General features: G+C 47.5%; 6 protein-coding genes, 1 long non-coding RNA gene and 1 pseudogene across 8 annotated transcripts; 2 read left to right on the top strand and 6 right to left on the bottom strand.

The window, feature by feature from the left end:
- Window positions 1–4,212: 4,212 nt before the first annotated feature.
- LOC117836547 (heat shock 70 kDa protein 8) lies at window positions 4,213–7,790 on the bottom strand. Its single transcript, XM_034715997.2, has 2 exons — window positions 7,550–7,790; window positions 4,213–6,189 (listed from the first exon to the last, which is right to left on the bottom strand). Exon 2 carries the CDS (start codon window positions 6,186–6,188, stop codon window positions 4,452–4,454), a length of 1,737 nt encoding a protein of 578 aa, XP_034571888.1. The 5' UTR covers window position 6,189; window positions 7,550–7,790; the 3' UTR covers window positions 4,213–4,451.
- Window positions 7,791–20,848: 13,058 nt separating this feature from the next.
- Window positions 20,849–24,071, top strand: LOC117836456 (uncharacterized). The gene is made up of 7 exons (XM_034715879.2): window positions 20,849–21,082; window positions 21,180–21,297; window positions 21,715–21,803; window positions 21,935–21,981; window positions 22,071–22,159; window positions 22,899–23,032; window positions 23,135–24,071. Exons 1-7 carry the CDS (start codon window positions 20,990–20,992, stop codon window positions 23,879–23,881), a joined length of 1,317 nt encoding a protein of 438 aa, XP_034571770.1. The 5' UTR covers window positions 20,849–20,989; the 3' UTR covers window positions 23,882–24,071.
- A 14,147-nt stretch (window positions 24,072–38,218) lies between these two features.
- Window positions 38,219–40,683, bottom strand: LOC117835934 (superoxide dismutase [Cu-Zn] 2). Its single transcript, XM_034715268.2, has 7 exons — window positions 40,518–40,683; window positions 40,313–40,414; window positions 39,401–39,496; window positions 39,269–39,300; window positions 39,111–39,186; window positions 38,725–38,778; window positions 38,219–38,537 (listed from the first exon to the last, which is right to left on the bottom strand). The coding sequence occupies exons 1-7, from the start codon at window positions 40,618–40,620 to the stop codon at window positions 38,509–38,511; spliced, it is 492 nt and encodes a 163-aa protein (XP_034571159.1). The 5' UTR covers window positions 40,621–40,683; the 3' UTR covers window positions 38,219–38,508.
- Window positions 40,684–42,650: 1,967 nt separating this feature from the next.
- On the bottom strand, window positions 42,651–43,709 carry LOC140221236 (plant-specific TFIIB-related protein PTF2-like; annotated as a pseudogene).
- A 1,488-nt stretch (window positions 43,710–45,197) lies between these two features.
- LOC140221235 (plant-specific TFIIB-related protein PTF2-like) lies at window positions 45,198–46,209 on the bottom strand. Its single transcript, XM_072290553.1, has 2 exons — window positions 46,204–46,209; window positions 45,198–46,100 (listed from the first exon to the last, which is right to left on the bottom strand). Exons 1-2 carry the CDS (start codon window positions 46,207–46,209, stop codon window positions 45,483–45,485), a joined length of 624 nt encoding a protein of 207 aa, XP_072146654.1. The 3' UTR covers window positions 45,198–45,482.
- LOC117835746 (tubulin alpha-2 chain) lies at window positions 46,166–49,877 on the bottom strand. 2 transcript variants are annotated; one of them, XM_072290974.1, is made up of 6 exons: window positions 49,618–49,877; window positions 48,913–49,127; window positions 48,278–48,477; window positions 46,829–47,337; window positions 46,593–46,713; window positions 46,166–46,507 (listed from the first exon to the last, which is right to left on the bottom strand). In XM_072290974.1, the coding sequence occupies exons 1-6, from the start codon at window positions 49,728–49,730 to the stop codon at window positions 46,226–46,228; spliced, it is 1,440 nt and encodes a 479-aa protein (XP_072147075.1). In that variant the 5' UTR covers window positions 49,731–49,877; the 3' UTR covers window positions 46,166–46,225. The 2 variants fall into 2 exon arrangements, with proteins under 2 accessions (XP_072147075.1, XP_034570967.1); XM_034715076.2 differs by having other exon boundaries at window positions 46,166–46,713; window positions 49,618–49,873.
- LOC117835747 (uncharacterized) lies at window positions 49,034–49,844 on the top strand. Its single transcript, XR_004635966.2, has 2 exons — window positions 49,034–49,174; window positions 49,327–49,844. It is a non-coding gene; the product is annotated as an uncharacterized lncRNA (long non-coding RNA).
- Window positions 49,878–50,911: 1,034 nt separating the features above from the next.
- On the bottom strand, window positions 50,912–53,487 carry LOC117835745 (beta-hexosaminidase 2). The gene is made up of 2 exons (XM_034715075.2): window positions 52,503–53,487; window positions 50,912–52,407 (listed from the first exon to the last, which is right to left on the bottom strand). Exons 1-2 carry the CDS (start codon window positions 53,332–53,334, stop codon window positions 51,443–51,445), a joined length of 1,797 nt encoding a protein of 598 aa, XP_034570966.1. The 5' UTR covers window positions 53,335–53,487; the 3' UTR covers window positions 50,912–51,442.
- Window positions 53,488–60,948: the final 7,461 nt, after the last annotated feature.

Below are 60,948 nucleotides of genomic sequence, written 5' to 3'. Positions count from 1 at the left end.
CAGGGAATTTATGCTTATGCTAAAATTTCGCAAGCATGTTCTCCTATACATGCTGATGCTTTAAGCCTCTTGGTGTTGCCATGTCTGTTGTTTTGAGTTTTGCAGGTGGCATGTCCTTGTATTCTGACAATAATGCTTCCCTAGTATGCTGCATGAAGGAGAATGACAACAATCTGTCGGATTGGGTATTAGAACTGTCAGAAACAGGTGGATGATTCTTTTATTTTAGCTTGGGACATGTTTCTTTTTCTTGCTTGGGTTATTAAAAAGTAAAATGCTCAAGTTCTGGTTTCAATGCGGCCTGAAAGGGAAATATATGCTAATGTGAATCAACATGTGCAGTAGAGAACTGATAAGGGATACATGTGCTAATGTGCATCAACATGTGCAGTGGAGAACAATGAGAGATGACTAAAGTACTTCTTAGGAAGATAGATGCATATCATAAACATTCAAACGGTTCGTAGCCCCAGTGACGGCGAGCGTTCAAACGGTTCGTAGCCCCAGCACCACTAGTTGCCTCTCGCGACGGCCTCGCTCCTGCGCGCCTGAACGGCAGCGCAAAATCACGGCAGGCTGGCGCGTCGCGACGGCGCCGCCCGGTCCCGAGTACCCGACGACGATTGGAGGTTCGGGGGGCTGGCAATGGCGGAGCCGCGGAGGGAGGCGGGCGCGGCAGGAGGGATTCGGCGATGAAGGGGGTAGGGATCGGGAGGAGGATTGGAGCTCTGCACGGCGACGGCGAGGCAATCGCCGGAGCCGCGCGGGAAGGAGAACCCGTTAGCAGTGATGGCAGAGGGACCATTCTGAAAATACGTAGGGTATTTACGTAAATAATTGGATCGCGACTATTGATCGCGATCCGGTTTTGTGCAAATAATTGGATCACGATTATTGATCGCGATCCAATTTAGGGGGTTTTGTGTAAATTATTGGACCACGAGGGGGCTTTCTGAAACAACGTTGTCCGCCGCCGGCGATGGCTGCCTCAGAGGTCCGCCGACCCCGCGCCCATCTCCGTGCTCGGGCCGCCTCTTACCGACGCCCCGCCAGCCAGGATCGGCGGCCATGGAGGGGGAGGCATGGACAATCCGAACAAATCCCCCCTCGCCTCTTTCCCCTCCTCCCGGAGGGTCACAAACCAATGCAAACTCCTGATTAAACCCTAACAGTAGCACGGCCGATCTCACTCCACCACAAAGCCAGCCAAGTGATCAAACCACCCAGCCACCCACCCACTCCTCTCCTTGCCTTGCTTGGCGAGTCCGATCGGATGGCTTCTCCGTCGCCGTCGTGGGTGATCCTGGACACGGCCCCGCGCGTGGCCACCGCCGCCGGCGAGCTTCAGCCCGGCGCCGACATCTCCCTCGCGCTCGCGGCGCCGCCGCGCGTCACCCAGCTCACCGTCGCCCCAACCGTCCTCGCCGCCGACCCGGACCCGCATGCCGACATCGACTCCCCCTGCGTCCTCGCCGCGGACCCGACCGGCCTCTTCCTCGTCCTCGCCCCGCCGTCCGTGTCCGAGCGCCCTCCCACAGAGGCGCGCGCCTACCGCGGCCCCGACGGCGTCGAGCGCACCATCCACGTCGGCCGCGTCCCCAAGCCGGCCTGCTTCGTCCTCGACGTGCCCTCCGGCGCCGCCTCCCGCGTCCCCGACCCCGACTTCCTCAACGCCTCCACCGTCGGCGTCATCGCTGAGCCCGCGGCGGGAGCGGGTACATGGTCGTCGAGTTCCAGAACATCGTTGGCTGCGACGAGGCCACGCTGATCTGCTTCTCGTCCGAGGCCGGGGAGTGGGTCGAGGTGGACGTCGACAACCCCCTGCCCAACTGGATCTGGAGCTTCGACGGCGTCGTCTCCCACGACGGCAAGCTCTGGTGGGTCGACCGCGCCACCTCCTCGCCTGCGACCCCTTCGCTGACGAGCCGGAGATGGCCTACGTCCGGCTCCCGAAAGGCGGCGGCCACGGTGGGGGCCATCACGGCTGCAGCTACTGCTCCCAGAGAAAGCGCGCCTCCCGCCGTTTCGTGCAGGTCAGCAATGGCAAGTTCCGATGTGTCGAGATGAGCTGCCCGCGCCAGGGCGAACCCAAGCTCACCATTCACACGCTCGCTGATCCGGAGATAGCTGATCGAGTGGACGCCCGAGCACTGTGTAAGCTTTGCCGAGATCTGGGACAGCTACAAGGCGGCAGGGCTGCCGATGCCGAAGAAGAAGCCCCCCAGGGTCGCCTTCATCCACCCCGAGAACCCCGACATCGTCTACTTCTTCGTAAAGAAGTACCTCTTCGCTGTCAACAGGCGTACCAAGAAGGTGGTGGAGAGCGAAGCTCACGAGGGCCGCGCCTCCTCTTCGTCCGGTGTTCTCGCGTGGGAGCTGCCGCCGGCGCTAACCGCAGGTATATAATTCAGCTTGATTTCTCCCCTATGTGATCTGCTTCACTTTCAGTTTTCAGGTGGGTGGCTACTTGTATAGTTGCATCCGTGACCGTGATATTAATGTGTCTTTGTTACAGCAGATGTGCTCCAATGCTTAATTTCATTCCATTTGCACACATAGTTATATATCTTTCTCCAGTACTAGATGTCTAGATCGATTCTGTCTTGGTCTGTACGGTGCTTGTCTGCTTGCTCAACATAAAGTATATGTCCACTTAGCTAGTTTGGGAATTTTCAAGTTTTGCATTTCATGAATCTGTGCTAAGCGTCACTCGTGTGTATGCACACCTCTGGTCTTATCATATGGCATATTGTATACATGAGACTGTCCATTCAGGAACTGCAGAATTGAGGTAGCTTGTAGCTACTTGCTTCTTGTGTATTTGAGTATGTTAGGCAAGTAATTTTGCTTGACAATTTTGTCATCAGTTCTCCATTTGCTCTTGCTCTGTGGCGTGTGGACTACTACCTGGTGTAATGTTTGGGCTAGTTTTGATTCGGAGTGTAGTACTTTATCAGTATAATATAGTTTTTTGCATCTGCTGTCTGAGCTCTGTTCATGAGTTGAGAGCTTAACTGCCAAGTTCATTTGTCCAAAAGAACTGATCAACTCAATGTCCTCTAAAGTGAAGTTCAAGAGAAAGATATGTTCTACAAGGTTCCTAGCATGAAGACAGATTTGGGTTATTGGGTACATAGCTAGAGCCTGCAGAGATGTTTTCTTGTTTGGCCATATGAATTTTCTAAAATCAATACAATACTGCCATCTTGTTGTACATAGAAAAGGATTTTACTTCCTGTAATATCTTGTTTATTATTTGAGTAGCTTGCACAATGCTTATGCCTGCTTATATGTATGTAAGATTATGTAGATGTTTGCCCACATGTTAATAACTTCAGCATGAGTCGTTTATCATCTCGAAAACAAAGATAGATTATCTCGAACACAAACAAAGATAGATTATGTTATGTCTGGTCCTGTGCAAGTCCTTATATGTGTGTGAGGTAGTGTAAGGCATGCATGAAACACTTTGTTTCGTAATTAGATTCAGAACTTATATGCACATATTTGTGGTCATAACCAGGAGGCTAATTATTTCTATCAAAATAAAATGGGCTCTGTATTTTGAATCTTTTGACAGACATGTGGCATCTATATCTGATTTTAGGTTTGTCCGGGAGATTTCAGAAGATGAAGGAAGAGACTGGTGGCGGCGAGGCAGCCGCCACCGTCTGATTGCAAGCTGCCAACGTTCTCGCGCGCCGCCCAGGGCTCCAGGCCCAGAAGGCAAGTTAGGATTTTAGGAAGATGCTCTGATGACCGGTGATATAGCTATGGTGTTCGTCTGCCTTTCAACCATGGAGATGTTTTTCATATTCTAGGGCTGTCCTTAGTTTTCTGCGAGACATTTCAGTAGCTCATGCTGACTACTGCTGGATAACTTGGTTGCAATCTCACTCAATGGCTGATGGGCGCAGCTGTGGATTCTGCGTGTGGTGACCGGTGATGCAACGGTACGTTTCATAAGGAGTTCAGACTTTCTAGTTGCTACACCCTCATGTACCGAATTCTGTGAATCTGATCGTGCATGCTTACGGTCGATTACGATGTTTGACTCGGTACACACCCGTGTTTATGTAGGCGCACCGTGCATGTTGCGTATTGTCTTGTTAGATGTTCGGTTCTCCTTTTTTGGCGACTTTAAAGAGTCGTTCATCATACTGGACAAGTTTTTCCAACAATCCAACATAATGCGTATCTTGTCACAAGCCATTCTCACGCAATCCCTGATATGTACATCACTCAAAAAATTCTGGAAACACGTGCAACATTCATTCTACATGTAAAGTGACACATTATTGTACAAAGATTACAGTGAGTTTCGTTCTGCAGACCGCCCAGCAACACAAACAGTCAAGTCCCACAAGGTCCGGGACGGTGAGACACTGAACACTGAGCAACCACAACACACGCACAACGCACTAGCTACTTACAGGGCAACGGTAAGCATCTCATGGCTGCAGCTTCTTTGGGAGAACAGCAAGATCGAGAGTCTTGCCATACATCTTTGCCAGGGCCTGCCCGCACCAGCCATGGCCATCGTCCAGCGTCGGCATCCTCACCTCAATGAAGGGCGGAATGGCTGGCCCTTGAGGCTTGACGACCCCTGCGAACACCCTGAGGACATTGGAGGCGTCGATGTCCATGCACACACTGATCTCAACCGATCCCTTGGGCGCTGGTGGAATGCCAGCGATCTTGAAGTATCCTAACAGATGGTTGTCTTCAGCACGTTCCCCTTCTCCTTCATACACAGCGATGAGTGCCTCAGTCTGGTTGTCGTGCGTTGTTGTAAACAGCATGTCCCTTCTTGCTGGAACTGTTGTGTTCCTGGGAATGATTGCTGCAAAGCCATCGCCGTCCGCACGGATTCCCAGGTTCATAGGGGTCGCCTGAATTGTCAGAAGATCCAAGCTCCCTGAAGGGTCAGTAACTCCTGAAGCGATGGCTCCTTCCAGTGCAGCACCTGAAACAGCAGCCTCTAGAGCATCTACGTTCTTGTAAGACACTTCCTTCTTGCATAAACCCAGGACGAGGCTTCTGATTCTGGGGATCCTGGAACACCCTCCAACCAATATGACATCATTGATATCCTCTGGTACTAACTTCGCATCAACCAAGCACTGGTTGATGATCTTCTCGCACTTCTCAAAAATCGCCCGATTGACTTGTTCGAACTCTGAATGGTCTAGGACTTTTGACACTTGCTGGCCATTCCCTAAATCAACATTGATCTCCACAGACTCCTGGTTAGCCAGTTTGTGAATTGCATCCTGAGTTGCGATTCGCACTAGACCCATCGACTTTATTCTATCCATTGTCTGACCAGCATATAGACTGTCAAAATTGGGAAGAACATGGCGCATTGTATTCTGAAGGATATCCTCTCCACCAACAGTGCATCCTGATAATGCTCTTATTTGAGAGACACCTCCAGCGGTGGCAGCCACAGCTACATCACAGTACCCAGCACCCATATTAAATATCAGGGCAATTTTCTCAATGCCGCTTCCCATGTTGTCATGCATAAGCTGCTGTTGCTGCTGAGCATACAGAAGTGCAACAGCAGTAGGCTCTGGCATCAACCTCAACACATGCAGCCCAGCCATTGCACAGGCCCTCTCAATCCTGGTCTGTTGAAACCGACTGAATGCAACTGGAATGGTAAGCACAGCATTCCTCACCGGATGTTTAAGATGCATCTCTACCAAGGCCTTCAATTCAAGCAGAAAGATGGCAAGAACTTCTTCAGGGGTTGTAGATCGCCACATGTTGTTCACCAGTGCTGCAATAAATGGTCTCACGCCAATACCCAATGTCTGCACAAGAAAAGGGAGGGCCTTGCTAGCTTGAACTACTTCATCTGTGTCCGTTCTTCCAATCAGGCGCTTCATGTTGAATATAGCACTTCCTGATAAGATATCTCTTTCCTCGTGTGCATTTTCCCGAGTTGCTCCTCCAGTAACTCCTGCTGAAAGATTGTCATCTTTGAACATGACATATGACCTCATCCCATGCTGATTGCGGGTGTTTTTTAAGAGCTCAACTTGGTGGCCATTCCAAACAGCAACGCTGCATTTGGAAGTCCCAATGTCAATGCCAATAGCAACATCAGGAAATGACGGCTGTGATTTGTCTTCCCCTGTGGTTTCACTATCCGATGCCACAGTATACACCTGTTCAGCCATCCTACAAAGCAATATTGCACCAGTTATATATTGCCATCAGACTTGTGCTTTAAAAGACAAGAAACATCAAACAAGTACCAGACAGGAATAGGAATAACCATAGTCTTAAATTTAACATTTAAAGTTAATTTCACAACTACAGCTACTCGAGCCTGAATATAAAGGAACTACTAAGTAGAACTTTTGGAATCAAATTTACAGAACTAAAACTACTTTAGGTGTCACCTTTGCAAACCTACAACATTTGACATGGGCCCACATGTCAGTCAAATAAATCATGCAGACTTTTGTTGCTAACATGTGGCTCCATGAAAAGTGTTGTAGGTTTGTCAAACCATGGACACAAGTAGTTGCAGGTCCGCGAAACTGTTCTCAGAAGTTGTAGTTCCTTGATAGTTAGCCACAAATAGCTGTAATTTTGTGAAATTATCACTCTTAACATTTGCTTAGAAGTAAGGGTGAGAGGGGCATTTTCGACATTACTGTACTGAAAACTGTAGCTTCAGTTATGAACACAAAACAAATAGAAATTCCAGTCGAAAAGCTATAGCACTGGTAGGAAAAACATACAAAATTACAAATAACCATGACCAATTGGTAAATGATAACAGACAGCAAAGGAAAGCCTAAACACCTAATCCAGGTTAACACAAGACATAGCATAAAGTATTAGTACCATGGCATCTAGCTGACTGCCATGGCAGTGAGGTTAGCTTTGCTCCAAAACGAAATAAGGCTCTGACCACTAACGTCTAAACTGAGCTATGCATGCAGCTGCATTGAGACAATTGATGGCACGGCTAATAGGATAAAGGTTCCGGAAGTTCAGGCTAAATGTTTAATTCAAGTTAAATCAAGTAGTTCGTTCGACAGTAGTGGTGTCAGTCATTATATTCAGATAAGAATATGGACCAAGAGACCAATCCTGACAAATTGCGCACCATTCCCCAATCAGAGGCCTACAAAGCTGTAAATAAGGCTCACTACGAATACACTGAATTGTCACAAAAAGGAAGCGAGGTTTAGGAGGCCAAGGCGAGCAATTCCATCAATAATGTGCACACAAACTCTGCAATTCTGTGCCTTGTTCAGTTCCCCTTTTCCCAATCCATGTTCAGTGCAAAACCTAGGTGACCCCTAGCGAAAATCACCATCAATGCTACCGCGAGCTTCGCAAGTCCGCATAGAAGCACACCGCAGGCACGTGCATCAGTAACCGGACTGCCGAATGCGGGCGTGCAGCACTAACTAACATGGAATTAACATTTAACTACATTTACACTACACGTATCGCTACAACTAACAAAATCACAGTTCGAAGCAAGGAAGTGTAAGGGAAGGGGACTGAGGAGATCACTTACTTGACCAGGCGACGTGGAATCTCCGGGAGCGGGGCTTTGTGACGATTGTTCGGAGAAGTGAACAACAGTGGCAGTGCGCGGGTGATCCGATGGGTTGGGGAGTGGGGAGAAGGGGGTGGTGGAAGGAGGTAGAAGAAGAGGGAAAGGCGAAGTGCCGGGATGCATCTTCTGGAGACGACGAGAGACCGCAGGCACGCACGCGGGGCGCGCACGCCGACAGGCGGAGCCGCTGAGTCCGAGGTCGGTCGGGTTCTTCCTGGAAGAGTCGGGAAGCAGCGGGGAGAGGAACGCCTGATCGCCGCGTAGCCACCCAGCGGCCTGGGCCCTTCCCGCGCCCGTGGGAATCTGGGCTGGATGAGAAACTGGGCCTGTAGGGAGGGGGCGGCAAGCAGATCGGCGGTCTGCTGCAGCACTGGGCCACTGAATGGGTGATCTGCATCGGTGTAGTGGGCCGAAGCCCAGCTGAACATGAAATGTGGACCTTACATTCACTAGTGCCACATGAAGTGGTGCAACTCTCTCTCTCTCTCTCTCTCTCTCTCTCTCTCTCTCTCTCTCTCTCTCTCTCTCTCTCTCTCTCTCTCTCTCTCTGTGGGGCACAGCGAAATCAGAACTGACTATGAAGCGGGCTGTGATGATCCATCGAGTACTGTTTCCTTTTTCAGAGCATGCAGCAAAGCGTCACCGTGGAGTTTAAACATGCAAAAGACCCGACAAGTTGATGTTGCCACAGATGACGAATCAGGCCAAATGATTGCCCTCACCTCTCCCCTCCGAGACCTTATCGCAGTACGCCACTTCGGCATCACCACCGCACCAGCGACTTGCTTGTCTTCCCTCTTTTGACAACGGATCATGAATCCAGAATCCCTCCCCAAGTAAAAGAGTTCAAACTCGGACACAAATAAAGTGACCCTGCACCGCACCGAGCGTAGGCACGTGAGACACCAGATTCGGAACCCCTCCGTGGCTCCTACGTTCAACGCCAGCCCGCGCCAATAATTACCACCCCGTCGAAAAATCTGACGAGCCGGCTCGGCATCCAGCGAACCAGACAACGTGCCGCCTCGCCACCGCGCGCACGAACACGAGCCCCATTTTCCACGCGGGTTGCCGTGCCGGCTGCCCAGCGGACACGGGGAGGCAGCGGCGGTCAGTTCAGCCACTGCTCGCACCAAGTCCCCGGCACGCCACCCTCCGGCCTTTTCGCCCCCTCGGTCACGTCCGTCGAGTCGAATCCACCGAGCGCAGCTGCCACCCGTGCGCTGAAAACCCGCAAGGCCCCAACCAAGATGACGGGGACGTGGAAACAGGAGCGAGTGGTAAGATTAGCGGCATGATTGGGTTGGTTGGACTCTTGCACGCAGTAGCCGTAATCATGCTGCCGGGGCTAGTGGGAGATCGTCGCGTCCGATGAGAAGTGAGAACCCAAGAAAAAGAACCTGACACAACAGGGAAACAATCTACACTAATCTCTCTCTATCTGTCTGCGTGAGAGCGTCAGTGGATTGTTTGAATTCAGCGGCCAAATCCATGCAGGCATGCAAAAGTTGCGTGCAACACAGGTGTGGAACAGGGCGATCAGTTGTCGCGCCGGTCGTCGCCGTCGCTCACCGCTCGTCCCCCCGTGGACTTTTACGAGCGCAGTTCTAGCTGGTGGTACCATCCAGCAGACAGCACTTGTCCGTCCGTCCAAGCAGTTTGTTTGTTTCAAATTTGAAACCCCGACTGATGACTCCCAGATACTGCTTGGGAGCTGGAGCTCGGCCGCTTTGTTCATTTCAACAGTTCATCATAAGCCACTGCCGGCGGGCGACGACCAATGGACGGCCCTGCATGCAGTTGGGGGGGTGGGGGAGAAGGGACAACGAACAAGACAAGGCCACACGCACTGCACACTCGAGCATGTCTGGCGTGTCACGGCTTGGGAGAGTTTGTAGGTTCCCACGCGTGGGACCCCCGGCCTGACGGTGTCATCCGATTGAAAAGAGGATCGGAGGGAGGGAGAAGACATGATGAGCGAGCGAAGGCATAATTGTCAATGATGCCCGAATCCATGTTGGAGCACGTCCACGCAGGGATTCAAACGCGGTTGACACGGCACGATCCACAGCAATATAATACTCGCGCTTTTGGATTTGTCTATCACTACTAATAATGTAATCAATTGAGGATAGTGGTTAAGCTATAGCTGCATTGGCACACTGACACTGCAGCGCAGGCTAGCTTTCCATGATGAGAAATTGAGCGAAATCCTTATTTGACGAACGTGCGTCGCGCTGGCTGCTAGTAACGAACGGACACGTGTCCAAGGAACAGGCACCCCTACATCCACATCACCGAATATTCAAGCCCACACGCAAACTCTGGTCCACACGTTTCATTTCTCCCGTGAGGCCTCCATCCGCATCTTTTCTCCTTTCCCTCTCTCTCAGATCCAACATGGAGGCCGACGGGAAAAGCACGACGGCTCGCCGGTCACAGCTAGAGAAGAAGTGTTAGGGTTTGGGATTGGGTGCGGTGCGGGCATCGGAGAAGGGATGGCCAACGCTGGCAGTCGGCACCGTGGGCGGCTCCAAGCAAAACCCCAGCTTCATGCATCCCAGCCCCACACATCTTCTCCTCGCGTTGTCGCCACACAGCATGGCACCCCCACCTACTCTGCTGTAGGAGAAGATGGTGCTAGCAATCTCCATGGAAGGCATTCAGGCGCTCACATGGATGGATCTTTCCATCGTCAATCTGGATTCCATCACCGTCCTGGCCGGCAAGGACTTCGACGTCCTCAGTTAAATACAAGCGCTTGCCTCACGGTTTATTCCAATTTGCCACAAAAATTTGCTCATCATTCAATATTTAGTATGTGGTGGTCTTAGTTGGGCTAATTTTTTTTTCACCGTGTGAGCATCTGTGGTAGGAATTTTTAGATTTCGTGCATTATCAATCTGCGTCAGTTTTTCCCCATCATGATTGGTATGCTTCTGCTGCTGTTCAAAATTGGTACTCATGCATCATGTTGTGGTTGCAAAATTAATCTGATCAGCATGGTGTTAATTTGTTCAATTATCAGTGCTTTTAGATTTCGGTTATGTGGTGTCAATCTGTTCCTATCTACTTAGGTTTGGCTAATGCTAATATTATCTGATATCAAGTCTATCTATCATGTGCTGGTTTGATGTGAGCATCTACAAACATTTTGTGTTGATTTGCTAGTGTGTGCCTATGTGTTAATGGAGCCTATGAGTTCCTATTTTTTTCTAGAGAGGAAGTCTGGAGCTTGTAGGTGTTAAGTTTTTTATCCAATGGGTTTAAAACTCTAAATATTTGAATTTCTATGCTCAAAGTTCTGAATTTCTGAATGTTGAGATGTAGTTTCGAGCCTAATTTATTTGTGTGCATCATTGACACCTCTAAATGTTTAGATAAAGTTGATTGGTGCATAAATATTGGATAAAATCTTGGTTGAGTGTTATTTTGTGCATTGAAGTTATGCAACACATACTAAAGGCGCAATTGCAGTGATTTTAATCATCTCTAGTTTATAGAAAAAGGACTTTTGCTAAATGGAAACTACTTGCTAGTTACACTTCTTGTTTTATAGGTACTAAAAATATTGAAAATAATACCGGAGGAATATTTTGTATGTAATTTAAAAGTTTTTAGTATCTTAGTAATAAGGTTTTGGCATACAACCTAAGAGTTTTTGATATATATCTTAAAAGTTTCTGTATTCGCAACACAATGTTTCCTATCTATCACTTGAAAGTTAGAGAATTACAAAGTTTTCATAAAGTATTAGATCTAATAGTACAACGTATTAATTATGTGAGTACAAAGCATTAGATTTGTTGGTACAAAGTTTAAAATGTGCTAGTACAAAGTCCATAATTTTGGAGTTCAAAGTTTAAAATTACTAAGTTTGGGATCTAAAGTGCAAAGTTTATAATCTGCTAGTAGAAAGTTCCCATATTCAGAGTGCAAAGTTTTGGATCTAGGAGTAAAATGCTTGAATGTGCAAATAACGGGATGTAGAAAGAATTGTGAATTTTGACCTTTGAAATTTGAATATGTAGTTTTCAATACGTTGATTGAAAGACAGGATGTAGAAAGAATCATGTACATGATTTGAAAGTTTTTAAAATTTGAGTTCGAAGTTCTAAATATGTAAATTGAAGCTATGGATGTAGAAAGTTGAGTATATGGAGTTTCTAAGTTTCTGATATCTAATTATGAAGTTTTGAATATTTGAATTGAAAGTTAGAAGATAGAAAGTTTTGGATATGTGAGATAAAAGATTTCCTAATCTAATTATAAGTTTTGTATATGGAACTTACAAGTTTGAAAGTAGAGGATATATAAAACCTTTATTATTTGCGAATTGCAAGTTTTTGAAAACATAATACAAACTTTAGGATATGAGATTCCAAAGGTCTATAAATCTAGGTATAAAACTATGTTGGTTTAAATGTGTAAATAGTGAAGATGAGCTATAAAATATTACCCACAAATGGAGTAATTTTGTTCATGCCGCTGACAGTGTGGATATATGCATATTTCCAGTCAGCTTTATGACTAGTCAGGTCACATACCATGTACATATCTTTGTGCTTGCGATAGATTGCTTGTAAACAAGGAAAAAAAAGATTTTTGCAAGATGGTATTGATAAGCAGAAAAGCAGGTTTCCTACCTATATGCTCACCTTATGTTTTATTAATTGATTCTTATCTGTTGACTCATCATTTAATGAGAAGTATGATACTCTTGTAGATAAAAAAGAATATTAAACATGTATGTAAGTTTTTATTTTTTTTAATTCCCCCTTTTGGATCTAAGAGCATGAAGTATTGAATCTGCGAGTACAAAGTATTAGATATGAGATGACAAAGTTGGAAATGTGCCATTACAAAGTTCCAGATTTTTGGAGTGCAAAGTTTCAAATTACAAAATTTAAGATATGAGAGTACACATGACATGCTAGTATAAAGTTCCTAAATTCATGGCACAAAGTTTGGGATTTGTTTTAGTAGAAGTTTATGACATGCCCGTAAAGAGTTTTGTAGCTAAGAATACAAATTTTCGAATATGCTAGTATAAATCTGTTGATTTTTTAGTGCTATAATGCATTTTTTGATGCACCTGATATATATTTATTTGGATTTCTCATTCCTTTTCCCCTGATTACGCATAGAGTTTTAGCAGCAGTCCGAAGCTGTTAGTTAACCTACATAATGGATATCAGAGATGTTTGATATACAAAGTTATATATAGGTAGGGTCAAAGTTTTTACACACCAATTGAAAAGTTTTGTTAATTCTTATTGAAAGTTTTAACTACACTCACATAATTTTAAAGTTTTAAAAGATCAAATTGGAAGTTCTTGATTTGCAAGTTAAAATTTTAGATGTAATGTCGAAAGTAAGAATAAGGGTAGATAAAAGTTCAGATATGAAGTTCTTGATATACAAATTCTTTTGAAATCCATTTATTTTTACCATTAGGTCACACTTCTTTCTTCTTCTTCTTTTGTAGAATATCATTGAGGAATGAACTTTCTCTCTATGTGTCTGCTGAAATCATGCTCGTCTTTCATACAGAAAATGGACTCATACAGAAAATGGACAAACAGCTTGTCTTTATGTTTAACATGACAATAATCTTATTTTCTTTTTATTTTCTTACTATTTATTTTATGATATTTAATTTTAATATAAAAAAGTTTCGCATGGTTTCTTTTGGTAGGCTGCGGCAGTTATTCATGTTCGAATAGCTTTTTTTTTTCCTAAACACAAATAGTAAATGATTAAACTATAAACTCATAAAAATATCATTTAAAATAGCAGCTTCTACATTCATATGTATGTCAAACAATCTCTCCGTCCATTCATTCACCCACACACTCGCGGTTCCGAAAGAGAAATCCCTAGTATAATAGAAGGCAGAGCAGGAGAACTGAGAGAATAGATAGAAGCTTGAGGCACAGACTGGATCATAAACTTAACCGGGGGAAAGAGACAGAGAGCTGGTTACAGAAGCGACTAGTAGTCGCGAACGTATGCACATAGAATAATATTCGCTGCAGCTGCTGCGTATGTACGCGCGTTGCTGGCTACTAGCGACGATTGTTCGTCGCAACCATGCAGCAGCGAATGATCGCCCGATAATGGCCCCGGGAGAGCAGTTGTAGGTGAGGTAGGGGGGTGCAGACATGTGGACCCCGGCGCCCGACATTCCGCGTGATCCGCGGTGGTCCGCCCCGTAAATTATTGTGCCCCCGGTGGCCTTTTCTGGAAACGAACAGAGCCACTGTCTGCAGGAACCTAATTTTACAGTAATCTCGCTGGATGCAATGCAAAGGTTTCAAGTTCAACCCGTGGGGACCTTTTGGTGGTGTGAATCTGAATACCTGGTCGCTCCCCTTGGTTGGTAGCACTGCAGCTCTAGGATCTAGCAGTCTAGCACACCCACCCCCTACCGTGTATATGACCCGTCGCATCAAGCCCTTGTACAGTGCCTGTACTCACAGACTTGGAACATTCCTAGCTAGCGAGGACTGCGTCTCTGCAACGTCTGTATGCGCCATGAGCTGAGCAGTCTTGTTCGGATTTTGCGCAATTTGAGCCTAATTGGTTCGATGCATGATAAAGTTTTGGGAATTCAATGTTTTGGTCACTACTTGATTCGCTACGTCCACATCTCACACATATTTTTAACAAAGTATTGGCAATATTGTTGTCCAACTTTTGGCTCGCCAAAAATTTGGCATGCCAAATTTTGGCAACAGGCTCTTTATCTACAGGAATTCCGTTTCTACCCTTCACGCAAGAGGAATTACAATTTTTCTTTGTTCTTTTTACTAGTATGTTTTAAGGAGGGATGAGCACGTAGTGGCGGCTAATTGTACGTACTAGTTGATCATCTATACTGCTTCAAATTCACTTTCATCAGTTAATCCGATCCTATACTGCGCACTACTACGTGTGTAGGTCAATGACTGCCTGCTGGTGAGTGAGTGGTGGCCGGGAATGGTGATTGTTTATTTGACAACTTTGATCGCTGGGTAGCTAGCTGCCTTTGCCTGACACCGCATGCATGCATGCATGCCGCTAAGCCCTCACTGATCGCGCCCAGCTAGTAGGGCGTCGTCGTAGCTATGCAGCGCTCAGACAGAGCGCCATTTGGACTGACCGAAACCTGCCGCTTATTCTTGCATCATCTTATTGCCGACAAGGACTCGAGTACGCCTCGTTCAGCGTCGAGCTTCTCGGGGAAAACAAACGGTAAGCTGGGAAATCAGAGTCAATGCGTTTGCCCTGTTTGGCTTTGCCACCCATGTGAGGGATTGTACGTACCACGCAAAATGGCAAACTTCAAATGGGAAATGCATGCTGCGTCGTACGAAGCCTGAAGGACGGCTCGATCAGCTGATCAAGAGCAGGCGGCTGAGCCGGATTGACTGATTGCTGGCATGGTATCATCGATCCCCATGACGGCCCGATGGAAGCAACACAGCCTTGCCCCTTGGAGTTCATACTGGTAGCTAGTCTGCTACTCTCTTCTGCAACACGCGTCGTCGTCTTCTCTAAAAAGAATGCGCTAGTACAACAAGCACCATCATTCATATCTGCAGAGTTTTCTGTTCCATGCGTGTACAAGCACCACCATCATAATCCCATGAATCTGAATAAAATTCAGCTTTCATATTCCCAATCATACGCTACCGGAAAATATCGAAACTTTTTTTAAAATTTCATAAGATTTACAAAATAAAGTCGGATCGAGCATCGATGAGAGGAGAGCAAATAAAGCCGAACCGAACCCACCAAATCCATCAATCAATCGACCCATCCACTCCATCGACCGATCGAGCAATCACGGGGCTCCACCAGGGGTCCTGCGCGCAAGCAGGCAGGCTCATCAGGTGCAGCTAGGCAGCAGCGGCCAACCGCTGTGGCGACATGATGCGTCGACGCTGACGCGAACCCGCCGGATCTTGCGAGCCTTCCCCAAACGATGGAGGCAAGCGCGGATCGGAGAGCCAAAACCAACCCCAATGGGCGACGCACGCGCCTCACCTCAGCGCCAGCGCGCGCCCGCCCGGCCGCCCATCCATCCCCACTCTCAAGTCCCCGTCCCCCCGTCGTCTCTTCGTCCTCGGCTCGGCCCCCGGGATTCTGCCAAGCGCAACCCGACGCGGCGCTCGCCGCCAACTAAACCAACCCGACCCCCGCGCGCGTCCCCTCCATGGGTCAACCAAAACCGACCAGGCACCGCGTGCTTGCATCCATGCATGCAATACAACGCACGCTCGCCGGTGAATTTCTCCTTTGTTTCCCGGCGTCGGGGACTGTAAAAGTCGGGCTCGCCCCGTCGTCGGCCCCACGGCGGCGGTGGCGGCTCACGTCTGCCGACGGGGCCCGGACGGCGTGGCTGCTTGGCTTGGGGTTGCATGCATGCGCGCATGGCATGCCCATGCCATGCACGGGGACCTTTGGAGGAGACTCGGCTCGGGAGGAAAGCTGGAAAAAGGGCGGTTAGGTAAGCTGCCAGCACTGCCGCGCTCGGCCAGTTTTTTGCGGATAAAGGCCGGGACGAGGTACCGCTTTTGCTCATCTCAGGCCTCATCGCCGGCAGTACTGTTTGCCGGCTTGCCGGCGGGGGCGCAGCATGCGTACATCAGCGAGGACAAAAGACCATGGACGGGGGTCTCCATTTCGAAATCCTTGTCCGGGCTGGACCAGGCCTGCGTGCCCAGTTAGATCCAGTGCTGGCTCACGGGCTCCAATCTCAAGCCCAGCCCTATCCAGGTCTAATCAGGCATAGAGGCGCCACCACCATTGTTGGGTGCGGTCTGCTGGACGCCTGCGTGCAAATCTTGTACTACCCCCCTCTATTGGTCGCGCACTACTCCAGCCATGTCATCACTCTGTCGCGCCGTGGACACGTACGCGATCGTGCAGCCTTGTAAAACGCACCAAGCAATGGCTCAGTCCATCGTACTGAGGCACGCAACGGGGCTTCAAGCTTTTAAGCTTTGGTGGCAGCAAAGTATAGCGACAATCATTGCAGCACCGGATCACAATCAACCAGCAATCATTTGCGCGACGCTAGTTTGGTTATAGTTTGAAGTTCAAACATGCCTATCGTATACAATTACGATTGTACGAGTACTTTTGTTAGGCGTGATGTTAACGGTACACAAATGCCTAGCTACACTTGCACTTCTTAACTCAGAAATGTGTTTCTTATTTGATTGGAGGTGTAGCTAGCTAGCGTATCTGATTGCTGCTAGCTTGCACGAGTTGTCATGATGGCTGATGGCTCCGCATCTCCCTGTGCACCAGCATCTTACTATTACTAATTGGAGGTTCCTTTTGAAGCTTTCAGGTGAAGCCACCTAGGATTTCTAGGTGGACACTCTAGAAAAAGAGAGAAATCCTAGAAATTCTCACAAAAAAGCAAAACATCCGATCATCGATCGATAGATTCAAATCATTATGAGAAATTCTAGAAATTCTCACAAAAAAAGCAAAACATCCGATCATCGATCGATAGATTCAAATCATTATAGCCATTGGATCTATTATGTCTTTTAAAAAATTACCCACCTATGCCATAATGAAAATAGCCTAAAGTAACCCCCTAAATCTATATATAAATTACCCACATCTGCCATTATATAAAATTAATTAAAGTAACCCCCTAATCTTCATCAAAATTACCCACTTATGCCATTATAAATAATATTTAAAATAACCTCCTAATTTGCAACTGAATTGCCTACCACTATTACTTAAAAGTTTTAAGTAACCCTTAAATTTGCATCTATATTACGCACACATGCTATTATTAAAAGTAACATGAGGTAACCCTACATTTTTTCCATTGGAGACTCCACATTAGTTCCCACGAGACAAGCTAGAAAAAAGAGAGAAATTCTCATAAAAATTAAAAACATCAAACACCAATCATGTAAACTCTAATAATCATAGCCATTGATATATTATATTTTTTAAAAGGTTACCTGCCACTATCATTGTGAAAATATTAAAAAATGAGCTCTAAACCTATATCTAAATTACCGAGCTCAGCTATTATAAAAAATAATATAAAGTAACCTCATAATCTTCATCCAATTTACTAATACACATCATTATAAAGCATAACTTAAAATATCATTTTAAAATTTTATCTATATTACCCACGTATGTCGATATTAAAAATAACCTAAAGTAAACACCTAAATCTTAACCTAATTATCTTCATGTGCATCATACAGAAATATCAAAAAGCAAATTAATATATGATTCTAAATTACCTATTTATGTTATTGTTAATATAAAAATACTAAGTTAAAGTATATACACATGATGAGTGCCACCATTTAGACCATTTATACATGTATGTGAGGAATCGATGAAAAATATTGATTTGTATGCTAAACATAATGTATGAAGGATTGGAGGTGTGATACAAAATGGAAAAAGTATGAATATGGATGAAAAAGTACAGAGTAATTATTGATTAAAAAGCAATCACAACTGGACAAAGATAGGTACATATCTATATAATTATTATGTTGAAGTATTGGAAAAATAAGAGAGTAGTAGGTAAACAATTTTAATTAGCTAAGAGTTTAATTTTTAAATAATTTTTCTATACAATAGCTTCTAAAAATATTAGCCCGTGCGGGAGTACGGGTTGATGGACTAGTACACACAACGGAGATTCTCAAACTCGTGCCGAAACCGTACCAGATGTACCATGGTGTGGGATGAGCTAGCTGCCACGACATTGACCCACAGGCCGCGGCTACGTCGGACGGAGGAGCCCAGGGCGAAAAGGCACAGCGGCGGTTGGTTGTGCGATGTGTCATCGTGCGTGGCAACGAAAGCCACCAAAGATGCCAAAGCATCCGGACACTAATCGCCGAGATCGATCACAAGAGTGATTGGCGCCCAACACAGACTTCTCCCATCGCCGTCGAAGGCTCTCGCTGTCGTCCCCGGCCCGGCCCCTCGAGATCACAAGCCGAGAGAGCCAGGCGTGTAAGCTACGACCTATAGCTACGGTTGCTGCTAATTCCGGACAAAGGGGGACGCTAATGGACACCTCTGATCACAGGTTGCCTGTTACTCGCTTGGTGGTTAGCCACGGCCGGGGAAACCCCACGTGCGAACAGCAGCGCGGCGCGCACGTCTCGCGCGAGAGAGCTCCATGTCAGGCGCCGCGCCGGGTGAGCCGGCCGCCATGCATGCGCGGCTGCGGCTGTCCGCTTGCTGCGCGGCGAGCGCGACGCCCGAACCGACGGCCTGATGCTATATGATGCATGCATGCGAGCCTCGCTGCTTCTCTGATCCTGCTTATTTGCCGGTGACGTTTTGTTCCAGAGAGAAAAACACTGGTCGAAGCATTGTGATGAAATGAGAACTACTGTAGAGGCCTGATCATGCACGTCAGCTCCACTGGCATGATGTTTGTTTGTTTCGAAAGCGAAACTTTAGTAGTGACGACGGCCGCCTCGCTGATAAAACTTGGCAGGTTTTAATGAACCAGTAGAAACAGCAAGGCCATGAAGCTCACCGGAGACCGGGAGAGGGGAAGAGTGAGAAAATTTTAGTTTATCTCTTATGAACGGTCCATGTAGCTATGGGTGGCTTATCCTTCTTATCGTCACCCCTAACAATGGTGAACCATGCCATATGAGTGCATAAAGATCACTCTTTCTCCACATTGTGGCCGCCTAAGGTTTCACGCCTAAAACCCCTTTCTTCTTGCTATTTAAGCATTTTTATTCCAGCATGGTGATACTTCTTAGTGCTAAAACATTGTCAAAAGAAATTTCTTCTTACTTTGTCCATTCTTGCTATAACATTCTCCTCAAGTAACTAGATTGACGTGCGATAACTAGGGTATCTGCAAGGTTTGAATTGAATAAGGTAGTTCTACCAGCAATGGACACTATGACCTTCCCACAGATCCAATCATTTGGCATTCTTTTTTTTTCTAGAAGCTACCAATCAATAGCACATATCCTACTAGGACTTAGTGGTACACCCTAATTAAGTATCTTCTAAGGAAATAACTTAGCAGTCAAAAATATCAGCATAATCTACATAATATCACGTCACTATTGATGGTCACAACCTATTTGTTTTGAGAAATTGATCTTTAACAAGACATCATTTCAAAAAGATTTAGGAGTGGTAGTGTCATGTTTCTTGCCTTCTGAACATCATGTGTTATTGGTCCAATTGGCAAACACTGAGTGGATAGCCTGAAAATTGAGATGGATTCATCTTGCCTCATCTCATCCCATAAATACATGAAGAAACCATAGTACACGATCACGTGTCGATGCTTGCTCGCTCCAACATCATACACTACGTACGCATAGCCCCATCCCTGCTGCCATGAACTACCACCATCGTATACATGTAGGTAGCCCCAACTCTGACATTCAAGCATTGACTATCTATGTGATACGTAAGCTGCATGGTCTCCATCCTGGTCGAGTAACTAAACCAGGGTTGCTTGAACCTAGCAGATGGATGTCATCGTGCATTCATGCTTTGTTTCGCGCCTTGTGTGAGCCGTATTGATTTCGAGTGATGTGTGGTTGCCTGGGTAGCAGTTAGACAGCATGATTTTAATGGACTGCATGCCCACGTGGACATCAGGTTGCAACGCGTCAACTTGGCTCGGTAGCGATAGTGAAGCTCAACCCCGACGTCCGCATCAAACTTGGCCCCTAAGCAAATCTCACATAAAAAAAAATAGAAGGTAGGTGATTTTTCAGTAAGAAAAAATAGATACCCAAATTCAAGCTAGAGGGGATTCGAACCTGGGTGGTTAAAATGCACGATCATTAGTTAGGCTCACCTCCGCAAGCAAAACATAAAAGAAAATACCCTATCCGATGATTACATGACATACAATCAGGTACTAAATATTTTTTTTGAAGTGAACGGGTAGTAAATTTTGGTGTTTAAGTGCTAAAAGAAGTATTGAATTATTTTACTTATATCTACCTGAAGTAGAATACTCTCAAATTTTTTCATAGTGATTTTTCAGTTTGAATTGGCCTACACACGGGTTACTTGCTTGGAATCAGCATGCGGACAGCGGGTGCAAGAAAGGAAAACCACGAAAAGTGGACGTCCAAACGGTGGAGCCGTGGAGGCCTTGCGCAGGCAAACGTCCGTTGCCGTTTTGCCGTTTGCTCGTTCCCGTTGCCGTCAGCGCGCGGTCTCGGCTGCGAGCCCCTGTGAGTTGAACGGCACCCCGCCCGGCTTATAATACTCTCTCGATCTCTCCTCGTCTCACTCGGTCACTCCCCTTTCCTTTTACTTCTCTCGCCACCCCACCTCACAGTTCACACTTCACACCACCCCCTCTTCTACCCCCACCTCCCCTTCTTCCTCTTCGTGAAAGCTTCTGCCATGGCCATCGACAAGGTGGACGCCAAGGAGAGGGAGAAGATCGAGGCCGTCCGCAAGCTGCTGCGCAAGCAAGCGCCGCTCTCCGCAAAGCAGGTGATGCCCGAGAACCAAGCTTTGCTTTCCATACATACACCTCTGTCGTCTCTGGTCGTTTCTTTAACCTTGTTTGTTCGGCCATGGCGGCGAGCAGGCACAGTACTGCAACGACGCGTGCGTGGAGCGGTTCCTGCGGTCGCGGGGGGAGAGCGTGAAGAAGGCCGCGAAGCACCTGAGGACCGTCCTCTCATGGAGGGAGACCGTTGGAGCTGGTACGCCCGGGCTCAGCTCCCATTCATTCCTCTCGCTCCCATTCGCCGAGAGAGCTCCCGTCTCGGGCCCTCTTCGTTCTCCTTTTCTTTTGGAAATCTTTTGCGGTGGTTGCCTGGTTGGGACGGACATGAAAGCTATCCATTAATGCTTCTCTGCGCTGCGATGCTCTGCTCGAGCCGCCGTGGCCTGGCCTGTTCTCGCAGCCGATACCTACGGCACAGTGTATTTCTAGTCAAGCTACTGTGCCGCCGCGCGGAATTTATTGCTCTGCCTCTGCCGATTTGGTTCATTCCTAGAAGTATTTTCAAAGTACAGGCCGCAACAGTGCGATCCTTTGGTGCTATTATGTCCGAATGATTGTTTGCTCGTGGAGTTCGCTAACGGGGCCGGCCTGGCCTCTCTCTGTGATGGCGCAGATCACATCATGGCCGACGAGTTCTCCGCCGAGCTCGCCGACGGCGTGGCCTTCGTCGCCGGCCACGACGACGACGGCCGCCCAGTTGTGGTACGCATCTCGCCAGATCTTGCTAAGTTCCAAATGTCTGCGGTTATACTTCAGACAAACTTTTTCTCTAAAAAACAATACAAGTTCAGAGACACTGATGAGTTCTGACTGGAATTTGTTTCTGTTGGCAGGTGTTTCGAATCAAGCAGGACTACCCCAAGTTCCACTCCCAGAAATCGTAAGAACCACCAGCACTCATCAAACAGTGACCAATTTCTTCTCTCTGTCTCCCTGCTAGCTTCTCTTCTCACACTTCCTTATTGCCAGGTTCGTGCGCCTGCTGGTGTTCACGCTGGAGGTGGCCGTCGCGTGCATGTCCCGGTTCGTGGACCAGTTCGTCCTCCTCTTCGACGCAAGTAAGCCACCCGCCGATCCCTGTCATCCTCAGAACCGATACAAAATACCCGATGCGCTACGCTCCATTCCGTTCTTGGTGGTATTTGTCCGCTACTCCTCCAGAGAAACGAAAGGAAAATTCCAGTCAGAGAAGCTGTGCTCGTATTCGTCGGCATCGGCTTGCAAGAGCCCGGCCGGCGCATTCTCGGCCAGTGCGCAGCCGGTGGTCTGGTGCTCTGGTTAGCGGACTGGCGGTACCGCCTCCGCCGGTCAGACGCGCACATGCGGCCGGCTGGCTCGGTGAAGCCTCTGCTCTGAGCTCTCAGAGGGTCAGACCCCTCATCTCTGTGCTCTGCGCCTGAGCTCGATGTCCCCCGCGGTCTCGGGTCCGGTCGGGTCGGTCGCGTTGCCATGCCGCTGCCGCTGCGTAACGTGGTCCCGGGGCCTTGACCGAACGAACGCTTTGCTTTGGGTTGGGTAGGCTGCTTGTGCTTGCACAGTGGCAGGCACGGCCGCCGCTTTTAGGGAGGCCGGGCCGTGCTCGTCGGCAGCAGCTTGCTTCCCGCCGGTGCGGTTTGAATGAAACGGGCAGTGGGTGTAGGAAAAATGATTGAGCTCGCTGTAGGAAAGTGCGGGCCGTGGCATCCGCAGGGATTCAAGGGGTGGGGAAAAACGGAAAAGGATGTGGAGTACTCGTGGAGTGGGTGGGGTTGACCGGCTGTGACTGACGAGACGATGCGAATCTCCTTTGCGGTGCAGGCTTTTTCCGCTCGGCGTCGGCGTTCCTCAACCTGCTCATGGGCACGCTCAAGATCGTCGCCGACTACTACCCCGGCCGTCTCCACCGCGCCTTTGTCATCGACCCGCCGTCGCTCTTCTCCGTCCTCTGGAAGGTACACGCTGCCGTTGCCTTGCCGTGCTCTCTCAGCGATCAGCATTGCCGTCAGAAGCCAAGAACGTAACAGTGGCATGCATGTTCGTTCTGCTGCGTGCAGGGAGTGCGGCCGTTCGTGGAGCTGGCGCCGGCAACAGCGGCGGTGTGCTCGCTGGACTTCGAGGACTCGCTGGAGGACGCCTCGTTCACGGCGTACCCGCGGACGGCGTCGCTGCGGTTCGAGCCGGCGTCGGCGGCCGCGGTCGTGGGGAAGGCCGGCGTGGGCTCGGCCTCGTCGCGGTTCTCCGTCACCCCCACCGACAACCCCATCAAGCCGTGGTACCTCTCCACCATCCCGGCGTCCGTGGGATCGCGCTCCGTGGTGCCCACCAGCAGCCCGTCGCTCGTCGGCGCGTCCCCGCTCTCCGCGCGCTCGTTCTCCTTCGCCTCGCCCGCCGCGCTGCGCTCCACGGCCGCCACGCCGCCGCCGTTCCCCCGCGGCGGCGCGCCACTGACGCCGTCCTCCGCCGCCAAGGGCCAGAAGACCGCGCCGCCGCAGCCGCAGCAGTTCCCGCGCACGCCGCGGCCGTCGTTCCTCCAGTCGCCGTCGATGCTGTTCGCGTTCCGCAAGGACGGGCAGGCCAGCCGCGTGGAGCGCGAGCGCGAGTCCTTCCTCCCGTTCCTGCGCTTCTACCGCCGGCCCTACGACGAGATATCCTACCGCGCCAAGATGCGCCCGCCGCTCGGCGGCCTCATCTCCATCGTCGGCGAGAAGTTCAAGCAGAAGCCGGTGCAGCAGCCGCTACGCCGGCACGTCGGGCTCCACCAGCAGCACCACCACTATTACCAACAGCACCAGAGGATCTGATCGATCTTGGAGCTGCATGGCGATGGCGACCAGAGAATTTTCTCCATACAGCATAAATCCGATGCTATATTATGCTAAGTTAATCTTTTGCCAACCTTTTTTTTTCCGTAGTACTTAGCGCCTATGATATTCTTGAACCCATGTATAATAACATCCCAAAAAATGTGAGTAAAATCAACCCCTTCTGCTCCGGACTCTTGCTGATCTCACTGTGATTGACTGCTGTTCATCTCTCTCGGTTTCATCAATTCACCATGTGCTTGGCTCGAACCGAAATTTTAAAATACAAAAAAACTTTTGACAGTAAAGTAGTATCATACGACGACAGCAAGGGCTTTGGACTCGTTTCAAAGTTCAAACACACGACAATGTCCACACGACAGCACGAGTCCACGGCGTCACGCACAGTTCAAGGCAGAAACCAACCGGCAAGGCTCCATGGCTCCATGCGTGATGATGCAGGATCAAGTTAGGACGGGCCTCTGAGGTCACGTACCGTTGAGAATTTCAAACGCCGGAGAGCGAGGAAGAAGAAAGTGACGTGGAGATCGAGTCACGACGGTTTTTTCCTTTTCGAGCTTTTGCCGTAACCCTGTCGGCCACTCCGTAAAACACCCAAAGCATCCATTAAGCAGAAGCAGGTAGTATTACGTGGAGCCTACACGCAATAGGGCTTCAAACACCTTTGGATATTCAACCTATTTTTCTGTGTAAGTTGGTTTTGCTTTGAGGTCATCAGGGTTGACACTTTGTGCTTTCCTACGAGAGCTTACAAAAAACAAAGCTGGGTCATGATGCAGATGATCACAAAACACATCATTTTCTCGCTTTGCATCGATCCAAACTGATTTTTTTTCTTAAACGTACCAGCAGAAGAGCAGCCGATTATAAAAAAAGACATCCACACTGAGCAGTACAACAATAAAAACATACACCACCCGGTTGGATTGAGACATCAACACGAGCCCCACAATTCATCGGACTACTCACTCAACTCAACAAACTCGCTAGCCAGTTGGATTGGGATATCAACACACGCCGCACAACTCATCACAGTACACTACTCAACTCAAACACCCTCATCGGCTGGTTGGATTGGGACATCAATACATACCACGTAACGTGGTCACACCACTCGATTGAAACCTCCGCAGCATCGATCGCTGCCACCATTGACTCCAGCACGCCACCAAATGGCCACCACCACGACACTCGCACCAACACCACCACCAGCTGCCACATCTCTATTTTTTGTTTTTTTTGTATTTTTTCTATCTACCGAACTGCCACAAGAGACAGGTGTGGCATGAGCTTTCAAAGCGACGCCTCCAATAAAGGGAATGACACCACACTACCACAGGTGCCACCGTCGCCCGACCAGATGGTCTAGGCTTACACCGAGGAAACCCGAGCAGCGCAGGGAGAAAATGGGCAATTCGATGACGCTTCCAAGGAAGTAAACGTCATCCGAAGACGTCGCCGTCATTGGCCTTAATAGGCAAGGCTTTCACCATGACTCCAAGTCCCCTGAACTGCCCCAGCCATAGTCGTAGCCTGCTTCTCGCCGGACGTTGGTGACATACTAGCATCCCCGCTATCACCAAACACCATCGTGCGCCACGAGCGTCCCCACGTCACACGCTACCAAAGAGTAGCGGCCACAATGCCCAACGATCGGTGTCTCCGGAGCCTCCTCCAGGAAGAGAGGCAGCCTAGCATCGCCAGTCACGCCACCATGGCGCCGCTAGCGCATCCCTGCTCGGCCATCGCTAGCCCCGCCACCACGGCGGCGTTGGCGAGCATCCGAGCAAGCCACTACTAGCTACACCAACACGGTGCCGCTAGCACCACCGCCGCAACCACGCATGGCCATGTTGTCGCCCGACACAGGAGCCGTGCGCCTCAGCACAAGCAGCAGGCAGCACATGGCCTGCAGTGCCGCCTCGTTGCAACACGGCACCAGGGACAACCATTCGTGGCTCCCAACACGTAGCACGATCATGGCATGGCCACCGGAACAGCCGTCCCCGCTGATGTGCCGCCACCGGTTGCATAGCCACCAAATCTCACCACTAGATCCAGATCTAGGCAGGCAGGGTAATGGTAGAGAAAGAGAGGAAGGGTGGGGAGGGAAATAGGAGGGAGGAGGGATGCCGAGGAAGGGGCCGGCGGCGGCGACGGCCAGCTTGGTCGCCGGCGGTGGTTTGTTTCGGGAATAGAGTATCCCTCCAAACTGAAATTTAAACTAGTAGCAAGCATTTGCTTGCCGGCGTGAGCAGCTAGCCTCTTTTTCTCCCCCTCGAGTTGTGGTAAAGCAAAGCCATGCAAAAGCACAGGGGGTGCATGGGATGCAATCCTGAATCCTCTTTTCGTGACCGCCGCTGCTAAAACAATTGATCGCCGGCAACAGTGATGCAGTTGCTTTCGTTGATCCAGAGGCAGGATCTGCTTCGTGTGGGCCGGCCTGGATCCATCTTTGGTTTTGTCCGAGAAGGATCGCTGCATGCTCCGTTTGGGCTAACTGGGCAAAAAAAAAATTGGCTGAACAGTCCCATCTTTTCACATGATTCACATCTCCTTTAATTTGTTGCGGACTCCGTGCTGGAAATCCAAAGTATTGTGCGCCTGCTCTGAATTTTGGTTGGATTTCGTGTGCGCAGTTTTGCTAGATTTTACTACTGCTGCTACATGTATCAAAGTGTACATGTAATATCTACATGGACCTGTGTGTGCAACTCATCTTTCCAGACAAATGTGAGCTACATAATCGATCCACTGCACTCGCGCCGTTGGATATGTTGGTTTCCATCATTACTCCGGGTAAATCCACCTTGATTACTTCTAAAGGTTCTCAAAAGATGATGTAGAGAACACTGATCAACGACGCGATTGAACTTAGTCTTGGTAACTACACTGGCAAAAAATGAAACGAAAGCCAATTTTGACTCCTTGCCCTTTCTTTTCGGACCCATGCGTGTAGTATTTCTATGTTCCATTTGAAGTACTTTTATGCTGATATCAATTTTCTTGCTGATTCTTCTCATGATAATACATTTGATTCCAAATGGAAGTCGTGAATGAGTGCATGACATCAACACAGCTCTAATGTGACAATTGGACTTGCAATTTTCTTTTTGTAAAAGTATGCATCATTAGACATAAATAATATTATGAAAGCATTTTTTATGATAGATCTAGTAATATCAACTACGTGTTGTAAATCTATGCAATTTCTCTAATACCCTAAGATGCCGGTGGGCTAGCACCTTGGTGATGAGCGATTGACAACACGGTGTGCGTGTGACGTGTCTCTTGGCAGGTTGTGGTTGCATGTGACAGGTGGAGACAAGGTACATGCGGCGACGAGTGAAGAACGAAGATAGGATGCCGTGTCGAAAAATCGCGGGGGCGGAAAAGGGCGGATCGAGGCTTGCGTTCGAGGGACAGGCGATCGTGCGGTGTACGTCTACTGTACCTGGCTACACGGCGGAAGGACGTCGAGGGAGGTTTCCGGATTATGCCACAAAATCCGGGCTTCGCTGGTTGAGCCACAAAGCCATGCATCGTACCGGGACGCTCGTGTGGCGTGCGTTGGCCGAAGATGGAAATTCTGGCGATCGCGATACGATTTCGGATGGTCGTGCGGCGACATCGCGAGGATCACATCGCGGAGATGGAGGGATCGCGGACATCACGGAATTTGCCATGGAGGACGTAATTGGAATTTACGCCCCTACGTTGGATTTATTTAGCGTAGGAGGTTATGTGAAAATAGGTCGTGCCACCCTTTGGAGATATAAATATGTGGCACCTAGGGTTGAGAGAAAAGGGGACGTTTTGGACTCCTGGCGAGTTACTATTCACGGGTGAACAGTACCCGTGAACAGTACTCGTGCCCTGGGGTTCCACGGTTCAATTTTCCTCTCTCCGGTCTAGCCTAGGGTTTGAATTCTAGTGAGAGATTTTTGTTGATCTCTCCGATTAAGAGAGGGAGGATGTTCGGGCGGAGGCTAGATGCACTTTTGTAAGTTCAATTACTCGATTTAATCTTTCATCTATAATGATTGATCTTGTGCATCTCGATTGGTTCTTTACAATTCTCGTCAGCATCTGACATAGTCTGCTTGTTTTATTTTTATCTCAAGATCCGTAAGTCCGATTGACATGATTCCAGTTGGGTTAGTTTCTTAATTTCATCTAGTTTAATCTGACAAATTTTTAGGTCGATCGGAGTTACGGATTTTCGTCCACATCAGGTTTACTAGGTACATAGAGTTCTGTCCAGATTTGAAAAACGTGATTTATTCAGGTTTTGTGTTTAGGGGAAGGGTTAGAAATTTTTGTTAGAAAGTTTTGGCTTCTGCGACCATTCACCCCCCCTCTGGTCGCCCGTTACGATCCTTCAATTGGTATCAGAGCCGGTTTAGGTTTTCTATACCTTAATCGGTGCTGAAAGCTATGGCGACCAATGAAAAGTTTGATGTTCGCGCTCCGTTTTTTGATGGGACTGATTATGATTACTGGAAGGCACGTATGACCAACTATCTCAAAGGCAAGTCGCTGAAGCTATGGAAAATCACACAAAATGCCACATATGTGATTCCAGCTGAGGAACCGACTGATGCCGCTGAGATCAGGCTTCTTGAAACAAATCATCGTGCTGTTGCTATTTTACAGGCTTCTATTTGTAAAACTGAATATGATCAGGTTTCTAGTGAAGATCTCGCTTATCAGATCTGGGAGAAACTTAGAAAATATCATGAAGGCTCAAACACTGTGAAAAATCGAAAATTTGAGATTCACCGAAAAGAGTTTGATGCTTTTTGCCAATTGCCTAGTGAGTCTATTGATGACATGTTTGCACGTTTTCAAGTGATTGTTAATAAGATGAAAGCCATGAATAGAAATATGCCTTATGATGATCATGCTAGGGCTCTCAGATTATTACATTCACTTAATGATGAATGGGATATGAAAGTTGAGGCGATCGTTGAATCTGTAGGTTATGAGACTCTCACCACTGATGAGCTTTACAGTAAGCTCAAATCAAAAGAGATTGAAATTGTTTCTAAGCGTAAATTGAAAAATCCCACAGCTGCTTCTTCTTCTGACGTTCCAATGGCTTTGGTTTCAGGAAATAAGACTAACACTAATGCTAATCCAAATGTTTCCAGTTTTGCTTTGTCTTCTTTGTGTTATGTTGCAGATGAGGAGTTGGAGGTGCTAGATGATGATCAGCTTGTACTGCTCTCCAACAAGTTTAAGCGTGTGTATGACAACAGGCGTAATAGAAGACGTTCAGATGGCTGCTTCAACTGTGGTGAGCGAGGACACTTTGCTGCTGATTGCCCAAACAAGCAGAGATCTTTTGAGCAGGGCAATAACTCCTCCAGGCGCCAGGAGAAGTTCAGGAAGAGGAAGAAGAAGAAGGATAAGCAATGGAAGAAAGGCGGACAAAAATACTCTGACAAGCAAGTCGCTAAGGCTGCAAATGTTTTGTTATCTTCTCTTGGACAGTATGTTTCAGGTGGCTCGTCAGACTCCAGCGATTCAGATTCCGAGGATGAGACACCCAAGAAGAAGACAAACGGACTTTGCTTCATCACTGACGCCGGCATCAATGATGGGATATGTACTATGGCCTTGGAGGGTGATGCATCAACCGACAGCAACGATGAAACTTCTGATGATGAGGTAGATACTTCTGCAGAACAAAGAATAGCTAATTTAACTAAAATTGTTCATAAGCAAAATAAAGTGTTGGCTAAACTTAAAACTGATTATGATAAAACTTGTGCTGAACTAGCTACTCTCAAAAATGCTGCATCTAATTCTGCTGAACCTGATGAATGTGAAGAATGCTCAATTCATATGATTTCGCTGTCTAAATTGCAAACCAAGTATTCTTCCATTGTTGATGATCGAGATAAACTTTACGCTGAACTAAATGAACTTTGTTCTCGGTCGAATTTGCTTGGTACTTGTGTTTCTTGCCCGCTTTTGAAAGTTGACTTGGATAATGCTTTATGTCGGGTAAAAATTTTTGAAGAACACACTTGTCCTGATTTGCCGGATTGTTTGATTTGTCCAACTTTACGATCTGAATTAAATGTTGCTAAATCACATATTGTTGAGTTGGAAAAACACACTTGTCCGGTTCTTCCTTCATGCCTAACTTGTCCTAATTTTGTTGTTGAAAATAATGATTTAAGGGCCAAACTTGCTGATTTGGAAGAAGAAAATAAGCATTTGAGAACTATTCTTGGTTGGTGTTCTATTCGTGAGCCTCAAATTGGTATGGCTATTGCTCAAATTAAACGGGGTGAGCGTTTTGGTCCCGGTTATGACTTGAAACATGTTTTTGTGAAAAAAGTGGACCGCCTGTTGATGAGAAGAATCCACCTTTGGCTAAATATACTGGACCACCTCCTAGGAAGGGTTCAGGTGTCACCTATGATGGGTTGCTGGTTGAGACATCTAGATCTGCTCCTAAAAAGCAGGTTTGGGCGCCTAAGCCAAAACACCTCAAGGGTATACAAAATACTAAGCCAAATGGTTCTTCTTGTGATCATTTTGCTAAGCCTGTTTTTGTTGCTTCTAGTTCTAATGCTGAGGCTTCTTTCGCTTCTGCACGCAAGCTTTATCATTGTGATTTTTGCAGTCATGATGGTCATCTTTATGAGTTCTGTTATCGGAGGATGCGTGCTGAACGACGTGAGCAGTACCCCACACGTGGTACTCATGATCGTCGTGTTTTTAGATGTGAGCAGTACCCTGTACGTGGTACTCATGATCGTCCTATTTTGAGACGTGAGCCATTTGTTCGCTCTTCTGGTTTTCGCTCACGTACTCGTGCTCTTGCACAACATCGGGATGACAGACCACGTTTTCCCCCTCGTGGTTCTCATCGTTTTTTTGAGAGCTTTGATTTTGCTAATGCTTCTTTTGAGCAAGTGGCTCAGCACTGGTTTTCATTACATTATCCTAACCCCAGTGTTGAGTCATTAGCTCACCCTCGCTCTCGTTGTTGATTGCAGGTTGGAGGCGAGGAGGACATATGGATAATGGACTCCGGTTGTTCGCGCCACATGACCGGAGATGATAAATGGTTCTCCAGCCTCACCCCCACGAGCGTAAAGGAAAACATCACTTTTGGGGATAAAAGTCAAGGTAAGGTAATGGCGCATGGCTGCATCAAGGTAACAGATAAATACACGTTAAAGGACGTCGCATTAGTAAAGAATTTGCATTATAATTTGCTGTCTGTTTTGCAACTTCTTGAGGATGATTTTGAGGTTCGTTTTAAGAAAGGAAATTCGCGTGTTCTTGATTCTGTTGGTAACCTTGTTTGCAAGATTTCTCCTTTTAGACGGATTTTTAAAGCTGATTTTTCTAAATCTTTTGGTGAAACTCGCTGTTTAGTTGCTCATGGTTCCCCCCTGATTTGGAAGTGGCATCGTCGGTTGGGCCACTTGAGCTTTGATTTGCTTTGTCGTTTGAGTTCATTGGATTTAATTGATGGTTTACCGAAACTCAAGTTTGAAAAGGATTTGATTTGTGCTCCCTGCAAACATGGAAAAATGGTTGCTGCTTCTCATTCACCTGTGACTCAGGTGATGACGAGACGATCAGGTGAACTGTTACATATGGACACTGTTGGTCCAGCCCGTGTTCGGTCTGCTCGTGGGAAGTGGTATGTGCTCGTCGTTGTGGACGATTTTTCTCGATATTCATGGGTGTTCTTTTTGGAATCTAAGGATGAGGCTTTCTCACATGTTCATGATCTTGTTCTGAAGCTGAAAAATGAGTTGTCAAATAATGCCGTTAGAGCAATTCGCAGTGACAACGGTACGGAATTCAAGAATTCTCGCATGAAAGCTTTTTGTTCAGAACAAGGTTTAGATCATCAGTTTTCCTCACCTTACGTTCCTCCCCAGAACGGTGTTGTTGAGCGTAAAAATCGTACGCTTGTTGAGATGGCTAGGACAATGCTTGATGAACATAAAACTCCTAGACGTTTTTGGGCTGAGGCTATCAACACCGCTTGCTATGTTGCTAATCGCATTTTTCTGAGAGCTTTTCTAGGAAAAACATCTTATGAGTTGAGATTTGGTCGACCTCCCAAAGTTTTCCACCTTCGAGTTTTTGGCTGCAAGTGTTTTATATTGAAAAAGAGAAATTTGGATAAATTTGAATCGCGTTCTTCCGATGGGTTATTTTTAGGGTATGCCTTGCAAGGGCGAGCGTACCGCGTGCTTAATCTTGATACTAACCGCATCGATGAGACATGTGAGGTCACCTTCGACGAGACAATGCCTTGTTTTTCTTCTGCTTTTGAGTGTGCAGGTGATGACGAGATCGGGCAGGATATTTTTGAGGATGAGAAAGAGGAAGATGGATGTGACGACGACGATGACGATGATGCCCAGCCTGCGATGCAGGGGGAGCCTGGCGCCCAGCCTAAGCAGGCGCCCTCCACCACTTTGGAGGATGGACCATCGCCGACACGTACATCTACAGCAGAGCCTGCAGCTTCACCGACTGTTGATCATGTACCGGCTGCAGTTGAGGGGGAGGCGATTTCAGAACGTACAGCACCACGACACATTCAGAATCATCATCCTGCCAAGAACATAATAGGTAATTTGGATGAACGCACGACAAGGAACAGAGGTACGAAAAATAAAAATTATTGTGTCTTTGCGCATACTGCCTTTGTTGCCTCTTTTGAACCCCGAGATGTTGGACATGCTTTATCTGATTCTAACTGGATCAATGCCATGCATGAGGAGTTAGAAAATTTTGCACGGAATCAGGTTTGGGTTTTGGTTGATCCTCCTCCTTCTTGTAAACCAATTGGAACTAAATGGATCTTTAAGAACAAACAAGGGGAAGATGGTCATGTTGTTAGAAATAAAGCTAGGCTGGTTGCTCAGGGCTTTTCTCAAAAAGAGGGTATTGATTATGGTGAAACTTTTGCTCCTGTTGCTCGTTTAGAAGCCATTCGTATTTTGCTTGCATTTGCTGCTTCACGTGGATATAAGCTTTATCAAATGGACGTGAAAAGTGCTTTTCTGAATGGTTTTATAGAAGAAGAAGTTTATGTTAAACAACCGCCTGGTTTTGAGCATCCCAATTTTCCTGATCGTGTTTTTAAGTTGCAAAAGGCTTTATATGGTTTGAAGCAAGCACCTCGTGCTTGGTATGCTAGATTGAAAACTTTTCTGCTTAAAAACGGGTTCAAAATGGGTTCAGTTGATAAAACTCTTTTTCTCCTCAGGCAAGGCAATGACACTTTAATAGTTCAGATTTATGTGGATGATATCATTTTCGGTGGTTCCTCTCATGCTCTTGTGAAAAAGTTTGCAGATGTGATGAGTAAAGAATTTGAGATGTCTATGATAGGCGAGCTGAATTTCTTTCTTGGCTTACAAATAAAACAAACTTCGGAAGGTACATTTGTGCATCAAGGAAAGTACACGAAGGATGTCCTGAAGAAGTTTGCGATGGATGATGCGAAGCCAATTTCTACGCCCATGCCGACTAGCGCTGCTTTGGATGCTGATGAGGACGGAGAGCCCGTGGATCAGAAGGAATATCGAAGCATGATTGGGTCGCTGCTGTACTTGACTGCTACGAGGCCAGATATACACTTTGCTGTGTGTATGTGTGCTCGTTTTCAGGCGTCCCCCAGGACTTCTCACCGTCAGGCGGTGAAGCGCATAATGAGGTACCTTCGATTTACTCTTGCATTTGGCCTTTGGTACTCTGCTGCTTCAACTCTCAGTTTGTGTGGTTATTCGGATGCTGATTTTGCTGGGTGTCGTTTGGATAGAAAGTCTACATCGGGTACTTGCCAATTTTTGGGTTCTTCGCTTGTTTCTTGGTCCTCTAGAAAACAATCTAATGTTGCTCAATCTACTACAGAGGCTGAGTATGTTGCTGCTGCTAGTTGTTGTTCTCAGCTTTTATGGATGATAGCTACCCTTTGCGATTTTGGTTTGTCGTTTTCTCGCGTTCCTCTCTTGTGTGACAGCACTAGCGCTATAAGTGTTGCAAAGAATCCTGTGCTTCACTCTAAGACGAAACACATTGAGGTTCATCATCATTTTCTGAGGGATCATGTTGAGAAGGGTGATATTAAGCTTAAATACATTAATGCTAGTCAGCAACTTGCTGATATTCTGACTAAACCACTCGATCAAACCATGTTTGCACGTTTGCGTGGTGAGTTCGGGGTGTGTTACCCCTTCTAGTATCATTGTAAGTTGCTTCAGTTACATATGCCTTATACTTGTTTTGGCTAGTTTGCGATCGATGCTTTTGGAGAGGTTTGAATGCTTTGCTTGACCAATTTTTATTTTGAAAACAGCACAGATATATACTTAAAAAATTATGTTGGGCTATGCTTGCTTTTCTGGATCTAGTGACTTGTTGAATACTTGACATATATCTTGCTCATGGTTCGGTAGTCAGCTTCTTTTAATGGGTTTTCACTGCAAATGTAACTCACAATCCAAGTTTTAACTCGGGAGTGCATAGTATGGTTGTGAGCAAAAACTCTGAATTCCCATATCTCTGCTATTTAGCTCATGATCTGCTTGCCTTACTGAGAATTTAAATATGGGCGCAACTCTGTTTTTCCCATGTCCCTGCTGGTTCTTGCTCATAAACAAAATTAAACAAACTGGCTGGGCACAACTCTTGCTTCCCATATCCCTGCTTATCATGCTCACAAAAGTCAGACTTAAATATGACAAGTGAATGCATTTGTGGGCGTTGCAGTGAACTTTGACTGAAGCTGTGTATCTGTCGTGTGAGCTTGCTATATGTTTTGTCTTCAGCTTTGCACTGAGTTTGGAATGTGCGTGTTTTTGCCTGGCACATTAGTTTTCAAACAGATTTCAGTTCTAAATTTTTATTGGTCATGGCATTGTATTGTTCCTTCTCTGGATAGCTAGTGTTGTTGGTTAGCTTTTATAAGTATTTGGCATATGTCTCAGAAGCTTCAACTTGTGCTTTCTCACATGCTTTTCTCTAAATTGGTTCCTTGCATTTTATCTTGATGGAGTGCTTTGTCAACAAGGGGGAGAGTGAGTAGCGCACAAATTCATTCTTGCAGGGGGAGTTCGTTCATTCAGGGGGAGTTTTGCTGAATCGTTTCTTTTTCTTTCTTTTTATTTTTCTTTTTCAGTACGAATAAATTTGTGCGGTGTGGTGTTGTCAATGCACTCATCAAGGGGGAGATTGAGATGCCGGTGGGCTAGCACCTTGGTGATGAGCGATTGACAACACGGTGTGCGTGTGACGTGTCTCTTGGCAGGTTGTGGTTGCAGGTGACAGGTGGAGACAAGGTACATGCGGCGACGAGTGAAGAACGAAGATAGGATGCCGTGTCGAAAAACCGCGGGGGCAGAAAAGGGCGGATCGAGGCTTGCGTTCGAGGGACAGGCGATCGTGCGGTGTACGTCTACTGTACCTGGCTACACGGCGGGAGGACGTCGAGGGAGGTTTCCGGATTATACCACAAAATCCGGGCTTCGCTGGTTGAGCCACAAAGCCATGCATCGTACCGTGACGCTCGTGCGGCGTGCGTTGGCCGAAGATGGAAATTTTGGCGATCGCGATACGATTTCGGATGGTCGTGCGGCGACATCGCGAGGATCACATCGCGGAGATGGAGGGATCGCGGACATCGCGGAATTTGCCATGGAGGACGTAATTGGAATTTACGCCCCTACGTTGGATTTATTTAGCGTAGGGGGTTATGTGAAAATAGGTTGTGCCACCCTTTGGAGATATAAATATGTGGCACCTAGGGTTGAGAGAAAAGGGGATGTTTTGGACTCCCGGCGAGTTACTATTCACGAGTGAACAGTACCCGTGAACAGTACTCGTGCCCTGGGGTTCCACGGTTCAATTTTCCTCTCTCCGGTCTAGCCTAGGGTTTGAATTCTAGTGAGAGATTTTTGTTGATCTCTCCGATTAAGAGAGGGAGGATGTTCAGGCGGAGGCTAGATGCATTTTTGTAAGTTCAATTACTCGATTTAATCTTTCATCTATAATGATTGATCTTGTGCATCTCGATTGGTTCTTTACAATTCTCGTCAGCATCTGACATAGTCTGCTTGTTTTATTTTTATCTCAAGATCCGTAAGTCCGATTGACGTGATTCCAGTTGGGTTAGTTTCGTAATTTCATCTAGTTTAATCTGACAAGTTTTTAGGTCGATCGGAGTTACGGATTTTCGTCCACATCAGGTTTACTAGGTACATAGAGTTCTGTCCAGATTTGAAAAACGTGATTTATTCAGGTTTTGTGTTTAGGGGAAGGGTTAGAAATTTTTGTTAGAAAGTTTTGGCTTCTGCGACCATTCACCCCCCTCTGGTCGCCCGTTACGATCCTTCGTACCCCGATGGACTAAAGTTAATTTTTTGATCGACTAACAATCTACATTTGGAATTGTAGGGAGTAGTAGCATAGTACATGTATGCGAGACTTTCGTGAGCTGTGTATGCTAGTACAAGTAATGATTCTGAAAGTGTATGGGTCCACGAGAATATAACAAACCTTCTGCTAGCTATTCTGTCTCCACGCATGCACGTACGTACGTAGGTAGGTGTACGGTGTACCGAGTACTTTTGGCACGATCTCTCGTGGACAAAGGAGGGATTCGAGGGAAGGAGAGAAATGCACGCCGGCCGGATAGATCGATACGTGAAGTCACGGGCCATTGGGCCAACCACAACCAGTCCCCTTCGTACCTCAAGACACGACGCTACGAACGAATAGTACCACCAGGCTACAGGCTTCGGACCGCAGGAACGGTCGGTCTGCCTGCCCCCGCGCCACGCGCATCGGACGGAGGACGCACGACACGCGCACTGTGACGCCGGTGTCGCCACGGCACAAAACCGCACGGCACGCGAGCACGCACGCACGCACGGACGCGCACAGGCGCGAGAGGGCACGCAAAAATAATAATAGTATCGCCGCCCAGTCGCCCACGGATGCTGCCGGCCCGGCGCGCCGTGGCTCGCACGCAGTCGACGGCCGCCCCGCCCGTTGCCCAGCCGTCTTCCAGGCATCCCGGGCGAGGCCACGTTCGACACTCGGGGCGCGTTCGTTTCTTTACTCCTCGTCTCAACCTTCCCGCGAGGCACCACCGCACCACCGTTCGGTTCGTGACCTCGTTCCCTCGCTCGCGCGCCTCCGCCTCGTGCTCGTCTCGATCTCACAAAGTCCACGAGCCGCTTCTCCGTGGCGGCATCGGCCGGGGGCGCGCGCGGGCGGTGTCCTGTAGCCGTCGTCGCGGCATCCGGCTGCGCCCGCACGGCGCCCGCCCGGGGCCAAGCGGGAAGGCTCCAACCCTCCAAGGCCCCGCGTCCTCCGGCCTCCGACCCTCCCTGGCCCGGCCGACCGGTCCCGTCCCGCGCGCACAGTTTGATGCCGACGGGCGCGCGCGCGCGTCGCGCCGAGCCGGCGCGCATCGTTGTTTGGGACACGCTTGGGCCGGGCGGGCGGGGCACGGCTCGCGCCCCTGACGTCTTCCCGGGTGTCCGGTTCCCGTCGAGGCATTTCCTGCGAGGGCTGACCTTGGTATCAGGATCGCCGGAGGCTAAAACTATGCCACCGTCTTGTAAGCCGTATTGACGTCGCCTGGTCTCTTGTTCTTGTCTGCTTTCTCCCTCGCGAAGCTTGTAGCGTTCGGAGTGTCTTGGGAGTTGGGAGTGTAATCTCACTGCTCGCAACTCGCAAGGATCGGCGGCCGGCTGGTGCATAGGACGTCATATGCTGTCAGGCGATTGATTCTTGTGCAGCAAGAAGGCTGATTGAAAAGAGGGTGGTGGATCAGTGAATGAACATTTTAAAATCACAGTTACAAACGGGATCTTGCACAAGTTTACAATAAGAATATAGGTTCGAAGTGAACACGACGGTCAGGTCAGGTACGAGAGTATCAGTGTCAGTGGACACCATCAAATGAATCCATGGTGAGATTTACCATCACAGGAAGAATGTTTGATTGGTTATCCCTGTTGAAGCAGAATAAATTTGAGACAATGCTACAATACAGCTTACCATTTGACCATGAAACACGTGATGGACATTATACAGCTAACGAGTATGTAATCACAAAATGCTGACTTGGGTTCGTTCCCCTGTTTCAGGAAAAGCATAAAGGCATCGCTTATGTACACATCTAAAAGCAGCAGCCTTTATAGGCTTATAGCCCCTTTCAGGTTTTGCATGTAGGCTTATTGCTACTGATCAGCAGTGATACCACTGTTGAGGACACGCAGGAGTCAATGCAAGATTTCACAGGTATAGCCGATGTACAGATTGAACAGCATCCTTTATAGACTTATAGCTCCTCTCAAAAAGGTTTTACATATAGGCTTATTGCTACTGATAAGCAGTGATACCATTGTTGAGGGCATGCAGAAATCATTGCAAGATTTTACTGGCGATTTTTCCTCTTATTCTGATTGCAAGATTATTGTATACATCACTGAAGACAGTAAGGGTACTAAAATGTTTAGTCTTGAAATCCATGTCTCCACACCATCTGCATATGCCCGGACAAATCCCTTGGCCCTTTTTTTTTCTGGTGGAATTGTTACTTGTTAAACTGAAGACTGAATTCCAATTATACCTACAAGTAATTGACAGATGTATTTGTAAGTGCCATTGAACAGAAGGGTCAGCTTCTGTTTTATATGAATCGACGTATGCACACTTCTAGTTTTAAATTTTCTGTTAGATTAGCTTTAAAAAATAGTAAGAAAAATGGCAGTCTCTTTCCTACAATTTGCAACACTAGAAAAAGGCTTGGCATTTACCACATCCAATTCTAGCTCCTGCATTTCCTGTTGACTTACTGAGTTCATGGCCACCTTAAAAAATATCAAAGGAACATAGTCAGGAGCAGTTAAAATACGAGGATGCCTCACACTAGAACTATTATTATTTATTAAGGAATATCGAGTTTGCTGACTATTACAGAATACGAGAAACATGGATCAAAATACTTTGATGCTTGAAGTGCAGCAGGGCAATGGGCAGTTCAAATGAGTATGAAAACATGCAAAACTATGTAAAAAATAAGTGCACATTTAAGAAATGAGTGCAGAACTAGGTCAAAAACATGGAATTTTAACGGTGAGCATTCAACATCCAATGTGTTACTAACTTACTATGACAACTTCAGTAATACAAGCATGCTTACCCCTCCCTAGGTCATCAGGATCAGCATGAACAACAACTGCCCTTCCCAGTATGGAATGAGGCCCACTCAGTGAAATCTTCAGAAAGCAACAGATAATTACCAGTTGATCAAAATCCAAAATTAACAAGCTCATATTACATCCTTCAAGACAACCAAACCTGCAAGTCCCTTATGAACACTTCTGCAACTCCTGGAATAAGTATGCGGGCATTATTAGGAGAAAGGAAATATTTCATAAACATGCATCTACCTTAGAGACTAAAGGATCTTAGATTAGGCTTTGTACTAACCATCTTTGTTGGCTACTATGTTTCCCAGGTCACCCACATGTCGTTCGTCATCAAATGGTGCTCCATGGGGCTTATTGTGAGGATTAAAATGGGGCCCTATGAAGCATATAAATTTGTCAGAACAACACAAGAGTTATGGATACAAGCATACAGATATAACATGTATCATTGTGAGACACTAAGGAAAATCCTAGTTTAAAAAGATAATTTAAAAAGTAGTGTTTGCAAGAAACAGTTTAATATCCCTTGATCACGTTTGATGTTACAAAAGGATGAAACCCTTCTACTAAGGAATGATGTAATGTTTGTCATTTGACACCTAGCTGCAGTAGGATTCCAGTATACTAATACAAAGAAGGCAGCAGATAGCAGTCTGGTAATAATCATAACAAAAGGATGATGAAATAATGGAACTTATTTCATAGCAAACATTGAATTTCGCAATTCTCTGCATCACTACCAGTACAATGCAAAGTGAAAGGTGCCCATTTGGCCATTTCATCAATAGCTGCTGAAGCAGTTTCATTCACTAGCAAAGGTGAAGTTTGTAACAGACCAGATGAAGGTTCAGTAAGACCTCTACCAGAAATAGGAAGTTCTTTTGGAACATGCATATACACACCTTTTCCCTTTATCTAAAAAACATCGTACGCATACATAACTAGTAATTCTGCACAACACACTTGTGTGACATCTAAACCTACCATACGGCTATATCTTTACTGTACAACAAAATAGGTTCACGAAATTCTGATCCCCACTTACACACTTGAGGGTTATTACTTGATCAGCCTATAACATTTCGATACAGTTGTGATTAAATAGCACATCTCTAGCAGTATTCCCAATTCGACAGCACACGTCATAAACCAAGCAACCATGAATCCATGACAGGCAGAGAAGGCGACGCACCGGTGGAGTTGCAGCCGTTGGTGGTGTCGCCGAAGACGTGGATGTGGAATCCATGCCTGCCCGGAGCCAGGCCCGTGACCTTGCCCCTCACCTCGGTGTACCCTAGCACAGGCACAGGGAGCAAGCACCAGCAGCTGTAATAGGTGAGCTAGGACTTCCGATGACCATACAGATTACAGATCGCAGAGTTCGAGAGAGCGGGTACCGGTGGAGGGGCCCTGGAAGAAGTGGAGGGCGCCGGCGACCGTGCTGTTGGCGCCGCCTCCGATGAGGGCGACCCCCTTGAGTCCGCCGGCTTTCCCTGCCATGCTTCTGCGTCCGTCGTGCCGGCACTGGTTCGGCTTCGTCGGCTGACGGCTCCTCTCTGCCTCTCTTTTCCGACGATTGTCTTTGTCCGACACAATCCCATCCGGCCCACAAAGGAAATGGGTCGCAATAATAGTTGCGGTCTGGCCCATCTGGAAAATAGACCGCCGCCGACGGATACCCCAGTCGGCGGCCCACGGGAAACATGGATCGTGGGCTCTATCCGCTCTACCGATCTCCTCTCTCTCTCTCTGGCCAGCCAGCGGGGGACCTCCGCTCCTCAACGCCGGGCTCCGGCCGGCCACCTCACCTCTGCGCTCCCTCCTCCATCGCCACCCAACTCTCTTTCCTGTCTGCGAGAGGGAGGGAAACTGGCGATGCCGTCCGAGAACGGTGTGACCAGCGCCGAATCGGAAGTTCGGCATGCTCCTCGGCGCCGTCTCCGTTGACTAGTAGGTCTGCACCTGCACGCTATCCTCTTCATTAGAACCCTATTTTCTAATCGGAGTGAAGCGTGAGTAGCTTAATTTTCTTAACCTATATAGCTCATTTGTTCCCTTTAACAAAAATGACTTCTAGCGCCATAAGTACTTGTCTGACAAATCGATGTTCCCCATCCAATGTTTAATGCTGTTATAAAAATTCAGAAATAGGTTATTAGTAGTATATCTATGAAGGCATTTGTAAAATTATTGATGTATGTCTTTGGTACCTTATTTAGTGATTCTGATCCCTGAGCAAACATATCAGTACGTATTGTTAGGAATAAACCACGCTATTGGTGTATCCATGCGTGCGGTCGAGTCGTTCGTCGCCGGAAACATTTGTGTTCATCGTTTCCTTCGCCGGTGCTTTGTGTTCGTGAGTGCAAGTGAGTTCCTGGATGAAGCCAAGACGTATTATCCAATACGGTACTCCCTACGTCCCAAATTACTATTCATTTTAACTTTTCTACATACATAACTTTTGATATGCACCTAGATATACTATGTATAGATACATAACAAAAGTGATGTATCTAGAAAAGCCAAAACGAATTGTAATTTGGGATGGAAGGAGTACTATGGAATTCTCTTGCATTGGGGGATCATTATCTGTCAGTTTCTCAAGAAGAGCTGCACACACCAGTTGATCCAACGAAGTGAGGTTCAGTCAACTGAACCAAACGCCTCCACTCCTGGTGCATTTCCTACAAATGTTCTCAACAAGCTCTTCCTTGTGTGCTCTTCCTAATGGAGTAATGGGCATCTCATATGCTTACACCATGCTGTCTGTCTCATTGTTAATATGTTTAGTGATCAGGAAATGTAGCATCTGCTATGGTATCCTCACCCATTAATCAGGAAATGTAACATTGGCTATGGCATCCTCACCCATTGATCAAGAAATGTAGCTGTCGTGTTGTCCCCGTGGTTCCACACTGCACATACTACACTTGTCCTTTTTTATTTGTCGTTTAAGGTATCAACACGTTCTCTTATAAAAGTATTTGACTATTGGTGTTTCTAGTTATATTCTAGAAGAATTTATTGAGTATAGTGACATTGAAGTATATGTTTGAGAACTGATCTACTACTATAATTTTCATGTTACATTTTTTAATATTTACTAGCAAAATGTCCGTGCGTTGCTACGATAAAAGATCAATTGTGTTTTTTCAAACTAATGACATTTTATTTCCATCACTAATTTTTTATTCCACTTATTGGATGTCTACACATTTAATAGAAAACCAAAAGAATTTTGACTTAATTATTTCCTTCAACTCAAATACCCATTAAATTAAAATATTTTTTTATTCAAGTAAGAGAGTTAAATCAGCCTCCGCTATTTGAAGACAAACTTCTTCAGAAATGGCATTGCACCAATCTATCTTTTCACTTAGTGGCTTCAGCTGTGATGCACTCATGTTAGCAATAAAACAATTATAAATGCAACACTAAAAATATATGTCATTCGTAAGCCATATAGCAATGTACAAAATTACACAATCCCCGTTTATATAAAAAAATTGGAATTGTTAGGGGCCATATCATTCCTAAACTGTACTTTCTAATCGGTATTAGCAGGGAAGAACAAAAGCGATCGTTGTCTGTAATTATTACTCTATCACAATATGTTCTTCCCACAATTAGCTTGATTGAACTTAAAAAAATTTGCATTCAGCACTCAGCATGAGCTTTCTATATCACTAAAAGAATGTAAATACAGAATGGTAAGGACCTATGTTCATTCAGCAAAATTGCGGTCATATACTGAAGACTTGAGACGCTGCATCACCATTTTTCAATTTTCCTCCACTTAATGCACTGAATACATGCAACTCCAACAATCTTCTGTACTAGCCTTGTTCTATCTCTGCTTCATTTGCACCATGTAGTAGCAGGAGCTCAATAATGCAATCTTCCCAATCAATACCGTCGCAGGAACCTATTTTTCGTCTCTTCTTCTGCCATCTGGACTATCTGGCATCTCTACCAAATCGTCACCGAGTATGATTCGATCTATGTCATCCATCTTCTTTCCCCCACGTTTCTTCCTGGTCGATTTTTGTGGAGGACAGGCATCTCCATTTCTTACACCAGGCTGTGAATGATTTGCGCTTGCAGCTGGAGCAGCAGGGGCCTTCCTAATCGCATCAATTCGCAGCTTAGCAGCTTCAATACGGGCTCTCCTTTGCTTCTTCCATACCAGCAGTAAACGATGGTGGAGGTGCATCATATCCAATATCAATATCCACCACGTCCTCAAGCAGCATGTCCTTTTTCCAACCATCATCCATAGGGTCCATCCATGGCTCCAGCTCCAGTCCTCCTTTCCACCGCTTCCTCCAGTCAGCACCTTTACTGACCTTCCCATGTTTCTTTAGCTGGGCAAGCCTCTCCAAGACATTTTGGTAAGCATCTGATAGACCCTTCTCTGTTATCTTCTGATCCTCAAATTCTTTCTCCTCTAGCACAAAATTATCGAAATCAATTTCATCGGCACGGGACAAGGGAAAAAAACGCCCCTGCTCCCTCCTCCCCCCCCCCCACTCTACCCTTCCCCTTCCTCCCACCTTTTCCCCCGCCCGAACCTCCCTGTCCTCCATGCTTGCTTCTGCTCCGGTGAACTTCGTTTTGACGGCCGGTTCCGCATGGTTGACGTCGGATCTGCACGTGGGAAGGCCAGATTCATGCGGGGGGGGGGGGGGGGGGGGGGGGGGGGGGGGGGGGCGGCCGGATCCGTGCTCGCGTCACCTCCAACAACTGCCCTCGCGGTGGTGGCGGCGGCTCGTGCGCGGACCTGCGCAGCGGTGGCTCGGGGACCTCTGCGTGGTGGCGTTGTCGTGGTTTGGTCCCCTGCTTCGCCCCTGCCCCCGCACTGCCGGGCTCCCCCTCGCGCCGCCGTCTTCAGGCCTCGCCCCCGCCCTCCTCTCCTCGCCATCACCCGAGGAGACCATCGGAAGCCCGGCGGCCGGCAAGGAAGGCCACGGCAAGGCATCTTCGGCCGGAGCGGCCCCTAGCGTTGGTGCGGGACTACGGCGAGCCTACGACCAGATCCGCTCCTGTGGTGGGTGGATCCGTGTCCTATGCTGTTGTATCTGCTCCTTTTGGGTGGCTGCTCGTGCAGGTCGGCCGGCGGGCAGGCGCCACGGCAACTGCTCGCCCGGCGGCATGCAGCAACTGGCGCGACGGCCGGTGGGGATCTAGCCCGTGCCACCCGGCCTCGGCTTGCGACGGCATATGCAAGCGCGCGCGGGTGTTGCGGCCGCCGGCGGCGGCGTTCGCTGCGGGCATGCGCTGGCAAGGCGGCGTCACTGGCGGGATGGCCTACGGTGGCGACCAAGACCACGCCGAACTTAAGCTGCAGCAGGATCCAGTCTGAGTAGAATTTGCAAGGAGAAATCCCTTCCAGCATTGTGCTGGGATTCAGCAACGGCGACGCCTGCGGGTGCCGCTCTCCTTCTTGGAGGCGTTGTCAAGTCTTCTTCCTTGCAGGTGTTGGTGCGGCCAAGGCAGGTGGGCAGGAAACTACAGGGAGAAATCCAAGCCTGGTATTGCGCCGGTGCCGACAATGGCGATGCCTTCGGGTGCCGCTCCCCTTCATGGAGGCTTTTGTCGAGATGCCTCCTGCCCACTTGCTATTGCTGCTGCTTGCTTCCCAATGAAACTGGTATCGCGTCCTCCCCATGCCAAGATGTTGGCTGGCTGGTACTGCTCCAAGGTCCCGCCTTCCCACACCATTTTGTTAAGCCTTCACCATGAGCAGGAATGTGCTTATTGTCGGCGTCTCTGCTTTGTCATCATCCTCCTTCCTTGTTCGTGCTGTCTCATCTTATGCCGGGTTAACGGGACCATGATCCCCTCTATTGGATCTCCCCGTTCTCCCCTCGACGGCTCTTTCTCCTTTGTGGTTTCCTCCCCAGGAAGGGCGTAGAAGGATGTCGATTGGATCCCGGATGGCCCCCCAAGGCACTGCAATCAAGACTGTCGTCTGTCGGCTTCGACTCAATGCTTCACGGTAACGGAATAGGGATTGGCAAAGTATAGTTTAGCTTGATGATAACACAGGCTAGTGAAAAGGTGTCTTGGCCGCATTTGGTTGCATGTGTTAGCTGTTTGATCTTAATCTTCTTTTCCAGACTGGAACAGTCCAGGATATGTGTTAGTTTTCCTTCCAACCTCCGTTTTCATGCTACAAAACTTTGTACGACTGTTTAGCCTGAACAAGGCCCTCTTGACAAAACCTGTCAAACCCAGGGATGGAAAAATCCCACTAAAAACTAAGATGATAATTAAAATTATATTCCTATGGATTACCTACCCAATGAAAAGTCGGCGATCCTAGAGGGATTGAAGTTTTCAAAATAGGCCTCAATGAATCAGGTGGGGCAGTTCGGCGGGGGCCCCTGTCGACCCTTAATAAAAAATTCATCGGCACCCACGGGAGCAATCTGAAGGTATTTGGACTCATCTTCGTCAACAGAAGAGTATGCCCGCACAATGCCAGCGATGTTCGGAGCGAAGCTCTCAAGAAACTCTTCAGACGGATCTGACTGTGACCTCATCTCCATGAGCCGGAGCAGGACCTGCGCGTTGAGGAGCAGGTTCTTCGCATTGACGTCGGCGCCCCTTGGAAGCAGCTGCCGTGCGACGTGCACGAGCGCATCAACGAGCTCCTTGTATCGACGGAGAGTGATTCTGATTCCGGCCGAGATGTCCTGAGCAATGTCCTCCACGGAGAGCGAGGTGACCCCGTTCACCTCAGCGGAGAAAGCCACCAGCGCCGCGATGAGGGGGAGCGGGTACCGCCCGGTGGTGAGCGACCACTTGGAGGCGCAGCGGAGGAGGAACCGGGCCTGCGCGAGGATCGCCTCCGTCTTCTCGAGGAACGCGAGCAGCGCCTCGGCCTCCGCCGCGGGGAGGGCCGTGCGCGCCGACGTCGACGCCGACCCCTTCCTCGGCTTCTGCCTCCTACCCACGCACCCACGCAGGCCCACCTCTCATTGATAAAAGTTGGACCAAACCAAAATAATAAGTAGAAGCGTTACTCACTTTAATAACATAGGTAGGTATAGATATAGATTTTATTTTATATCAAACCATCATACCAGTTCAACCAACTTTACACTTCTACCCTGCCAACCATGAACAGGTGCAATGCATTAACAAACAGGGAAAGAAATGGCAGGACAACAATGCCATCCAAGCACGCTTCCAGTCTTAGTGCAATGCAATGCAACAATACCAGTCTTAGTTGACTGATACCTAAGGAAAATAAGCATGCTTCCAGATCAGATGACTCAATATTCAGCTTCATCCTCATCGTCTTCAACTTCAGCTCCAACTTCCTCATAATCCTTCTCCAGTGCTGCAAGATCCTCCCTTGCCTCTGAGAACTCACCTTCTTCCATCCCTTCACCGACATACCAATGAACAAATGCACGCTTTGCATACATGAGATCAAACTTGCGGTCAATACGGGAGAAGACCTCAGCCACGGCTGTGTTGTTGCTGATCATGCAGACTGCTCGTTGCACCTTGGCCAGGTCCCCTCCTGGGACTACAGTTGGTGGTTGGTAGTTTATCCCGCACTTGAAGCCAGTAGGACACCTGTACATGTGGCAACATAGAAAGATGGTCACGTCCCATGCAGCTAATCTTATTGCCAGAAGATTACAAATCTATATCTGTCTGATATAACTAGGTAAGAGTTGTGAGCATATACCAATCGACAAACTGCACTGCTCTCTTGGTCTTGATTGAATGGACAGCAGTATTCACATCCTTTGGCACGACGTCGCCACGGTACATCAAACAACATGCCATGTACTTACCATGCCTGGGGTCACATTTTGCCATCACACTTGATGGCTCAAACACAGAATTTGTGATCTCAGGAACAGAGTGCTGTTCATGGTAGGCCTTCTCAACTGAGATAATCGGAGCATATGAAGAGAGCATAAAGTGTATCCGAGGGTAAGGCACAAGGTTGGTCTGGAACTCAGTTATGTCAACATTAATAGCTCCGTCAAACCTCAACGAGGTGGTCAGAGATGATATAACTTGAGATATAAGCCTGTTCAAGTTGGTGTATGTTGGACGCTCAATGTCGAGGGACCTCTTGCATATGTCATAGATAGCTTCATTGTCAAGAAGCACAACGACATCTGTGTGTTCAATCAGGGAATGTGTGGAGAGCACGCTGTTATATGGCTCGACAACAGCTGTTGAAATCTGCAACAAGAAATGGTTTCAGTACAGAGTACTTGTACTTTACAATAACAGGTAAACCTCCTTTGCAAGCTTTTGTTATCAGACTGAGAAGAAACAACTACATCTATAGCTAGGTACATAAATAGTACTGTTGAGAATACAAATGAAGTCTGTTTACTCACTCTAGACCCAAGTATACAGATTTAGATCTTGTCCTATAACCTTTATGTAGACAATAAGAAGAATGACTGTTCTCTGTGATAGGGCATAAAATTATTACTGATATTCACTCACATCTTTGCTCTGTTTAGATATATATGGGATCACATGATATCCAGGCTTATACTTAATATAGTAACTCTCAAGAAGTTAACTCTCAAGAAGTTCTGTTGAGAAAATTACTTTTGGTCCAATCAATGATAGGTGAATGTCGGCCACGGAAGGATATTTTTCTGTAGATAAGCTATATCTTACTGTAAGAACAAATAAAGAGGTCTGCTCACTGACAAAGGTAGCTCAACTGTAGTGGCAATGAAATTTATACTTTATTGGAGCTCTTCCAGAAACTCGACAAAAGCAACATAGATAAGTAGCTTATACAAAGAATGAAAGTATGACTCATATCTAAACTTCCCTTATGAAGTTACTAGAAGATATTTGATTAATCATATTGGTTAAATTGAGATTTTGTCGTCTAATAAAACTGATAAGAACATGGGAATGCTTTTTTTTGTCACTGGTACTATTTCATATCCATAGTTTCACCAAATCACAACTCATAACTACCACTGAATTCATTTTGTTTTTAATGTTACACACTGAATACTACAGTTTTTTCTTGGGTGGTAATTGATTGGCAATTTATTGTCCACAAGAAAACATGAAAATGGTGACTGCATAAATGCAAATATGATGACAAAATGATGCATACAGGAATGGTATGAGATTATTGTGATAATACCTGCGGTGAAGGATAAATCGTGAAACCAAGCTTCGACTTCCTACCATAATCAACTGATAGACGCTCTAAAAGTAATGAACCAAGTCCAGAGCCAGTTCCACCACCAACAGCATTGAAAACTAGAAAACCTTGAAGACCAGTGCAGTTATCTGCCAATTTTCTTATTCGATCAAGGCAAAGATCCACTACTTCCCTTCCAACTGCAACAGAAAAACAACTTTAAAATTCACTCCACCCCAGACAGGATAGGTATTAATACGAGCATGTGACAGTTTCCCAAGCATGCCAATCTTTTTGAAGTAAGGTGCCCTAAGTTTTTTTTAAAAAAGTGATGTTGATTGTGTAGTATGAACGGTATCTGCAGCATAGAATGATTGAATATTTAAGTATGGATCCTGTCCCTGCAATATCCAACTTTATGTGGATCAGTTCTACCTGTCACTTTCTAGAATTATCCAAATACATAAAAATATAGTTTACATAGTTTGTAAATGCACTTAGAATAAACCAAAATCCAAGATAACGCTTCCAAACTCCAAGAGTAATAATAACCTGATCAATATAGCATTTTAAATTTCTGAGGATATTTCCTTTTCTTCAGGAAATGGTTCAAGGTGAGGCACGGCATATCACACCTGTGTAATGTCCGCGGGCAAAGTTGTTCGCAGCGTCTTCCTTGTGGGAGATGAGCTGCTCTGGATGGAAGAGCTGGCGGTACGTCCCGGTCTTCACCTCGTCGATGACGGTGGGCTCCAAGTCAACGAACAAGGCTCTCGGGACATGCTTCCCTGCGCTTGTTTCACTGAAGAACGTGTTGAATGCATCCCTCGCGACCCCAACAGAGGTGTCACTGCAAGGCAACGGGCAAATGCAGAGAAATTGAATACTGTGAAATAGGTGAGCTACGCAAGTAAATCGGCGGCCAGTCACATGCTTATCCTCCCTGATGCTTGTTTCACAAAACTGGAGCTTTTTTATATGCTGGTATTTGTTTTCCATCTTTTGATCATGCCCCTTTCCACTTTTTAAGCAAGTGGTTTTGAACGCAGGGGTGTCATCAACTCATAAAGAAAAGATTTTCAGAACATCCAACAAAGTTTCTCAAAGCTTTTTGCTTCAGTCTTTCATCCAGTAAAGATCGTCCTCAGGATTATCTCCAAAATATCCTTTTTTGATGCTACTACTACAAGGACCCAGAAGGAAGGGCAGCGCTATCTCAAATAAACTATCTGTGTGCTGGAATCATTACAGATAGACCAAAATTCGACAGAATTCTCAAAGAAGGATGAGATGAACAAAAAGTCAGAAGTGTGAGAATTGGCATAGAAAGGGGGCCTCACCTGGGCATGAGGCCATCAGGCTGGATACCATGCTCCAGGCAGTAGAGCTCCCAGCAAGAATTCCCCACCTGGATGCCCGCCTGCCCGATATGGATGCTAATGATCTCCCTCATCTCGCCCTCTCTCTCCGTGCTTCAGTTCTGCGGCCCTGGGAGCGCAGGAGCAGAGACTTTCACGAGGAAGAAGCCCTGCGAAACGAAAAGGCTTGCACCAGAGCACACGGGAAATGGGCGTGCCCCTCCCTGTGCAGACGGGAGAAAAGGAGGACAAGGCAGCTTAGCGGCGTCAACCGGAACGTTCATCAGAAAGCAGAAAGCGACAGATGGATTGCGCTACACTGCGGACACGTCGGATGGAAAGCGACCCCGATGGACAAAGGAAAAAAAAATCACCACATAGGTGGATTGGCTATCAAATACGGTTATTCCTAGAAGAGGGCCTATGAGACTGCACATGATGATCGTCTACTCCAAATTGTCTGCTACGCTTTATTAGGCTGGTAAGTGGTGAGTGGTGACTGGTGAGTGATGGAGTTCCAGGCAAATTCGTTCCTCTGATGGAGGCCTTGGTGGGAACTTTCTCTGGTTCATGCAGGACTTGAACACAGCCTGTGCTCTGAATAGTCCTAAATTCTTTCATTGACCTCGAGTAAAACTTAATAATTCTCGTGTTCTAATATACTCTGTAATTTGCACTATTCTTCATTTGGGTCTCTTGTACTGCTCCAAAGGTCGTCTGTCAATGTGGGAATTGAGCTGCTGATCTCATCTTCTCATGTCTGTTCCTCTCAGGTCACCAACCACGTCATCTGGTAAAATAAAAAATGACCGCACTTCGATTTCGTTTTCACCATCCATGGCGAATCAAGTGCCGTCATCATAAACAACAGGACACTGCCGTCGTGGATAATCCATGACAAGGCGCAACGAAAGATGCGCGCCAGCCACGACCGCGACACCAATGAGCACAACAGCGGCGCACGTTGATGAGCTCAACATGGTTCGGGTGATCTCTTGATGGCGCACTGTTCCAGAGCCGGCAGCCTAATGACTGACAGCCTGTTCGCTTCAGCTTATCAGCCACCAAACAGTATTTTTCTCTCACAACAAATCAACCGTTTTAGCTTTTCAGCCGGCTTATAAGTCTAGTCGAACAGGTCCTGAATTGTTCTGCCCCTAATCTTTTTCTTTTGAAAAGAAATTGCGTCGTTTTTGTTCTACGCATCACAATTTCGTCTCGAAAGAGACGTCGACTTTCAACATCACAATCAAATACTGGACCAAAAATCGTAGACTTCTGAGTCCTAATTCCCCCTACTTTATTCAAGTCCGTCAGTACATACAAATCATCAAGTCGAATACCAAGTACATGTGCGCTGGTCATGTAATTTATTGGACAAATCTAACCAGCGTCAAGAACAGCAGCTATCCTAAGACAAGACTTTGATGTTACCAATGACTTTTTTCAGTTTCGTTGAATTTGGGAGCTGGGAAGTTCTAGTGCAGACTGCAGACCTCATGCACCTGTTACTTCGTGGCACGGTCGAGCGCGCCTCAAACAAGAACAGGCTCGCTCCAAACGACGAGGATGAAAGCAAAGATTGACATGGTAGATCCAGGATGCCTTGGTTTTATTCTGTTCTTGATTCTTCCAGTAATCACTATATTGATCAGAAGAACGATGCCGATGGTTCTTGTTTCCACCATGTTCCAAATCTCTGCCTGCCCGTGTGACTTCGTACTGCCAATATTCAGTCCATTGCAGGCAGCGAGCAAGCTAACTCGCCACAGAATCACCCGAGAGTTCAGGCTGCTAGCCTGCTACGCTACTGCGAGAGGTGGCACATGCGCGGGTGCAGCGGGCACCAGAGCGGCTGGATGGGCTCGGCGCGGATGCCGCGCGCCACCATGCGGTACCTCCACTCGTTGAGCCGGGCCGTCGCGTTGGCGTAGCGCTTCCTCCCGCTGGAGTCCTTGTTCCCGGCCCAGAGCGTCTCGGCGGCGGCGGCGGCCCTGGGCCAGAGCCTTCCGTCGAGCACGGCGGCGTCCGACTGCTCCGACCACAGCGCCACCTCGCCACCCAGCACCCGCGTGGCCTCGTCCTCCGTCAGCCCGTGCAGTATGTCGTAGTCGTAGATGCGCTGCCACGTCTTGAAGGGCGCGCACCAGGACCCGCCGGTGCCGCCCGGGTCGTTGAACAGCGGCGTGCCCTCGCGCTCCTTCTCCTGAACGTCGTACCGGCTGTCGTTGCCCAACCACCCGCCGTGCCCGCAGTCCAGGTAGTAGTAGGACGCCGACGACACGATGGCGCGGTAGCCGGCGGCCACGATGCGCTTGGTGTTCTCCGCCCCGTTGTTCCACGTCTGGAGCACGGTGGTGTCGTGGGGCAGCACCGTCTGCCCCACCGACACCTTGGGGCCCAGCAGGACGTCCTCCCAGTACACCGCCGTGCGGTTAAGCTCGTGCACCAGGAACGGCCGCGTCGCGTTCACGAAGAGCTCCAGCAGCCGGTCGTGGGTGCCGCCGTCCGCCAGGAAGCGCCGCACGGTGGGGTCGTCCTCCCAGCACGCCGTGTTCACCTCGTCGGCGCCCGCGTGGAGGTAGGGGTCCGGGAACAGGGCCGCCAGGTCGCGCAGCACGTCCTGCGCCACGCGGTACGTCTTGGGGTTCAGCGGGTTCAGCTGCCCCGTGCCGGGCTCCGCCGCCAGCGCCGGCTTCGCCGTCGGCGCCCAGAACTTGTTCGCGCAGGTCACGATCTCCGGGTACGCTCCCGCCCACGACCCCGCGTGCCCTGAGATTGAAGGGAGTGGCCAATGCAGGGTATGAATTATGATTAATTGGGCAGCGGCAGGGCAGTTTGATCTGAAATTGTTAGTTCTCACTCACCAGGCATGTCGATCTCGGGGATGACGCGAATGCCGAAGGCCTCGGCGAAGCGGACGACGCGGCGGACGTCCTGGTCCGTGTAGCGCATGGCGGGGGAGTAGGAGCCGAAGTTGGCGAGATTGGGGACGGAGGGGAGGACGATGGGGAACGACTGGGCGTCGGTGATGTGCCAGTGGAACACGTTGAGCTTGTTGTAGGCCATGGCGCGGATGGTGCGAAGGATGTCGCGGACGGGGTAGTAGTTCCGTGCGGTGTCGAGGAGGATGCCGCGGTGGGTGAAGAGGGGGTGGTCGGAGATCTCAATGTCGCTGGGGACGATCGGCTGGCCGCCCGCGGCGGGGCCGCCGCCCGCCCAGGACATCTGGGAGAAGGTCTCGAGGCCGCGGATGGCGCCCCATGACGTGGCGGAGGAGATGTCGGCGGAGCCGGAGTTGGGAGGCACGGAGAGCGTGTAGGACTCGTCGACGCCGGGGCCGAGCGGGACGTCGGGGTCGGAGACGGAGAGCGCCAGCAGCCGGATGGGGACGCGGGCGAGGGTGTAGTTGGCTGGGGGCACAATCGGCGCGTGCCGCTCGGTGCGGATGAGGCGGCTGTAGTAGGCGATGGCGTGGCGGAGCGACGGGTGCGACGGCGAGGCGCGGATGCTGAACGACGGCGAGAGCGGCGCGTACACCGCGTCCGTCCACGAAATGGACACCGGCTTGGGCCAGACCTGCACCTTCTGAGGCGGCCGCGGCGGCGGAGTCTGCGAAGGCGGCGGCGCGCGGTAGGCTGGTGCAACCGCTGGGTGGAAGAGCAGCAGGACGAGGAGGAGATACGGCGATGCCGCCATGGCCGAGGTTTAGGAGGTTCGCGGTGGGGGATCGACGAGTCAGAGCGCACCAGATCCAGTGGCTTTGACATTTCTTCGTAACACACTGCTCGGAGTGAGTGGTTAGCGCTATCCGCATTCCGCAACACGTGGATCCGAAATATCCTTCTGAGCTTTTCTCCTCTGAGAAATATTCTTCTGGGCTTTCCTTTCTTAGTAAATGTTCTTCTGGGCTTCCAGTGAACTTCAATCCATCTTTGGTGCACCCTACTATTTCCATTCACCACCGTAAAATGTGTAACTCGAGATTATTGAAAAGCTTATTGAAATTTCAAGTCAACCGGTATCTTGGTGCGAAGTACCCCACTACGTAAATGTTCATTTGCACCAATTTCGAAGTACCAACATCTGACCACAAGTATCTTTTTCTTTTACCATGACACGATGCATCCACCCATCTGAACGATTCTAAAAAAGTTTGTGGACAGCCTAAAAGTATGGTGAGTGAGTAATGTAATATAAAGTGACATAGCCCTTTAGGCACCAGTTTAGAAAAAATGATAGCCTACTTTAATTGATACCGAGTTTGGATACAAAACATTTCCTACAAATGTCAAAATAAAAAATAGGAAGATGGTATGTTAACATAGAAAACAGATATAAAATGAATGCGCCAAGGTACTAAATGAAGCTATGCTTTGGCACCTAGTTCCTCGTTTATAAATATAAGTATTTCTAAAAGTTTATCTTAATTCAAATTATTACAAAGTTTGATTAAGTTTTTATTGAAGAATATTATATAAAAACATAAACTATGAAGATATTTAAAAAATGATCTAATGATGCTCATTTTACATCATAAATATTATAGGTCTCTTCTATAATCTTACTCAAACTGAGAATAGTCTGATATATGACAAACTCAGAAGTTTTTACATTTTTGCAGGGAGGGAATATGGCCTACCTATTTCATTTTTTAACACTCTTTGCAAAATCTCCTTTTATTTCATCCTATAATATCATATTATATGCAATAAAGTACCAGTTGTCGGTGTTTAAACCTGACAACCTATCGAGGGGGGTGTCCGAGGTAGTGTTTTAGTTAGTGGGGCTTGTCGAGATCAGGGACTAGATGGTAAACGCAGACACACGATTTAGATAGGTTCGGGCCGCTAGATTACGTAATACCCTACGTCCTGTGTGTTGGTTGGATTGAATTGCTTTGGAGGAGGTTCCTCGCCTTATATTGTCGGGGCAGGGTTACAGATCGGTTGGTTAAAAAATACTAGTCGGGTACGACTAGAGGAGTTCTACTCTTATTACAACGAGTACTTTCCTAATCCTCGACTAGTTCCTGTCTTTCCATGTAGACTACGCCATCCTGCGCTATAGTCTCCATGTCAGATGCGTCTCAGTGTCCAGCCCCATATTTAGGACTGTCCAAACCTTCTGGTGGACCCATAGATGTACGTATGACAAGCCCCCGAATACTTTTTAGTCAAATGTAATAGTTCCGAGTACTTCTGCAGACTTCACCGACTAGTTTTGGTTCTCTTCGAGTACTTTATCTGGTTGAATCTTCAAAGGTACCTAAAAATTTTCATGCGGCTAGAAGGTGCTCAAGCCTCATTTAACTCAGTCTCATATCCTTCAATTTTGAATTTTATATAGAAGTGCGATGAAAGTCGCACTCCATATGAAGTAGCCCCCGAGCCTTAGGTTGAACTGAAGAATCAGGCTGAGGGTCAATCTGTAATATGCATCACTTTTCCTTTAAAAATCCAAAGAAAAACTTTTTTATCGATGGACACGTGGCATACAGCCCCCGAGCCTTCAGCCGACTAGTTTGGTGGGTATAAGGATCAACCTTTGATAAACGTGACCATCGCTAGAAAGAGATATTATCTCTTTCATGCCGCTGTGATAAATAATGGATGAAGTTATCCCTTCCATGTTACCCTTGCCATTTGCCTTTCAAACTTCCACACTTTAACCCTAGCACCACCGCCACTGTTCGATCTCCAAACACTAGCGCCGCCGTCCTCCCACCAAGCAGCCGTCGAGCATATGCGACAGAAGAAACTCATGACATCAAGGATGGGTAGGAAGGCTACTGCATCCAAATCAGGCGAAGGCGAGAAGAAGAAGACATCTGACAAAAAAAAGGAGCCGCAGTTGCCAGCACCTAAGTACGGGAAAACCAATCAGACCGCACCGTCAAATCTCGTCTGTGCTTGGAAGCGATCAAATCCGAAGGTGGAGGATATCAAGGCGCTCGTAGTCACCAAGTTACTCCAAGATCAGGACTTCATCAACTGGCAATCTACATATGGCAACGCCTGCCCTTTGGAGACCTATCCTGATGAGACGGTAAGTTTTGCCCACTTCATTGAGCGAGGCCTTGCATTGCCATCTTCAAATTTCTTCCGGGGTTTACTGCATTACTATAAATTGGAGTTGGTTCATCTACACCCTAATGGGATCCTTCATGCTGCAATCTTCATTCGTTTTTGTGAAGCTTTTTTGGGGATCAGGCCGCACTTTCAATTATTTCGAAAGTTTTTCTGTGTGAAGCCACAAGCCTCAAAAGATCATACTTTCTTAGTTGAAGGCGCCAGGATCCAGATGCGAGAGATACTGAGCGCCCAGCATCTGGATTACGAGTTGATAGACTCCAATGCCGGGTGGAAGGAAAAGTGGTGCTACATTGGCAACCATGATCCGAAACTACCCAAACTGATAGGGCATCATCCCTCATGGAACAACCAATGGCTTGATGAACCAAAACGTGGAGATTGCGTCCAACTACCCGAGCTAATGGGTAGAATAGCGCAGTTGAAACAAGAGGGTCTTACTGGAATCGGAGTGACGTTCAGCTTTATGAAGCGACGCACCTAGCCCTTGCAACAGAGGTGCCACTATGGCTATCAATACACTGGCCTGGATGATCCCTCCAGATTCTCTCTGGAAGAGATTAGCACTGATGAATTCATGGCGAGGCTCAAACGAATATTCAAAAATATGGGAGATCCCCACTATTGTGTGGGAATTCAGTGCCGCCAATCCGCCAAAGCCTGTAACTACCCGTGGTGTAGCCCCCAAGTACTTTGTTTGAAGTTGTTGGGTTTGCTAACTTATTTTTCTTTGTAGGGAGATATTGATTTTTATTTCTCTGCTCCTCCTCATCCCGAATTTGAACAATCCTGTGAAACTGCTCCTTGCGTGTTTACGCGGGAAGTCATGATAGGCGATGATCAAGAGGAGGAGGTAGTCGAGTCCTTTAGCGGCACTAGTTCTAATGCCTCAGATGAAGTCAAGGCTCAGCCATCTTCTAAGGCTGGGTCTTCCTCCGGAGTAAGGAAACACTCAGTTGTTGATGAGCTTAAAGTTGCGATTTCTCCACCACCGAAGAAGAAGCGATCCATTATTGCGAAACGGGTCATGAATAAGTATGTACCCGTGGAAGATGTGCCTCCCACAGTAATTACTTATGAGGAAGGACAAGATCCTAAGTATTGTGTACTCCCGAAAGGTGTTTACAGTATCACCACGTGTCTACTCAGGATGACACTGGTTGGTTTGTAGGTACTCGAAGAGGCAACCAAAGCAGAGAAGGTGGCTACTGTGGCCACTCAAAACAAGTCGCCAATCACTAAGGAGCTAATTGATGTTGAGGAGATTATCAAAGTAATCTTTTCTTTCCTTTCGAGTATTTATTGTAGCTTTTTATCGCTAAAGTTTTGTCTTACGCAGGAAATCCTCTCATCTGGACCTTGGAGGTCCTGGCTCTAGACCCATGATCGATGGCAGTAGCCTCTCATTCCAGGATGTTGCTCCAGCCCAAGGAAGTCCACAGTCAGAAAATCAAACCGCGACGACAAGTAGTCCAGGTGCTGTGTCTTTTGTAGCAGCGTTGATGCAGAAAGTAATATTGTCATTGACTGATGTCATGGTGCCAACCCCCAAGCAACAAGTACCCAAGGAGACAGTGGCTACCGTGGACATGGCGGCTACTTCTACAGCCCCCACGCAGCCGATTGGGGGTGAAACAACGACTATCTCTAGCACCGTGGCTGCAGATGTAGCCCCCGAGCAAGAGATAGAAGTCGGGGCAGCGACAACCCATGGAACCATGGTCGTCAATTCATCTTCTGAACCTAGGACGTCTTCTAGTCTTGCCATGGTTCCTCATGTAAGCGCGAATGGTGATACTAGCAAGGCTAGCAGGATCACTCTGGAAGATAACCAATTGATTGATGATCCGCTGCTGAACCCGGAGATGATAGCTAGTATCATGGAGATGCACCGTCATCTTGGTAATTATGCAGAGGTGAGTTGTAATTGCCTTGCTCTATTGTCACAATATTTGCAAACTTGTACCCAGGTGATAATGCGAGTACTAATTTTTAGGTTTTAGGACATTATCAATCGCTCCCACCGCAAGTCAGAGATGCTCAAGGGGTATGGTGATACCGTGCTTCGTGCTGAAGCACTGGAGAAAGAGCTTGCCAAATAAAAAATGTACATCTCCCACTTGATGATGAAGCACGATAGCTCGACGGCGGCCTTCCGGAACCGGATTCAAGACCAGGAGGATGAGAAGGAGCGTCCTGTTGCTCACAATAAGTCTCTCAGTCACAAAATTGAAGTTAGTCTTGTCTCCTTTGATGTTCGACGACTACTGATTGTATGTCGATTCTTATTAACCCCATACTATTGTTGCGCAGAATATAAGAAATTGGAACCAAAGCTTCAAGCGTTAAGAAATTGGAACCAAAGCTTCAAGCGTTAATCACCTATTGGAAACATGTCTTCTATCGGGTGATAGATCAACACGACAAGCTAGTGCTTCATGTTGAGAAGTTGGAGCATGATCTGGAGAAGGAGACACAGATGCGCGAGGATGGCGAGGTTGATCTGGTCAATGCCATGAAGACCATCCGAGAGCACGAAACTAAGCTGGAAGCTGCCAAACTCGTTCTGAAGGAGATATCTGAAGCGGCCCAGCCAATAGCGAACATGGTGGAGCCTCTAGTTGAAGGTGTAGAGCCTCTTCCGCTATCTAAAGTACTCAAGGACATGCCAGGAAAATTCACCAACTACATTCAGAAGATGGCGAAGTTTGTCTCCAAGCAACGGCTGAGCTTCATCAAGTCTTTCTATCCTCAAGCTGATTTGGCTCCTGTTGCGGAAGGTATAGCAGAGGACTGCTCTGACGAACTCTTCAAGCAGTACATGTAGGAGATGGACCCCATTGCAGAAGAATTAGCCAATCATCTGGTCCTTGAGTAGTTCTGTATTAAAGCAAACATTAGTTCTATATTGAAAACATGATATGAATGCTTTGTAATGTAAATATTTCTAAGTCTTGTTACAATCTCTGCTGTTGTTGACTTGTAGTTTGAGTGCATCTTACAATCTTCTCTAATATTTGCTCGTATGGTAGATGTAAGTGTCTGCGCCTAAGGCTTCTTTGATGAGCCTCATCAAAAGCTAGTTGTGAGTACTCTTGTTATGTGTTCCTTTATTGCGGTGCACGTGTAATCAAGCTACCTGGTTGTAGACTTCTTTTAATAGAGTCTTATGTACAGAACCTGTCTCCACATCCTTAATGGGCTCGCTTTGATGTTCGCTCAAAGATTTCTGGAATTCTGCAAACTTGTTTTTACAAGCCGCGACCGGACAGATTTGTCCGATGGGTTAACTAACTCATGAAGTTTACTGCAGACTTGCTTTGCAAGCTACAATCGGATGATTTTGTCCAGTGAGTTGAATAACTCATTAGAATTTTGCAGACTTGCTATTACAAGCCGTATTTGGGCGATTTTGCCAGGGGAGCTGAATAGCTCGTTGGAGTTTTGCAGACTTATTATTACAAGTCGCAATTGGGCGATTTTGCCTAGAGAGCTGAATAACTCACTAGTAGTACTGCGAACTTGCTTTTGCAAGCCACGATAAGGCAAAAATAAGTAGTCGAATTACGATAAAAATATGACTACTTTGTTGAGTTATAAATCTACAACTAGGGTCGATGGCTAATTACATGATTATGTAAATCTAGATTAAGGATAGAATCGACAGAGTTGCTTGATGTACCATGAGTTGTCGACGTCTTCACCAGAGGGGTGTTGTAATCGATATGATCCAAGTTCGATGACCTTGGAGATAATAAAAGGTCCCTCCCATGGTGAGTTGAACTTGTGCATCCTCTTAGTGTCCTGGATACGACGAAGGGTCATGTTGCCTATGTTGAATGATCGTTCTTTGATGTTTCGATCATGACAGCGGTGGATCCCTTCAAGGTATCTTGCGGATTGGGTGAGTGTTGCGCAGCGAGCATCTTCAAGGCTGTCAATGTCTAGACGCCTTGTTTCTTCTATTGTGCCTTCCACATAATTCTCGACTGTTGGGGATTTCCACATGACATCAGGGGGCAGCATGACTTGAGATCCATAGAGTAGGGCGATTGCCCTATAGGCTTGCATGGCTGGGTACCGAGTCCTCAGAGGACATTGGGTGATTCTTTGAGCCACTTACCTCCTTTTGTGTTTCCGATATCGTTCAGCCTTTTCTTGAGAGCTTCCAGTATCATCCCATTGGCGTGCTCAACTTGGCCATTGGCTCGCAGATGAGCGACAGAGACATACCGGACATTGATCCCACTGTTCTCGCAGTATTCCAAGAACCCATGGTTGTTGAAGTTTAAACCTAGGTCTATGATTATGCGATTGGGGAAGCTGTAGTGATGAACAAACTCGTCGAGGAAGTCGAGTACTCTATCTGCTTTAGGGCAGGTAACTGGCTTCATCTTGATCCACTTGGTAAAATTGTCAATGGTCACTAGAACTCGGTTGAACCCTCCAGGCGTGGTGGGCCGTGGGCCAATCATGTCTCCCCCCAGCACGTGAAGGTCCAAGAGGGTGGTATGGTGCTCAACTTGTAGGTAGGGACGTTGTGGCGGAACCACCTCGGATTAGCTTGATTAATCAGAGTTTAGCCGCCTAACATGCGACACCCTGGTTAACTCAAGCCAACACGAAGCGCCGTCGGACTTCATCCGATTTAACCACTTAAACAGGATCGAGTTCAGCAACCCACACGAGGCGAGCGGTTACAGAGAATACAACGAGTCCACGGTTTTTAAACGAGTTTTACTCATTTTTGGTTCCATCATAAAAATCCAACATTAGGGTTTACAACAAAGATCAACAGAGAAAAGCTAGCGGAAGACTTCGTCGGGGTCGGACGTCCGGGCGAGGCCAACCAGAACATCACTGAGTCCTCTCCTCGCCGTCCGAGGAGGGGTCCCACTCAACCGTCCAGCCTGGCGGAAGCTGGGGCGGCCAAGCGCCAACAAGGGAGGGGTCGGGAGCTGCAACTTTACCTGAAAAACAGGAGCCACAACAAGGCTGAGCTACTAAGCTCAACAAGACTTAACCGGGGAGGAGCCAACTACTCTTCCAACTAGACATGCAAGGCTTCTTGGCTGAGGGGTTTGTTTTGCCAAAAGCACTAAGTAACCTACTTTCAAGTTTTAGCTCCGATTCTAGATTTACTTACCAGTCTAGGTTGTGCAACTTATTCTAAGCAAACATCGAGCCAATCAAGTGTGTAGATAAAAACAACAACATTGCC

This window comes from Setaria viridis, chromosome 9, assembly GCF_005286985.2.
Source record: "Setaria viridis chromosome 9, Setaria_viridis_v4.0, whole genome shotgun sequence".
Classification (NCBI taxonomy): Eukaryota; Viridiplantae; Streptophyta; class Magnoliopsida; order Poales; family Poaceae; genus Setaria; species Setaria viridis.
This window is presented reverse-complemented; position numbering and strand designations above follow the sequence as displayed.

Excerpts from the sequence above, each read along its gene's own strand:
- LOC117836547 (XM_034715997.2), bottom strand. The coding sequence starts at position 6,188 with ATGGCTGAACAGGTGTATACTGTGGCATCGGATAGTGAAACCACAGGG.
- LOC117836456 (XM_034715879.2), top strand. The coding sequence starts at position 20,990 with ATGGCCATCGACAAGGTGGACGCCAAGGAGAGGGAGAAGATCGAGGCC. Across the intron at positions 21,298-21,714 it reads GAGGGAGACCGTTGGAGCTG|ATCACATCATGGCCGACGAG; the intron begins GTACGCCCGGGC and ends GTGATGGCGCAG. Across the intron at positions 21,804-21,934 it reads ACGACGGCCGCCCAGTTGTG|GTGTTTCGAATCAAGCAGGA; the intron begins GTACGCATCTCG and ends TTCTGTTGGCAG.
- LOC117835934 (XM_034715268.2), bottom strand. The coding sequence starts at position 40,620 with ATGGCAGGGAAAGCCGGCGGACTCAAGGGGGTCGCCCTCATCGGAGGC. Across the intron at positions 40,415-40,517 it reads CTTCCAGGGCCCCTCCACCG|GGTACACCGAGGTGAGGGGC; the intron begins GTACCCGCTCTC and ends TGCCTGTGCTAG. Across the intron at positions 38,538-38,724 it reads AGGAGCTAGAATTGGATGTG|GTATAATTGGAATTCAGTCT; the intron begins GTAAATGCCAAG and ends AATTACTTGTAG.
- LOC117835746 (XM_072290974.1), bottom strand. The coding sequence starts at position 49,730 with ATGAGGGAGATCATTAGCATCCATATCGGGCAGGCGGGCATCCAGGTG. Across the intron at positions 48,478-48,912 it reads TGCCCGCGGACATTACACAG|TTGGAAGGGAAGTAGTGGAT; the intron begins GTGTGATATGCC and ends TTTCTGTTGCAG. Across the intron at positions 46,508-46,592 it reads ACAACACAGCCGTGGCTGAG|AAGGTGAGTTCTCAGAGGCA; the intron begins GTCTTCTCCCGT and ends AAGGGATGGAAG.
- LOC117835745 (XM_034715075.2), bottom strand. The coding sequence starts at position 53,334 with ATGGCGGCATCGCCGTATCTCCTCCTCGTCCTGCTGCTCTTCCACCCA. Across the intron at positions 52,408-52,502 it reads CCCCGAGATCGACATGCCTG|GGCACGCGGGGTCGTGGGCG; the intron begins GTGAGTGAGAAC and ends CTTCAATCTCAG.